Source organism: Tenrec ecaudatus, chromosome 13 (genome assembly GCF_050624435.1).
Source record: "Tenrec ecaudatus isolate mTenEca1 chromosome 13, mTenEca1.hap1, whole genome shotgun sequence".
Lineage (NCBI taxonomy): Eukaryota > Metazoa > Chordata > Mammalia > Afrosoricida > Tenrecidae > Tenrec > Tenrec ecaudatus.
The window spans coordinates 123,274,851-123,346,939 of record NC_134542.1 but is presented as its reverse complement, the minus strand read 5'-3'; the positions used below and the strand labels follow the sequence as shown (position 1 = coordinate 123,346,939).

The following is a 72,089-nucleotide window of genomic DNA, read 5'->3' as shown; positions in this document are numbered from 1 at the left end:
TTATGGTTTGTGTTTTTGGGGTGTTTTTTTTTGCATACTTAAGACTGGCTTTTTGTGTTGGGAGTTTTAAATGCTTTTATAAGTCGAAATGCCATATTTCCATGGCACTAAAACCAAGAAGAATTTTGCTGCTGTCAAATAGTTCCTCTGCCGCAACTGTTGAACGCTGTCATTCCAAAGACCAGAGCCCGTCATCTTATCAGCTCTTGCAGGGAATATGAGCTGTGTCTCGCTAGGAAGGGCAGAGCAGATTGATCCTCTATTAGCGTCTTGCAAGGAAAAGTCTATCATTTGTCAGTTCTGGAGGGAAGATGGGAACCTTCCCCAGCAAGGGTACCCTGCTCAATAGCTTGGCATGTCATCTCACTCAGCTGCTGCTTCTAAGTCGATATTATCAACATGTTCCTCCTAACATAGGATTTGGCTATGTTTTTTACACCACCTTAGCGAGTGTGTCCGTTCTTGGGTTAGGCCATGCCGGGGCTTGACTCATCTGTCTTTTTCAGGTGCGTGCGCACGTACACTCACACACACACGCACACAATTTGCACACGCCTGACATGCACACACACTGGGGTTTTCAAATAAAATTATTACATATAAACAGTCCAATTTTAAATTTAATTTTTTTTAAAATGATACATTTGAGAAATGAAACCATTACCCAGAACTATTCAAAAGGATGAGGACGGATGCTGTTTTCCAGAGAAGAGCCAGAGCTGGCTGAGCTGCGTGCGGTGCTCCCATGAGCTGGCTCAGGAGGAAGGTACACACACCAGCCCAGGAGGACGCATCTCACTGTTTTCCCGACTTGAACTACTGACCGGCCCATCTCCTGAGTGTTTGGTATAAAGGACACTGCACAAAACAGGTGTGTGCGGTAGATACACAAGTGCATTCACAACTCAACACACGCACAGCGCCCCCTAACACACATGCACCTTGCACAGCCCAAACGGGCAGCATAAGGCAGTGTTTTAAAGTAAAATTATGAAATACAGATAAAGGTTGATTTTTTTTCTTGAAACAGTTTGAAACAATGATAAGATTTAAAAAAAAGAAAATGGAACCCTACCCATTACTACCCAAAAGTTTTCCAGAGAGGAGGAGGGCAAGTTGTTGGACCAACCTGTGCGCTAGCTGATGGCAGACCTGGGCTCAGAAGCCCAGGCACCAAAGCACATGAGCGCATCGGAACATTTCCTACAGGTGGCCAACATGGGACTGCTGGTCAACCTCCCATGTGGCGGTGAGGAAAATGACAAAGTCCCCACTCGGTGCTGGCCTACCCACCTTTGTGGCCGCCATTGGCCCTGCGTCCCAGGCAAGACCAGCAGAGAGGGTGAGGGCTAAGAATCAAGCAAATGAACAGTCTGCAAAATAGTCAATATCACTGGTCCAGGTAGACATTGTCTATCAGCATCTTGCACGGGAGATCAGAAGAAATTGTTCCTCTGTCAGGGTCGTGCAAGGAAGGTCCTTCTGGTGTGGCAGTCATGCTCCCTGTAATGCCAGTGTGTATTGTCATCAGAGTGCTCAGTCCATGGCATGGTTCAGAGGTTTGGATAAAAACTTACTCAAAGGGTCTTCCTAGAAACACAGAATCCAGTTTTTTCTCCCCTGAGTGTCCCCAAAATTACTGTTTAGCATCCCTTCTTGAGGTGAGCTGGCTCTTCGTCATTTACCCACCAACGGAAATATCAGTACCTCCTCTGAAATGTAGGTGCTCCCTTCCCTTGGTCTGAACTTGAGTTTTCAGTAAGGCTCTCCTCTCAGGCACCTTACATAAGCAACCCCAAGTCACACGAGGAAGGCCATCACAGCAATCCGTGCATCACACCATATATGCGTTTGATAGCAATAGCTCTCACGAAGCTTTATACAGCCCTGTCTTCCTTCTTCTCCCTTGTCATGCTCTTACATTACAGATAACCCTCCGCTACTGGACATAGTGTTCTGAACAATTCCTGTCTAACCTTTATCTCTATGATGAAAATATCCTAGTGCTCTTTAATACTCACCATTCTGTAGCTCACGCTTCTTGATGTCAAATTACTGCATTCTCTACATACAAAAAGTAGAAGTCTAGCAAGTGTGGAGTTGGCTGAATTAATTTGGTTCCCAGACAAGCCAAATGCTGAAATCTTTCCTTATGGTGCATAAATGTGAAAGATAGTATTCCCAGTGTTTTAGCTCCCTCAACTGGACCATATTTCTCTCTGGCAAATCTGTGACCTGAAACATAGTAGTAGATAATGTTGAGTAAGGCATGTCAGTTTCTTGGCCTGCACTTCTTACCCTAAGTGGTGCCTCTTAGCCTCAAAACCATGCTCCAATCTGAGTGTGTTTGCATTAGACACTGGACCCACTCTAAATTTAGGGCACACTCTTCTTTTCTTCAGCCTCCCCCCCCTTAGTTGACATTCATGTCAGAGAGGAGGTATTTCTTCATCTCAGAGGATGAATGGATTCCAGGTCTTCCCAAAATGAAAACTGTGAATCTGAAGTACTGTATAGACTCGGGAGTTAAATGCTTAGGTTAAGGGTTGATCTATATTGTTAAAGGCTGAGCTAGTGCATTAAACCACACACATGAATTTGATCTCACCTTAGGTGATTTTTCAGGCTCTACATATGATTTCAGTCCCAGTCACTGAACTCATTGTGTCAATTGTTTTTGTGCCATTAAAACACAAGTATTGTACTTAAAAAATAATTTAGAAAAGTATGATATGTGATCAATGGTTTTGTTGCTGTTGTTATTTCCTATCACTGTTTCCAATAACAATTATTTCCTTTCTTAAAAACCATTTTATTGGGGGCTCATACCACTCTTATCACAATCCATCCATCCATCCATTGTGTCAAGCACTTTTATACATTTGTTGCCATCATCATTCTCAAGACATTTGCTTTCCACTTGAGTCCTTGGCATCAGCTCATTTTTACCCCTCTCTCCCTGCTCCCACCTCCCTCATGAGCCCTTGATAATTTACAAATTATTATTATGTTGTCATATCTTACACTGTGCAACGTCTCCCGTCACCCACTTTTCTGGTTTCCATCCCTCAGGGAGGCTATATGCAGATCCTTGTAATCAGTTACCCCTTTAGAATTATTTCTTTCCATTTATGTTTTACTTTGTCTTTTTACCTCATTATCTGAATATAACACAAGCAAGCCCTTGCATTCTAAAACCTGGGGAGATTTGTAAATAAAATCCCCCCAATATTTTAGTGATCACTTAACTAAAAAATCTGAAATTATTTATATGTATTTTAAGTAGTAGTCACACACTTGTTCATGTTTCTTTCCTTCCCATTACCTCATCCAGCTAATTACTATACTTTTATTTCTTGATACCAATGTAAATGTTTTTCTCACTGTGACATTCCAACACATTCTGCGTTTTTCATCAAAGTGCATCCTGCTCCAAGCCCCTTGCATCCCATGTATACTGTACAATATCTACATTGTGTGAACAAATGCATATGGTAGAGAAGCCAATTTAGAAACCCATAGTAATAGAGTGTGGCACCACAATAGAATGTGGTAACCACTGCAAGTTGTTTTAGAGGTGGACAACAAGAGATAAAAGAAAATAAGCAGGAAATGCTAGAGGGGACTTGGTTAAAGCAGAGACAACCCTGACAAGAAAACAAGCCAAGAGGGAGGTGTATTTTCTATTCGCTACAGCTCTTGTGTTTAAGAATTTCCAATGTTAAAGCTTTTGTGAAAGACAGCACACTACAGACAAGGAATGACAAGGTGCAGGTAAATTGATGATGCTAAGAGTCAAGGTGAATGAGGGAAGAAGATTAAAAGTACATGAGATGAGGGAAGGTAATGCTGATGCAGTCACTCTTTTCCTAGCTGGGGAAGGGACTTGCAAAGCCCTAGCCTGTAGGCACAAGATGGACTGCAGCACGGGGGACTCTGGTGTGAGGTCTTTTAACTGACTAGCTCTCAGAGGAACTCTGCAAGCCTGGGACTATGACCACTTTTAGAGAGCAGTTGGAGTAACAGCAATCTAGTTGAGAGGAACTACTAAGAGGTGGAAGAAGGGCAACCATGATGGTGGGGTAAAGAGGAAGGTAAAAAGAAACAGAGGAAAGATCTAGGAAGCAAAGGTATGCACAGTGGTATAAGCATAGGTTTGTACATATGTAAATACATTAATTCTTAAAAATAGAAGTCTTGACCTTCATGCATATATTTATAAGGCAATACACTGAGATAGTATATGGACTTTGGGACTCTGCTCAAGCCCTCCCTCAATACAAGAACATTTTGTTCTAACAATCTGACATTCTGTGATGCTCATCATACCAGCATGATAACTGATGATAAAATTGGTGCATAAGCAAATGTGGTGAAGAAGGGGGATGGTGCCTGGCTATCAAAAGATATACCACCTGGGGTCTTGAAGGCTTGAAGTTGAAAAGTGGCCATCTAGTAGAGAAGCAACGGGCCCACATGGAATAAGCACAACTTCCTAGGTGATCATGAGGTGTTGATGAGATAGGGTAACTAACTTGGTTCAGAAGACCCAAAACAAACAAGCAAAATTTTTAAAAAAAACACCATATTGTTGAGAATGAGGGGCATTGTAGTAGAGACCCCAAATCCATCTATAAACAATATGACATCTCCTAACAGAAGGGTCACACTGAAGGGATGAGTCAACCAGGGCACAAGATAGCACTGATGAAACACAAATATTATTCTGGATCCTTGAGGCTTCCTCACACCCCACTATTATGACTCCAATTCTGCCTTTCCCTGTGGGCTAGACTGGAGCATGTGCACAGGTACAGAAAAGAGATAAGAGTTCACAACATACAGAATCCAGGAATAGGAATGGGAATATTGATATCAGCAGGGGAAGGAAAGTCAGGGAGGGGAGGGGAGGGAGAGTCAATCACAATGATTGACACATAACCACACACACACACACACACACACACACACACACACACTCACGGATAAAAACAGAAACCATGGGGGAAGAGAGATAGCAGTCAGTGAAAGATATGAAAATAACAATAATTTAATATTTATCAAGGGATTATGGGGGTGGGGGAGAGGAAGAAAGGGAAAAAAAGGAGCTGATACTAAGGTCTCAATGGAAAGTAAATGTTTAGAAATGAATGTCAACATATGTACAAATATTCTTGATACAATTGAAGTATGGATTGTTATAAGAGTCCCCAATACAATTATCTTTTTAAAAAGTACATGAGATAGATTAAAGAAAAAGATGACTTATCAACCATTCTGTCATCTTGGACTAGAGCACGGGTTTCACACTCTCTAAGTAATGTTGACAGATGGCAAACAACACAAACTGGGAGAGGGCTTATTGCCTTGGGTTCTAGGACATCCCATCCATAGTCTCGGTCTTTTAGGGAGAAGGGAGAAGCTAGTATCTGGGCTGGAGCTTGTGAAGCATGCTTAACTAGGAACTTGGAGGGAGGAAAACAAAATGAGTGTGGTGGGGAGAGGCTGTGCTTCGATCAAGGAGGACAGCATTAGTCTGAGTGGCTACTTGGACATCATTGGCACTGCCCTTTTGCAACCCTCCGGGTGTTTCTGAAGGCAGAGGGGTGTGAGGTTGCAGTTATAGGATAAAGGGTGAGGGTTAGGGCCCCTCTCAAACTGATCTGCAAGTCCTGCTAATAGACAAATGCACAATTTGTTTTAGACAATCTTATGCCCAGTCATCATGCATTTCTGGAATCTAATTGTCATCATTCATCTAGGTCTTAAGGACAGCCTTCCATCTCAGGGCTCTGAGACAAGTTGGTTTCAGAGGAAGATTGGCTTCCAGGTCCCTCCTTGATCAATACTCTTAATCTAAGCTTCACTAAGTATTAGCTTCTTCTGGAAAGACAGTTTACAGAAAATTACAAAACAACTAAAAGGTGATAATAAATTCAATAGATACATTATACTGGATAAATCTGCCTAACAAGGCCTCTTTAGAGTGTTGAAAAGCAATGATGTTACTTTGAGGACTAGGTTTACCTGACCCAAACCATGGCATTGCCAATTACCTCATATGCATATAGACATTGAATAAAGAAGAAATAATAAGAAGAAATGTGTTTGAATTGTAGTGCATGGGCCTTCACATGGACAAATAAATTGGTCTTGGCAGAAATAAGGTCAAGGTGCTAGTTAGAGGTAAGGAGGTGAGAGTTCACATTAAGTATTTTGGTCATGTTGTCAGAAGTGACCAGTCCTTGGAGAAGGATATTTTGTTTGGTAAAGTAGAGGGGCAGTGAAAAATAGGTATCCCTCAACTAAATGCATTGATACAGTGACTGAAGCAATGGGATCACACTAAATTGTGAGGCTGCTGCAGGGTTGGCAGAGTTTCATTCCCTTGTGCACAGGGTCCCTGTAAGATGGAATGGACTCAATCGGAACTATCAACAACAAGAGCCTCAAAAATTACTCATCAACACCCAAGCTATGCACAAAATGCTAAATAGTTATGTTTACAAACGTTATGCCTATGGTATCAAATGCCCGAATCAAGAGACACTCACTGGAATATAAGCTCTCTTGTTAAAAAGGAATGGGCTTCTATTGTTAAAAAAACATAATAAAACAAAGGTGATGCAAAACCAAGGTGATGCAAAAATCACTGAGGAATTGCATTTATACCATTCTTCTGTAGGTGAGCTGCAGGATATTTTCTAACATCCATACAGCATGTCATATGGCAGAGTATTTTCCCAAACTGAGGCCCTATAGCGAGGGTATCACACAATGACTTAGATGTTAGTGACTATTTGTTTGGCAAGGGGAGTGAAAATCATGTAGTCCACCAAACTGAGGAGTCAGCTGGAAGATCAGAGTCAGCTGGAAGATCCCAGTGCATGGGATCAATGGTAGTTTTCGGTTGCTTGCAAGGGCTATAATCAATTGAATCAAAATAAAATTCCAAGAGAAACTTCTAGCATAACCAGACCAAAGATTAAAGCTTAATACAGAGTACTGAGATGGTATGAATAAACACTGCTTTACTGTTTGGTAGTTTAAGTTCAAGTTATTGAGTGAAAATATAACAATGGTTGTGAGGGAACGCTTACCCCTACTTCAATACTTTATTTTAAAAAATCATTTTATTGGGGACTCGTACAACTCTTAACACAATCCATTGTATCAAGCACATTAGTACATTTGTTGCCATCATCATTCTCAAAACATTTCTTTCTACTTGAGCCCTTGGTTACCAATACTTTCTATCAGACCAGTAAATACTCTGACACCAATATCAGGTAATGATACTGCAAGAAAACTGTAGCCCAATACTGATAATGGATATACATTAAAAATTCTTTAAAATATTTGGCCAGATTCAGACAACATATTAAAATGATTATATACCATGATTAATTGAATTTTGTCCCAGAGCATATTTTACATGAGAAAATAAGCACTGCAATAAACCCACTGACAGAAAAGAGGGTCAGCTGTCTAAGTAGGCACAGAAAACAAAGTAGGGACATTTAAAAAGTCAAAGGCATTAGGCCTCTACTCAAGTCCTCCCTCAATGCAAGTTAATAACCTGGCATTCTGTGATTCCCATCTGCCCAGCAGTATTGCTTAAGTCAAAATGGGCGTATAAGCAAATGTGGTGAAGAAAGCAGATGGTGCCTGGCTATCAAAAGATATAGTGTCTGGAATCTTAAAGGCTTGAAGTTAAACAAGTGGACATCTATCTGAAAAGCAACAAAGCCCACCTGGAAGAAGCACACCAGCCTGTGTGGTCATGAGGTATCCATGGGATCAGGTAACAGACATCAGAAGACTCCAAACAAGCATATAAATGGGACCAAGGTTTTCCGATTGGAGACCCAAAACCCATCTGTAGACAATTGGACATCCCCTCACAGAAGGGTCACAAGGAAAGGATGAGCCACCCAAAGTACAGTAAAGTACGTACGGACCACATAACGTTCTTTAACATAATATTCTTTATAACTTGGTCCACCCCATTATAATGACCCCAGTTTTACTTTACCTATTTGGCTAGACCAGAGCATGTACACTGATACAGATAAGAGCTCTCAACATAATACATGGAATTCAGGAGAAATAAACCCCTCAGAACAATATTGTGAGTAATGATACCATGAAGGTAGGGGAAAGGTGGGGCCAGAAGGGGAGAAAAGGGAACCGGTTGCAAAGAACTTAAGAAAAATCTTACAGGTGGAAAAAAAAATTGAAGGTACAGTGCTAAAGTATAGTCTAAGCTGATGAAAATTTTCTTGCTAGGAAGATGATTTTACATATCTCAAAATAACAGAAGTCATAAACATGTTTCACCAAAAGGAGTAAAATATGTAGAAACATGTCTGTTAAAGAATTCTAACAGAGAAGGCAATTTGACCATCTCTATAAGAAAGTGGAAATAAATAGATAAATAAATAAGGGTGGGGGGGGGAAAAGAAAACAGAAAGATTAGACCTGAGGATGCACAGCAGTACAGATGGGATCTGGAAACACAGGGAATCTAGGACAGATGAACCCCTCAGGACCAAGGGTGAGAGTGGCGATACCAGGAGGGTAGGGGGGGGGGGGCGTAGAAAGAGGGAACCCATCTCGGGGATCTACATATAACCTCCTCTCTTGGGGATGGGTAACAGGAAAGTAGGTGAAGGGAGACGCCAGGCAGTGTAGGATAAGATAATAATTTATACATTATTATGGGTTCATAAGGAGGGGGGAGTGGGGAGGGAGGGAGAGGGAAAAAAGGAAAATGTGGAGCTGATTCCAGGAACCCAAGCGGAAGGCCATTTTTGAGGATGAGGGCAACGAATGTATAAGTATGCTTTACACAATTGATGTATGTATGGATTGTGATAAGAGTTGTATGAGCCCCAATAAAATGATTTAAATTAAAAAAAAAACAGAAAGAACTTATAGCACCTGAAGAAAACTTTAAAAGGAACAAGAGAACAAATGAGAAAATGGACACCAAATCATTTAGAGACACTCCAAGGGGGAAGCTAAGGAAGCACAAAGGAGACCCATTTATGGTGGGAGTTCAAGATCCAAGATGGTGCTGCATACTGCAAAGGGCAATCCATTCTTACTCAGCAGGGGAGGAATGTCCTGGATTCAAAGGACAGTTACAAATTCAGAGCTCTCTGTTTGGAGAGAGTCTTGCAAGACAGATTTCATAATAAAGTGGAAGCATATAAAAGAGGGTACTTTTTTAAAAGATTTAAAAAAAAATTTAATGTTAAAAAAGAGGGAAATTTTTGAGAATGTTAAAGAAAGTTATGGAAGAAAACATACAATAGTGTAAAACAAGTAAATGGAAATCTAAACTCATAAGAGCTACAGGAGTACTTCACTCAACATCTAGGACAAGTGAGCTCTCACATTAAAAGAAGCACACTTTCATGCATTTTCCGAGACCTATCATAGATGTGAGGTCTTCTACCACGGGAATCAAATCCCCCAGTCAATTCCCCTTAAGGTATTTTGACCATGCATCTGAAAAAATGCCACTATAGCTTGTTTCTAATACTGATCACAGTTCTCCTTGTTCCAGTATAGAGAACGCTTCTGGGGTGACAACTAGATAAGCTGTTCCTGAGAAATTACAGAATCTTAGACACCCCCAAATTAACCTATGGTTTGTAACTCCTGCACTATGTTGTATTTCTGGGAAAATAATGTTCAAAGGGACAAAGTAAATAGTGTTCTCTCAAGGGTAGGAGACTGTATCCACTAACCTAGGACCAGAGAATGCAATGAGAATCTACCTCTTTGAGAACACCACAGACACTGCAAGGATTTCAACACTTAAGATAGGAAAAACCAATGTCTTCAGAATTCTCCTCACCGATGGAAACCAGGTGGCGAATGTTCTCCAACATCACATCCTGATATAAGGTCTTCTGAGCAAGGTTTAGGAGCTGCCATTCCTCCCATGTGAACTTTACAGCCACATCATTGAAAGTCAGTGAATTCTGTAGTAAGAGGAGTCCATTTAATTATGTATTTTCCAATTGAAGATTTTTAAAAAAAAATATTACAGTAAAAAAAGCAAAACAGTAATAAAAACTATTGTGGTAGTGCATTCCATAATGTGTCATTAACTGAGGACTTGGTAGAAAATATTTTACCTTACTTCTACATTCACAACCATGGGCCCAGAAAACTAGCCCATGGTTCTGAGAAATGTTTTCAAATACACATTTTCCAGGACAAATTACATGCCCTCCCCGCCCCCTGCCCCAATAGCTCTCCATTAAGGAGCAGTCTTAAAGGAGCTACCATAGTAGATGAATCATTTCTGTGCCTGGCTACTTCACTATGCCTGAAAGTTATCTGTAGGGCTAAACAATCAGGTTCTATAGCTAACCCAACATAAATGTAGCAAATGCCTGGGGAGGGCGCAGGGCTGGTTTGAAGTCAACTAACACTAGGTCAAGATGGTAACTCACTATCTTGCTTGTTTATAATGTTACCTGCTTATGAGATTATCCATTGACTATGTATATGCTAACTGCATTGACATGCACGCCTTATTGAAAAATCTGTATGCTCCATTATATATACCCATTGGAAAATACATTCACTCTCTCAGTCCTGCCATGGGAAGAGAGCCCCTGCGTCCTACTGTGTGCTCTCTGTCTTCTCATATTTTCCACAATTGCAATTAGGATCACTGTTCTAGTGTTGGCAACCCCCATGCCCCAAAATAATGCACCAACTCATAAAATTAGAATTTTGAGTTCCAGTGAAATTATCTGAATGAGCTAGAAATAGCTCAACTTTATACTCACACAAAGTAGATAAACACCTGTTTATTATTAAATGGAATTAGGACTTCTACCAGTATCACCATTTTAAGTGGCTTGGTACCGTCAGTGGCAGGAAGTATCAGGAAGAGTGCAGATGGTTTAGGAGAGGAGATGGATCAGTCAGGGTGCGAGGTAGTACCAATGAAGAACACAGCTTTCCCCCAGATCCTGGATGCTTCCTCCCCCCCAACTACCATGACCTGAATTCTACCTTGCAGGACTGGATAGAGCAGAGGTTGTACACTGGTGCATATGGGAGCTGGAGGCACACGGAATCCAGGGTGGATGATACCTTCAGGACCAGGGGTGTAAGGGGCGATGCTGGGAGAGTGGAGGGTGAGTGGGTTGGAAAGGGGGAACTGATTACAAGGATCCACATGTGACCTCCTCCCTGGGAGATGGACGGCAGAGAAGGGGGGGAAGGGAGACTCCGGATAGAGCAAGATATGACAAAATAACAATCTGTAAATTATCAAGGGCTCATGAGGGAGGGGGGGAGCGGGGAGGGAGGGGAAAAAAAAGAGGACCTGATGCAAAGTGCTTAAGTGGAGAGCAAATGTTTTTAAAATGATTAGGGCAAAGAATGTACAGATTTGCTTTATACAATTGATGTATGTATATGTATGGATTGTGATAAGAGTTGTATGAGCCCCTAATAAAATGTAAACAAATAATAATAATAATAAATAAATTGAAACAAAAACATACCTCAGATCTCCAACATTTTTTGTCAACTCTTACACAAGTCATTCCTCCCACACCACTCTTTGTCTCACTTCCGGGTTTGATAATCTGTTGCTATGGCCACACAAAACTCAATAGATCAAAATGGTCTGTTAATGAATCACATACAACTCGGGATCAGGAACAAGAAGCTATAACTGAGAACCAAGATCAGAATGTTCATATGCAATATCTCCCTTCCTGAATGCAGAATAACTTTCTACACTCTTAAAGGCCACCTTAGGACCAGCTCCTCTTGACAAGCTTAGGACAAATTCTTCTCAGCCACCTTCAGACCGTATTGCCTTAACTCTAATTGCAAGGTCCTCTTGAAGCTGACATCTTTTATTACATGCTCTCCAAGGCACAGCTCCTAATTCTGTTGCCATTGGGTAGACTCCTGGAGCTCTCCTAATCTTGCCTAGGCAGGGAAGGTGCTAGCTCGGCCCAAGAAACCATCACATTGAGAACTGCCTGCAGGTATGGTGTGAGAAGAGACAGTGAGACATTGGCCTGTCATCTGAGCTGTTGATTTGGTTTTGTTAGCCCCTGCAGCCACAGAGTTCAGAATGATCCCATGGATTAAGGATTTGCCAACTTCCAGAAATGCATGAGCTGTTTCCTTGAATGACAACTGCGATCTGACTGTGACCTGACTTGAGAGCTTCCTCCACTCCATGAGCCAACAGCGTGCTGTATGGCCTTCCCATTTGGGTCCCTCAGTCCCTGCAACTCATTATCTGACCAGATTCAACAACTTCACTTTGTGAGGCAGTGGACTGTTGTCTGCCCTGATGATCTGGTTCATAAGTCTTTGCAAACACATTAATGAGGACAACCCTCCAGACTGATATCTGACCTCTGTATAGATTTGGGTCTCTCCAGCTTCCACATGTTGAAGAGGGATTCATTTACTTGATGGCTATTTAATTTTGTGAGCTGCTGCAGAGAAAATCATGAAGCATCTTAAACCTCTACCTCATAGGCACTCATCTACTGCTGTTCCTGCAAAATAAACTTTAATATTCATGGTTCAAAACATATACCAATGGAGATAATGTCCAGGGCAGAATGGACACAGTGACAGAGCCAATGGTGACAAGTTCAGAAAAGGCTCTTCAGCCAAGATAGTGGGACAGGCAGGCAAGATCAAGAGGAGGATATCCCCAAAGAGATGAGAGGAGGCTGTACAGATGGAACTATGAAATGCGCTACCTTCAGGGGGCAAATGTCTGAGAGGGACAGAGAGAACAGGCCTGCCCTGAAGAAGAGCAGATTTGCCCACATGGTTCTTTAAGATGAATCCCAATGTGTAGCCTATTGATTCTGATACCAAATTGTATTCTGATACTTAATAAAACTTGTACCTGTGACTCTGGACTGTAATTTGTACTTGGCTACTGCAAAAAAAATAATGAGCTGAGTATGAGAGGACTGTGAGAACAATAACTGGTGTCATAACTTGAAAACAATTGGAGAGTACAGGTATGCTTAAGCTCTGCCTCATATGAATCAGACCTGATGGTTGATTCTCTCATCTGCATCTATAATTACAGTGGGTGAGAAGCTGTCAACCATTTTTAAACCACTATTGGCTGTGATTTAAAATTTGGGTTTTAAATTTTAGATGTATTAATGAAATGCTGCTCTTTGGGAGATTATGTAACACATCACCTTCAGAAAGAAGCATTAAAGAAATTTACTCAGACAAAAATCCCAAGGAATACTCAATTCTTCTGAAGTGATCTTATTTCCCCTTAAACACTAGACATGGTGTATAATTTGAATGATTGTCATGGGTTGGTCATAGAATACTGAATTATCAATCGGATGATAATGTCATCCAAAGAATCCTCAGGGACGCATTATGTTCAATGTCAATAGTTTAGTTTTAATCCTATGATCAATATAATGTTAATCTTCTCCAGCCCGATGTTAAAATCAGAGTCAAAGTTTATCTGCAACTTCTATTTCAAATTTCCACTTTTCCGATGAACTGCATCAGTATTATGCAGGCTTCTACAATGGCAGTAGGAAATACAGAAAAGGATAAAACACATGAGAATCATCTGGGCCTTTGTCATTTTCTTTGGTCCATAGGACACTTGCCAGCAACTGGGATACACTATGTTTGTCCCATCTGAATCAGCTCTAATGATGTTCACAAATTTCAACCTCCTATGAGGACATCCCAGAAATAATAATACCCAAACCAGGCACTTCTTCCTCCTTCCTGTATGCTGCTGGTGGTTTAAAATCTGCAGGCTGATGGGAGAATACAATGTGAGTAACACATAACCTTTAGGTCCAGAAGCTGATACAGTTCTGTTTCTCTTCTTACACAAAGTCCCCAATACTGTTAACGGTGCCATTATTGAGTGATGGAAAACATGAGCAATAAAATCTAAAATTCATCATTTTCAGACATGAGCAATAAAATCTAAAATTCATCATTTTCAGACATGTGAGTAAAAGATGGCTTTATAATAAATAGATTGGACAATCAAATATTCACCTGACAAACAAAATCTAATAAGCTGTCAAAAAACAGAAACAAAAAAGCCAGATCCTTACTTCACAGCATAGAGAACTATCAATTCCTTACTGTGTGAATCTCAGGGAGAATGATAAATCAATGAACCTTGAAGATGGTTGTTAATTGAAGCAGCTGGAAAGATTTTAAATGGGCTATTTAAAAAGCTATTATAAACTGAAGATTATTTTCTAGAGGAACTATAAATTGTAAAATCACTTAGAACCATGTAAAACTCACCATCAGGTAGAATTAGATGTACAAGCTGCTGATAGGACACAGGAGAACTGCTCTACAGTTTTGAAGACTATAAAGCCATGACAAGCAGTTGATGGGTTTGTACCTGTGACCTGGAGAATAGCAGTCCAACTCTTAACACATGTCAAAACCAGGGCTCCATATAAACACTCATATAGCATCTATTAGATTGAAATTTATATATAGATGCTGGAATGAAGTAAGAAGTATATATCCTCAATAGGGAGGGCACTTTTGAATACGAAGATAAATAACATTTTTAATGTAGCATTATTTGTAGTAACCTAACGCAATTTGATAGTTGACCTAGTCAGGCCAGTAGAGACGAGCTGGCAGGAAAGGAGTGCAGGCAATCTACTTCTAAGGTATTCTCCCTGAGGGGAAGATGATCTACATCTTTGGTTAATGATCAGAAGGAATTCAATTGGCACTCATTCAAGGTGGGGACACAGCAAAGAGACACTGTGTTGTTACTGTCATCAACAACCCAAACCTAAAACCCAACTCACTGCCATCAAGTGGATTCCAATTAGAGCAACCCTATAGGAGAAGGTGGAACTGCCCCTGGTGGCTTTCTGAGACTGTAACTCTTTACAAGAGTAGAAGCCCTGTCTTTCTCCCTAGGTGTTACTTGTAATTTGAACTGCTGACCCTGCAGGTAGCAGCCCAATCTGTAACCACTAGGCAACCAATAGGCCTTTTGCAAATTGATTACTTACCCAGTGAATCCTATCATTCAGGGAAATGCGAAAAGAACTTGGACCCTGATGGGCAGGACAGCCTGGGCCCTTGTACACTGGCACTCTCCTAGAGTCAGATCCCAGGAAGCATGGATCCCTCCTGCTTCCCCTCAGGCTCCTCCACCCAGCTCTGCCCCGAAACTATACTGTTTAAACCATAGCTCTACATCTTCTATACAATAACACATAAGCCCCTAAGCAACTCCAAACATAAGCTGGTAGGCAGGACACATTCTAAACATAAAGCCCTTTCATCTGTCCACCAACATCTGACTCTTAACTCCTGACACTTATGTTCTATCTCTATCCATTGACTCTTCTTCTTGAACGGGGAACATTAATCCCAGGACCTAGATTCCAATCATAAGTACAGACTCTGACTCTAGCACCCTACAACCCAAAACTGAACCCAAATCTAACCCATCAAGGAACTCATTGCTAATTATGTATGTGGAGCTGTCGTCTCTCGCAGACTTTACCTAAATGTAAGGAACTACAGTAGGTAGACAGCCACAACCAGGAATCACAAGCACATTTTCAGTAAAATTTTAAGGCATTTGCATCTGATTCATGGCAGGCGGTAAAATAAAGTGATTTATAAATGTTTATATATGATAAACAACAACAAATGAAAAACTCATTAGCAACAAGTATACATGGAAATTCCCACACTGGAAAAATAAGTGGATCATGAAGAAGCACTAGCAAAACAGTAAAACAAAAGAGGCAATAGTTAGAAGAAATGCAAATGAGGACTCTCAAGTTTACGACCAATATGTGAAGAGCCCAGGTCACCATTCCAGTGCCCAAGGAAAAAGGTGACCAGATTGAACTCAGAACACACAGGTTTTGTTCTGTTGCATATTAGAAATTTTTTAAAAATCACTGTCATTGAGTCAATTCTCACAGCATCCCTATAGGGCAGGGTACAACAGGCCCTGTTTGTTTCTGAAACTGCAACTCTTTAAGGAACTAGAAAGCATCACCAGTTAATGGTTTTGAATTGCTGAACGTGTGGTTAGCAATCCAACACATAACCCACTACATCCCCATGGGTGCATCGTGTCGTTCTAAAGTGGGGAAACTAGATGGCAGCTCACAACTAGCAAGCTATTCTTTTCACTGCCTCTAATGAATTCATCTAATTAGGACCCTGAGAAAACATCTGTCCTCAAAACCCTGAGAGTGAAGCATAGGTACACGCTCAGTTGATTTCTACTGTGAAATCATTCTATGAACTTGCCTATGGGACTGTTTTGTTTAGTGGTGGTTTTCATTCTATGCCCTTAGTAGTCTAAGTAATTGAATTCATTGAAAACAGTGATTTGAAGGATGTGATGGAATTAACTAAGAGACAGACCCAAAGAGTTTGTTCCAGGAGAAAATACCTTCTGAAGTTAGCCATTAAAAATCTTACGGAGTAAAGATTTACTCTGAAAACACATATGGTCACTGTACAGAATCAAATGGTGGGCCAAATGATCGCTATTTAAAAAATTATTATCTAATTAAGATACAAGGAGCTCATTGGTAGCCAATCCTTCATGCCATGAATGCACAAGGGGGTTTCAAAAGTTCATGGAAAAATGGAATAAAAACAATGGAATTTATCCATGATCCTTTTGAAGCCCCTGCATATCTGTTCCTAATAGCTAATGCTAAACAGTGTAGTAGTCTTATGCTAAACAGAATAAAGTATAAATCTTTTATAATTCCTCAAATATTATACTTCTTAAAAAATTTTAGGAAACCTGTCCATCTTCCATGAAAATTCAGAAATAATATTAAGAAATTTACATAGAGTACCTCTCTTGAAGATCTATTAAATTTGATATTAATTTTATTCTCTAGCTTTGGTAAAGAGACCAGTTATGTTACAGTATAGCTATACAATTCACAATAGAAACTTGTGAGAGCTGAAAATTAACAGAATGACTTTATTTTTCAGGGTCCTGCAAATTTTACATATTCAAAAAGGTTACAGTTAAAAATTCAACCTCATCGTATAGTTTTGAGTTTTCCTTCTTTGAAAGATTGCTAAGTTACATAGGTTCTGGCATGTGTGTACATGCATGCATGTGTACCTTGATTAGGTTGTGCTGTCCCTGAGCATTATAATGGTTAACAGGGATAGGTGTTCATGGAAAGTCTGGAAGTTTATGTCTATTCAGGGTCTACAGGGAAGAAAGCCTGGGTGATGCATTTTGAGAAACCAGTCACAGCAACCCCTCTGCAACATCACTGTGCTCTGACACACATGGAGTCTCCAGGCGTCGGTGTGGGTTTGATGGAATCTGTTTGACCTGGTTCATTTCTAGGGGGAAAAAGAGAATCCTGGCTTGATTTGCTATCCTCAAGCCTGGCAGCTCAACTGCACCAGCAGATCTGTAAAAGAAAAATGAGGCTGGTTGCTCCTGTATAGATTTTGAATCTCACACACCTATATAGGAACACTATGAGTCAGAACTGACTTTGTGGCAGTGAGTTTGCTCTTTAGGGTTAAGGACAATGAGGGTTTGCAGGTGGCACAAACAGTTTGAACTAGACTGTTCCACTGAGGGTTGACGGATTAAATTCAGCCAGCATTACTGTGGAAGACAGGACTGGAGATCTGTTTCCACAAATGATACTCCAGAAACGCTATGGAACTGTTCTGCTCTACAACACATGAAGTTGCCATGAGATGGAATTAACATGACATGGCACCTAACCAAAGGGAAAATTAAACATGATGAAAACATATGCATGTCTATGGATGCAAATTGGTTTTATGTTGAAAATATGACTAAATCATAAACACAAAAATAATTTTCATTAAGAATCATCATGCCCATAATGAAAAACATGTAAGCCTACTGGCATATCTAAATTACTTAGTGAGGAAGCCCTTCTGCTCCAGTAAGTGATTGGCAGCTCCATGAAATAAAAGCAGTTGTGTCCCATGATGTGGCAATTTGTTCACATATTGATTATAGCCTAGAAACCACAAGGAAGAGTTTAAGGTCCTATGGCATCACTAATGGAATGTACCTGAGAACAATAAACCAGTGAATAAGACAAGCCTTTTACCAACAATACTTGGATAAAAGCTTAGAACACTTTAGTATTACCATGCAGTGGGAGATAGAAAATGGTGACTTTATTTTAAATAAGAAGATACCTTACTATATATATCTGGATGTTACCTTGTATTAGGAATAATTATGACCCAATTTTCTTAAATGAAGAGCTTACAAAAGTAGGACAAAATTCTCACACAGTAAAATCAAACAAATGGAAGAACAGTTAACTAATACAACAAATAAATCAAAAGGATTAAATGAATTTACACAATTAGAATTGGGTTCCATGAAATATCTTCTGTATCCCCAGGATAACTGATAAGTGAACGCTTTAAATACTATGTCACTGTGGAAATAACTAAAAACAACCCAAAAATGCTTACCTTGAAGGCATGTGTCACTAAAAGATAATATTAAAGCACAAAACCAAAACTCACTGCCATCGAGTCAATTCTGACTCATCGTGACCTTATAGGGCAATGTAGAACTGCCCTCTGGATTTCAAAAACTGAAACTCTTTAGTTAAAGAAAAGCTATTCTTTCTCCAGATTAATACACAAAAGGACCTGAAAACAAATAAAATAATTGCTGGATTCTGCAAATCAAAAGGATAATAAAGGAAACCAAAACTCCCTATTCAAAAAATGAGTGGGCATTAAATCTGGGCCAGCAATGATGAGGGGGTGGTGGCAGGGGTGGAAGATCGCAGTGTTAAAGAGAGATGAGCCATTAACACAACCAATCTCTGAGCTGAGGTGCTCTTCACACTCCAAGTGGAAAGGTCAGCATCAGCAGAGACAAAACCCAGGAGCTGTATTAGAGCTTAAAGTCTTAGTGACCCAGTTACTAAAGGGCTGTGGATGGCAGTGCATGCTTAAAGTCCACTTGAACGTTATACCCATAGATTAAATATGCTACTGAATTCTTTCTGATCATTAATAAAGGTTCTCCTTCAATTTTATTCGAGATTGGAGTCCCTTTTGCAGTCTAAAACAGAGCGCAAGCTAGTTTCTGGTGGGCAGCAATGATTGAGGAAGCAGACTCAGTCAAGATCTGTTTTAGAGTAAAAAGGAGACCCCATTTTAAATATAGCTTAATGAGAACATTTGTTAAATCTTAAGAGACAAAGCAAAGACACAAACAAATCACCTATCTGGATGAGAGAAGCCACCAACAGGAGGTGGAAATGGCTTCCCAGGTTCATAATTGAGATGTAAATTAAAGAGGGCGTGGGGGAGGGGCAGGGCAAAGGAAACTGCCACAAAAGCATGATTGGTGGTCAGTACATCACAATGGCAGACACTTCCATCCTCAGATAGAGGGCTTAGGAGATGGGTCCAGGGCCTCCAGACCAATGCAGTCAGGGCAAGGCTGATGGCTAATGCCTCCGGTCCAGGAGACCCCCTGTACTGTCTCCAGCTTGGTGACCTCCATCAAGGACACACACGTAGGCAAACCTCCAAGAGAGACTGTTCTCCCTGGGCTGCCTGGAGAGGTGAATCTAATCCACACTCCAAAGTCCTCTGCCAGGGCAGAAAGCATTCAACAGAGGCTTATTCACTGCAATCCAAGTCAGGACCTAATCCGTGCGAGGATTTGGGGCTGTCACTGCTATTGTGCCCTCTTGCAAAGCACAGTGCTGAGAAGTTAAGCTCTAATGCAGACCTCGGTCATCAGTGGGGTGGCCTGATGACTGCAAGGCTGGCCTCTCCTTTCAGTAAAGGCCACCCTGGGGTCTCCTGCTCTCATGCTCGGGGGCCCCAGGCAAGAACCCACCCCCAATCGAGCCTTTCTGGCTTGAGGGGGTTAGGGTGCATGAGGGACTCTGGGCAGCATAAAGGAGGCAGAGTATCCCCATCCCTGAATGCACTGAGGCCTGTACCCAGCTCAGAAAGGATTTAAATGGAAACGTCTCAGAGGATCGTGGCGTCCTGGAACCGGGCAGACAGGGGGAGGGAACTGTAACGTCCTCAAGAACCAAGACACAGCTGGGGAGTCACCCTGCAGGGGACTCTGCACATGGGATCGACATACAAACATAGAGACTCACCTGTCCTTGTGGGAAACTCAAGCTGAACCTTCTCAGGCGGAGGAAGTAGGTTCAACAAGAAATTGCATCATCTAGGTAGGGGGTGGGGAAGTGACTGTCCCAAGGGGTGTGGCCTGGAAGAGTTGAGGTTGTTCTGGAGGGAGGGGCAGGGAGGTGAGGTTCAGCACCTGGAGTGGCAACTGATTCATTCTTAGTTTCTTAGTCTGGAAGCCCTGCTGAAACCTGTTCATTTTGGGTGACCCTGCCTGCATTTGAAACACAACAACACACAAAGACAAACTGACAGAAAATGGTGGGTGGAGCTCATGCTTCCCAACTGGGAATTTTCCCAAGAGACACTCCAGTTGCATGGACTACAGTCACACTTGACAGCACTGAATGTCATCTGTTCCACTTGACTACGCCTCTGCTGCCCCATATGGCTTTCACATGAACTCCTCCAACCACGCACGTCAAAGAAGAGGCCTAAGCCTTGTAGAATCAAGAGCCACAATTGGAAGACCCTTCACAAAACTTCTTCACCCTCAAACACTGATTTCAGGCTCTGCTTCTTATGCTACACCACCCAGATTCCAGCCTCCTTTTTCCTGGTGCATGCTCAGGTGAGCGTCTAGATTAGAAATTCCTGAAAATGCCACAGTTGTCTTCTGCTCCTCCTCTTCTCCTTCCCGTCTCCATCTCCTCACTGTGATAGTTTATTGTCTCATTAGAGAACCCTGTCTAACACAGTTAAAGACTTATTCCCCCATCTGTAGGTTCTGTATTACTCTTTTGATGAGACCTTTCTGTGTGCATAAGTGTCTTATTTTCAGCAAGTTCCAGTCAAATAATTGTCCTTCACTGACTGTTTCCTTTAATACATTTGTTGTGTTGAGGTCTCTCCCTTCCATTTCTATATTATTGAGTGTTTGTATCAGGTATGGTGTTGGATATTGTCATGTGTCTTTTCTGTATCTATTAATATGATCACAGGGTTCTTATTCCTTGTCCTGTTTATGTGGTTGGTTACATTAAGAGTTTTTCTAATGTTGAAACATCCTTGCATCCCTGGTAATAATCCCACTCAGTCAAGGTGAAATATGAACTCAAAGGCAGGGACAGGTGCACTGTAACTCAATCCATCCATTTCCACAAATCTGTTGATAAACTATGAGGGTGTTTGAAGTAATCCTCCTTCTCAACTAATTAGTCATGAAATCATCAAATTTGTTACTGTGTTGTTAAAACACCACTATAATATATCCCGTTGTAGAGAGTATTTTATAAATACTTTTACCCCACATTCTCTGTAGTCTTAAAATTGTGTATTAAAGTTTCTCATGCATTAAGATTAAAAAATAATAAAGTCCTCATGCAAATCTACAGTTGTTCAATTTTGTCTTTGACTATTGATTCATCTTGCAGTTATATAATTTAAATCATAATTGCATGTTTTCAACAACTATTCTGGAATGATTATTACTTTACTGCTTATTAAAAAAACACGCTAACATTTTAGTACTTATTGTACATAGAGTCAGTGTACAAGGGAGGTTGTTATTGTTCGGTTTCATTAAGTGAGTTCCAAATCATAGTGACCCTGTGTACCACAGGGAGAAACACTGGCCTGTCCTACAACATCCTCATAATTGTTCTTATATTTGAGCCCATTGTTTCATCCTTTGTCAATCTAAAAAACTTTCCTCTTGTTGGGTGCCTCTCTACTTTACCAAGCACCACGGCTGAAATGATATATCTCTTGTATTTGCCTCTGGTTTGCAAATACACACTCTAAGGTTTTACTTATATGGAATAAGAAAATGCATTTAAAAGAAGATCAATAAAGTCAGAGGTGTCATGTGATTATGACTCATAGAACTATAGAGAGTAAAAGCTCCTTAGGCTTTTATTTCCATTTTATAGAACATAATATTTCATCTTTACCACAGCAGGTGGTGTCCTTATAAACAATAATCCAAAACTAGACAGGTGATGTAGTGGTTTATTTTCAGAGTTTCAGAAATGGATTAGCACCACATGGAAGTTAAAGTGTACTTGACTAGCCAAGTGATGAATAAAATATTGTTTGTTTTGTATAAAATTAAAATTGTGTTGATATGGGTGAAGTATATTGTTAATTATTTTATGTGGCCCTGAGGTCAGCTGTGAGATTCTGTTGTAAGAGGATGCTATCATGGGGCAAAGGGACACTTTCCAAACCACCTAGAAGATTCTCAGACTACTGAGGTGTCCCAACCTCCACTAATGCCCTGCTGCACTTATTTGGGTCAGATCTGAACTACGCAGGCCCCGTTTGGAGTAAGCTGAAGCAGGTCCAGGCCCTGCACGAGCTGCCTTGCACATCCCCAAGGTCAGCAGCGGCTGGCGCCAGATAAGATAACCAGTGAAACCAGATGTTAGGGGTTCAAAGAAAGCAGCAAGGAGTCGACCAGCAATTCTCCTGGTTTCCACGCCCCATATTCTAATTATCCTGCATTCCTCACCACCCCTTTATAGCCCTCGCCCCCAGCTGCTGAGCACGACTTCCCAGACCTGTTGGCCTAGGTCATAGAACTCGCCCGGGAGTTCCCCTCACCGAGTAAAGCTATTTCTGTTTCTGCTCTCTCTTGTCCTGTCATGTCCGTCTTCCTCCCTGTTCCTGAGTTTCTCTTTTACAGCACTAACATATACTCTCACGGACACTCAACCATTTACTGACTGTGGTGGGCTGGAAGGAATGACACACAGAGCTTGTTCTGAAAACCTTCCCAGGTAGTTCTCCTACTCCGTTTCTCAAAGTGCCAATGAATTAATGATGCTTGTTTGATGATAATCAACAAAATTATTCTCTGTGAAAGATAAAAAAAGAGAGAATGATATCCTGACCCACTATCAAAGTGATTCAGGCGTCACCGTTTATGATGTGGATATTCAGTGTCACATAGGTAGGTTGATGCCTTTAGCTCAGTCCTTGCTGTTTATAAGGTGTGACTTTGATCATGCATCTGCTAATAATCTAACCGTTTGTCAGGATAAGAATCTTTTTCCACTAAGACCTGTACATTGTATTATTTCCAATTCATCAGAATTCCTTCCTGGATGGTGTTATGAAGAACAAACTTTCCAATATGTTGGTGGGAATTTAGGCACCAGGAACCCTGTTTATGACGTTATATTAATCTCTTCCACATCATGTAAGATCCATGTTTTCCTGAACGCCTATGCTTAATGAAGTCTTATCTCCGGATTGATTTTTCACCTACGTGTTTCCGGATCACACCCAGGACTATGCTCCTCCATTCCGAGTCTTGGTGAGATGGGGGCGGAAGTGGCGGTGTCCTAGCCAGAAGTGAGGATCAGAGCGCGAATCTTACTTGCAGTGTTGGGGCGTGGTGCCAGAGAAGCGCCAGCAGCCGGAGCCGTGTGTCGTGGGTGCGCCCAGGTGGGGGTCGCTCCGGACCATTTGGGGTGACCCTGGTGCACACAGCAGCCTGGCTGGGGTGCAAGCGCCCTTCTCCTCCCTCCCCCTCCCCGAGCAGCGCCCCTGGCTTGTTGGGATGTGGGAGGGTGTCCCAGAGGCTAGTCCCTCTCGCCTCCCCCTTTTGGGAATTGGTTGGGGTTCGCAGGGAGAATCCCTGTTGGACAAGGGGGGATCCCAGACTGGGGCTTTGGTCGTACAGGTTCCTTATTCTTCGCTTTGCGGGTCTCCTAGCCCCCTCCCTTGTTTCCTTTCACACAGCGGTGCCTCCTCCCCGAGACTCTTTGGAACGTCTTTAGCTCAAAGGTGAGCCCCCGGGGTCTGTTATTTCTCTCACCAGGAGGAAATGGCTGCAGCTGGTGCACAAAACCTTAGAGCTTCCTCCGGAGGTTTGCCCAGTCTTGTCACCTGTGCAGTACCCTCTCCCTAGAGCGGGCGGAGATGAACCCAGTCCGGAAAGTCCCTGTGTGATAACTTCCCCCAGGAGCTGGGTGAACCTAAGTCACAGGTCTGGAAACGCCCTGGCTCCTTCGTGCCGGCTGGCCGGTAGGGCGGCTGTGGGGAGCGCGCTCAGCCTTATGGTTGTTGAATGATATTCCAGGCACCCACCGCGCACTGAGACATGATAGGCATTCCCAGGTTGCTGGGGGTAAGTCTTTCAAGGACTAGGGGCCTCAAGAGAGGTGAACCAGTTTGGTGACTATCAACACTCTGGCAGGTGGAAAGTAAAAGGAGATAGAGATGGGCCCAGCTGTACAAAGATGGGGTTCAGTGGGCAGGAACACAGCCAAAGTGAAGGCCAGTCTTTCTTTAGGAAAGCATATAGGTCTCCATAGAAGGGCAAGACCCCTTAAGTAGGAAGATCCCTTTTCCCACATACACAAATCAAACGGAAGATCCCCCTTTCCCACATACTCTTAAAAAATTTTGCATGTTGTTTAATTTTTACAAAACCCAGTTTCTTTTAAACAGGAGAAAGAAGCTGGAGGAAAGCTTTCACAGTGGAGGACAGACAGCTGGAGGGAAGGTTTCTTTAAGAGGGACTGGAGAAAACTGCCCTCAATAGTAATTAATTGTCATGCAGAGAAAGTAGCCAGTAAGACACCCAGGGAATTGAACTGGATCCATTATTTCAGCAAATTTGCTAGTGTGGAAGCTGTGCCTGCTTATTGCCCAAAGGGATATTTCTGTTTTTGTTGCCTCTGAAGTGTCTAGTAGCTTGTCCTATGTTTAGAATTATGCCAACTCTATTTCAACTGTGTATTCCCACCTGGAATTGTTAGGTCTCTCTCTCTCTCCTGGCTAGATTTCAGCCTCGGTCCTTGGCTCTGCGCGAGAAAGATTTCACGGGAAGCCATGCTCGTGATCCAAGTGAATTTAATGAGAGTTAAAAAAAGCTTCAGGTTTTACGCGGCACCCATAGGATTCCTTTGACCATGCGGCCTGGCAGAGACTGCTCAGGGTTCCGCAAGGATCTCTCTCCCAAGTTTCCTCCCACGAAGACAACCAGATAAGACCCCTCTCCCTTGCAGTCCCTGCCTTTTCAAAGGTTCCCTGGGAGGCGTGGTGAACGACCCCAGGTCGCTCCCATTGGCTGAACTGCAGTCACCTGGCCCAGATGGGCTGCTCCAGGTGTAACGCCCATCCGCGCCCACAGGTGGGAAAATCCAGCTTTGTCCTATGCTGGCTCTCCTGGGCATGCGTAAATGGGCTTCCCATCCCTGATGCTAGCTACCTAACAGAACCATTTTATCCCTTTTCTAATGAAAATTCCCTGAGTGTGTTGCTTGGTTTGGGTGGTTCTTTTCGGTTTGGTTTTGTTTTTGAATAAGAGATTTTAGAAAAAGTTCCAGGTTTAATGAAGCCATGAGCCAGGAACTGAAGGAGGCCGTAGAGCTGCTCAAGGAGATCATCCAGGTGGGTGTGGCTCTGACATTGAGGGACTGAGCGGCTGGCCTGGTGCTCCACATGATTCTTTGAACACGTGCTTGCATGATAAGTGGTAGTACTCCCCTCCAAACTTACTGCTGGTGATTCTAACCCAGAGACCATATGGACAGGGTCGAACTGACTCTGGGTTTCCCAGACTGTACCCACTCACAGGTGTAGAAAGCCTCATCTGTTTCCAGCCAGTGGTTTCCAGCTGATGGCTTTGTGGTTAGAAACCCAACATACAACCCACCAGACACCAGGATACCTGCTCTCTACTGTAGTCATAATTCTCCAACTCCCAATCTAACGGTTCTAGGAAAGCTCATCCCCACACCACATGGGACTTCCTACAGCCCCTCTGGCCAGAGGGAAGTTCTGCTCCAGTCCCTGCCTGAGTTTGGAGGGTGATTCATATCCAGAGACCTGCTCTTGTTCATTCCATGAAGGTTCACACTGTACTGTCTAGATGTCAGCTCCTGTGTAGAGACCAAAGCCCACAAACATGTCTGTGTAGGCTGAGAGGCCCTACAGTCAGAATTCTACAGACAGATCACATTCTAGTGCTTCTAATCATTAGCTGATTTCCTTGGGAAAGTCAGCCTCACTGGGCCTCTATTGGTTTGTGTCTCAAGTGGGCCAGATGTTTGCACTTGAGGGTTAAGTGACTCAGGGCAGGGTCTGCCAGGCAGTCAGTGGCTTCTGTGATCTGTGCCGCCGAGAGGCGTGCAAACACATCCTAATGATGGGCTGAGTGGAAATGAAGGTTATGGGAGATTTACACCTGAGCATGACGGTGCAGGAAAATTGCTTGAGCCTGTCCTCGGGGGCACGGGCATTTGAAAGGACAAGAAGGAGCTGGGCACAGGCCAGCCAGGTCCTGGTGCTAACAAGCCTCAAAGAACTCATATTCGGCTTCTTAGTGAGGACAGGGAACCTTTGGAGGGAGTTGAGCAGAGCAGGGACATGGTCACGGCAGCATTAGGTTTATCACAGGGGCCATCCCTACAATTGTGTTTGAACCTATGTGGCAGCCATTGCCAATCCATGTTATTCAGGATCTTGTTCTTCTTCAGTGACCCTCCATTTTACTTAGTGTGATATCCTTTTCCAGTAACTGGTCTCTCCTGACGACTCGTGAGACTAAGGCTTACCATCGTCATGTCTTAGGAGCATTCTGGCTATTCTTCCTCCAAGACCAATTTGGTTTATGCTTCTGACAGGTCACTTCCAATATTCTCTCCAAGTAGAGTTGACCTTAATCTGGATGAAGCAAGTTTTCGGGACCTTCATTGGCTAATATGGCATAACTCAAACGGAGAAGAAACTGTTGAAACCGTGCATTAATCAGGATGTGGAATGTACAAAATATGCGTCTTGGAAAATTTGAAAGCATCAAAAATATTTACTATGCTGGGAATTAACAATTGAAGAGGAATGGGATTGCATTTATCTTCTCCCTGAACACTGCTGAAATTGTGTTGCAAATTATCATTTTAAATTTCTAAAAGTGCAAAGACACCACTTTGAAGACTAAGGTGCTCCTTACCCGAGCTGTTGTATATCCAGTGACCTCACCTAGATTTTTAAAATGAACAATCAATAAGGGATGCCTGAGAAGAAATGATGCTTCCGAACTAGGTGTTGGTAAGGATTATTGAAATTTCAATTGAGTGCCAGATGAATTAACATGCGTTTTGGAGTAAGTACAGTTGAATGGATGCCAAGACTTCTCTCATACTTTGAACACATTATCAGAAGGATATGTTATAAGGCCTTGGAGAAGGACATTGTGCTTGGTAGAAGGATAACAAAGAAGACCCCCTACAGGATGAATTGATTCAGTGGCTGTAACAATGGGCTCTAACATAATAGTAATTGTGAGAATGGTGCAGGACTATGTACTCTATTATATATAGGGTCGCTATGAGTCTGAACTGATTGGATGGCATCTAACATCAACCACCTGGTGGTATGTTTACTATTTTGAGGAACTTCAAGAGTGTTTCCCAAAGAGGCTGTACCATCTTTCAGTCCATAAGGACACTGATTTTTCAACATCCTAGACAATTTTTGTTATCTGTTTCATTATAGCCTTCTTTTGTGTGTAAGTGGCATTTCATTTGCATTTGCCAAATGATGAATTCTTTTAATACTTTGTCTTCCTGAGCTGCCTTTTGAGATTTTCTGTTCAGTTCTTTGACTTCTTCATTTTTTCCATTTGTCTTAGCTACCCTACAATTTTGAACAATTTCAAAGTCTCTTCTGACATCCACTTTGATTTTTTTCTTGATTTCCTGTCTGTAATGATCTTTTGCTTCCTTCACATATAATGTTCTTGCTATCTCTCTCTCACACACACACCGCCCCATTTCATCAGGTCATTAAGTCTTTTCTTGAAATGTTCCCTTAAATCAGATCGGATAGCGTCAAAATATTATTTTGGCTGTCATGGACTTATTTTAATATTCTTCAGTTTCAAACTATTTACAGAAATTGTAGACTAAATCTATACTAGAGTTGTATAGTTTATGTTTAAAATACTTATAGCTTTAGAGTAGTAACTAACTTCTTGACTAATTTTTAATTTGTTGTCTTTTAGTTGTTGACTTGTAGCAGTTCTTCATATTATCTGAATACTAGATTATTAGATATCGCACTTAGAAATAGTTACTAATGTAGGTTGCCTTTTTCAAATTCTTAAATGTGTCTTTCTAATTAGAAGGAATTTAAAGTTTGATGAAGTTCAAGTCATATACATTTTCCTTGGGTTGCTTATGCTTAAGATGTCATAATTGCTTACAATGGAAGATATCTTTTTTTTTTTGAAGAGAATTCTTTTATTGTTTAATTAGGGGATCATACAATTCTTATCACAATCCATACATACATCAGTTGTTTAAAGCACATTTGTACACTCATTGCTCTCATTCTCAAACATTTGCTCTCCATGAATCCTTGGTAATTTACAAATTATTTGTAAATTCTCCCTCATGAATCCTTGGTAATTTGCAAATTATTTGTCATACCTTGACCTGTCCGACGTCTCCCTTCACCCACTTTTTTGTTGTCGGTTCCTCGGGGAGAAGGTCACTTGTAGATTCTTGTAGTCGGTTACCCCTTTGCAACCCACCCTCCCTCTACTCTCCCAGCATCACTATTCACAACACTGGCCCTGAAGGGATCATCCGCCCTGTATTCCCTGTTTCTAGTTCCTATCTTTCCCAGTATACATCCTCTAGTCTAGCCATATTTGTAAGGTAGAATTAGGATCATGATAGTGGTAGGGGAGGAAGCATTTAGGAACTAGAGGAAAGTTGTATTTTTTTCATAGTTAAATCGCTTTTTACTTTTTTTACGCTTTTTTTAAAAAAACATTTTATTAGGGACTCATACAACTCATCACAATCCATACATACATCAATTGTGTAAAGCACATTGTTCATTCTTTGCCCTTCATTTTCAAAGCATTTGCTCCACTTAAGCCCTTTGAATCAGGTCCTTTTTTCCCCTTCGCTCCCCACTCCCCCCTCCCTCATGAGCCCTTGATAATTTATAAATTATTATTTTTTCATATCTTGCCTTGTGCAAAATCTCCCTTCACCCCATTTTCTGTTGTCCGTCCCCCAGGGAGGAGATCTCATGTAGATCCTTGTAATTGGTTCCCTCTTTCCAACCCACTAACCCTCTACCCTCCCAGTATCGTCCCTCACACCCCTGGTCCAGAAGGTATCATCGCCCTGGATTCCCTGTGCCTCCAGCTCCTATCTGCACCAGTGTACCTCTGCTCTATCCAGACTTGCAAGGTAGAATTCGGATCATGGTAGTTGGTGGGGAGGAAGCATTTAGGAACTGCAGGAAAGCTGTATTCTTCATCGGTGCTACATCGCACCCTGACAGAGTCATCCCCTCCCCTAGACCCCTCTGTGAGAGGATCTCCAGTGGCTGACAAATGGACTTTGGGCCTCCACTCTGCACTTCCCCCTTCATTCACTATGGTAAGTTTTTTTTTAATTTTTATTATGATGACTTATACTTGAACCCTTTAACACCTCATGATCACACAGGGTGGTATGCTTCTTCCAGGTGGACTTTGTTGCTTCTGAGCTAGATGGCCGCTTGTTTACCTTCGGACCTTTAAGACCCCAGACACTATCTCTTTTGATAGCTGGGCACTATCAGCTTTCTTTGCCACCTTTGCTCATGCACCCGTTTGTCCTCAGCGATCATATCATGGAGCTGTGCACCCAATGATATGATTTTTTGTTCCTTGATGCCTGATAATGGATCCCTTTGGAACCACGTGATCACACAGGATTGGTGTGTTCTTCCATGTGGGCTTTGTTGCTTCTTAGCTAGATGGCCACTTTTTATCTTCAAGCTTTTAAGACTCCAGACGCTATATCTTTTGATAGCTGGGCACCATCCGCTTTCTTCACCACATTTTAAACAATACTGACATCTTAAGCCCAAGGAAAATGTGCATAAAGTTGAACTTCATCAAAATTAAAGTCCCTTACGATCGGAAAGAAACAATCAAGAATTTCATGAGATATCTAACAATCTAGTATTCAGAATATATAAATAAGTTTTACAAGTCAACAACTAAAAGACAGTAAATTAAAAATTATTCAAGAAGTTAGTCAGTAATCTAAAGATATAAGTATTTTAAACATAAATTATACAACTCTGGTATAGATTTAGCCTATAATTTTTGTACATTGTTTGACACTGAAGAAAATAAAAACAAGTCCACGAGAGCCAAAATAATATTTTGAGGCTATCCGATGTGAGTTTAGGGAACATTTTAAGAACAGACTTAATGCAATGAACACTAATGACCTGATGAGCTGGGGTGGGTAGCGGGGCCGATATCAAGAACATCGTATGTGAAGGAAGCAAAGGTCATTAAAGACAGAAAATGAAGAAAAAAATGAAAGTGGGTATCAGAAGAGACTTTGAAATTGCTCATAATTTCTTAGAGGAGCTAAGGCAAATGGAAGAAATTATGAAGTTAAAGAGCTGAACAGATAATCCGAAGCACAGCTCAGGATGACAAAGTATTTAAGATTTGGCAAATGCAATCAAAATCAAAATGATATACCTGTGGTCGTATGGGTACTTTAGAGAAACAAATCCACAGAAACGCATGTATAAGAGAGTGTTATACAACCTTTAATATTAAGTGTACTTCAAGAAAACATCCCAACCCAGTGCTGCCTAAGCCCACAAGTCCAACATTAACCCATTAACCAACATGTCCAGCACCAATTCACAAACTCCTCCTCCATCTCGCAAAACTGACACAATGACACCGACTGCAGGAGGAAAGCTGAGTCGGTGAATGTGAAAACATCTAAGCTCTGGCAGCAGTCTCCACATGGGTGCTCTAGCACCCAGGGCTTCATTGGGGTAGGTCCATGTGGCTTCTCAGGGATATCTTGCAGAAAGTGAGCCTGGCCACCTGAAGCAGGGAACTGGTTAAGGCAGTGGCACCCTGGTCTGACCATCAGAAAGCAAGAGACCCGAGAACTAGAAAGTCGATGCTCACTGAGCCATTTATCCCTCTACCCTCCAATTAACTCCACATGTGTTTATCAGCCAGGTTGGCACAATAAACTACCTCAATGACACAGACACAAGAAGGCTATAATAAAACAAATAACAAAAATTGTCTAGGATGTTGAAAATCAAGTGTCCTCATGCACTGAAAGAAGATAGTCGGTTTGGCAAACAGTCTGGAAGTTCCTCAAAATAGTAAACATCCCACCACGTGGATGTTGTTAGATGCCATCCAATCAGTTCAGACTCATAGCGACCCTATGTATAATAGAAAGAAACACTGCATGATCCTGCCCCGTCCTCACAAGTACATTAGAGCCCATTGTCACAGCCACTGAACCATTTCATCTTGTTGGGGGTATTCTTTGTAATCCTTCTAGCAAGCACGATGTCCTTTTCCAAGGACTAATAACGTATCTTTCTGATAACATCTTCAAAGTATGAGAGAAGTGTTCCCATCATCGCTTCCAAGGGCCATTTAGCTGTACTTACTCCAAGACACACGTTAGTTCATCCGACACACTATTGTAATTTCAATATTCCTCACCAACACTTAGTTCAGATGCAGCATTTCTTCTCCGGTCTCCCTTACACATTGTCCATTTTAAACATCCATGAGGTCACTCTACATACAACAGCTAGGGTAAGGAGCACCTTAGTCTTCAAAGTGGTGTCTGCACTTTTAACACTTAAAAAGATAATTTGCAACACAATTCCAGGCAGCAGTGTTCAGGCAGAAGATAAATGCAATTTCATTCATCTTCAATATTTAATTCCCAGCATAGTAAACCAGAACCTGGCGTGCTGTGCCCAGCTCCTTCTTCTTGTCCTTTCAAATGCCTGTTCCCTAAGGACAGTCCCAAGCAACTTTTCTGCACCTTCACCCTCAGCTGTAAGTCTCCCATGACCTTCATTTCCACTCAGCACAACATCATTAGGATGTGTGCACGCCTCTCGGCGGCATAGATCACAGGAGCAGCCACTGACTGCCTGGTAGACCCTGCACTGAGTCACTTAACCCTCAGTTGGAAACATCTGGTCCACTTGAGAGACAAACCAAAAGAGGCCCAGTGAGGCTCAAAGAATTTCCCAAGGAAATCAGCTAATGAATACAAGCAGTAGAATTTGCTACTTTGATTACTGAAATTTTGTTACCTTCAATAAGTTTTATAGCATTTTGAAAATCAGCTGCTTGATTGTGTACAAACTCTAGCCAAATGTTTGAAGAATCTTCTTCAAAAAACTCTTCTAAACTTCTAGGACATTTATTCTGTGATAGAAAGTAGGATTTCATAGGATTGTATATTTTCAAATTTCTTTCAACAGCTGGCAAAAGAGCTAACCAGCGCGTTTTACTGTATTCAAGTATGTTCTGATATTCGACTTCTGCAGTTTCACAATAGTCTTTAAGCATTTCAACACACACAGTGTATATATAGAAATAAGAATGTATTTTAATAACAAATATTTTCCACATCTACAGGCAACAAATCAGCAACTGTTTGAATGGCGCTATGTATGGTGTGTGCTGCATAACCAACACACATAATGTTTTGATTAAGGTTTTTGTTTAACTTATGAAAAATATTATTTGTACCTCTTCTCGCTTTTCCTCCAAAATTTGCGTTCATGTTGTCTGCACAATATGCAATCATGCCATGTTTTAAGATGTTTTTTTCCAAAATATTAATAATGGAACTGAAAATTATTTCAGAAGTTTCGGGGGATACAGAAATGAAATCTAAAATTCTAATTTTTATTCCAGTTTCCAAATCAAAAAATTAATAATGGTTGGAAATAACTTTATATCCTATGATTAGAAGTGTCAGAATATATGGATATAAAATTAATGTTTTCTAGATTTTTGTTAAATTCTAAAAATGCATATAGGAAAAGCATATTACACACAATTGCCTCATATTTTGTTCTAGCACAGGCAAATTTTTGGTTGATTAACTTTTTGAAAACTTGTGATGTACAGTCTATAGATCTGAAGGAATGATTGTGACTAATAGCATGAAAAGACATAAGTCCTTCTGCTAATGCTAATTTCTTTTCTTTGTTTCCATAAGTTGTTTTCCAAAAAATTTCCTATATTTTGGAGGAAGAGGCATTAGTATGTTTTATGTTTCTATCTCCAAGTGCTTTGAAATATCATTCTTTCACCGTGCGAAATAGAAAATTCGTCATTACATTTTTCATATTTTACCATGTAATCGCTTGTTTTTTTTAATAAAAGGAAATCCACTCGGATCTAATTTGCATCTTTTTTTCTTACTCATTATGTTAAAAATCTAAAAAAAATAACTTATAATTATATTATAAATTATTATATACCTATTGCTTAAAAGCACAGCAAGTAGGTACACAATTACATGAACATATTTTATTGTTAGTTTATAAATTACATTAATTGATTGTTATAATGTAACTACATTTAAAAAATTATTTTAAATTTGATCCTATATTTCTTTCTAAATAACAATACTCACTTGTATTATTTTTTCCCTTAATTTGCTGTAACCTAAGTCTTACGTGTCACTTTCAAGGCCGGCGCTAGACATTTTTGTCGCCAGTATAAAATATAAATAATACGAGTACTGTCTGCTAAATTCAAGAAAATGTATGTATTTATGAAATAAATTACTTAGCTAAATTATCTGAATGGCTGATTTGTTGACATCACTTGTTTAGCACGCAGTACGATTGTATCGTCTAAGAAGAGACAGTTACAAAATGTTTTCCTCCTTGCCAACGCCCTAAAATGCCATTGTTCATTAAACCCAAACAATGGTGGCGAATTCCAACAATGCGAACTTTGATAAGCAGTTCTTGATAATCAGTGCTCAACAATTATTTGTTATTATTAAATTTTAACGTTATAAAATTAACAAAAATAATATAAAGCGAAATAGCCACATGGCAGCCGAAAACAGTATATTCCAATTCTCCCGCCTTTCCCTAGCTTGTCTGCATTCTTTCCAAAAATCGGGACTTTTTTAAAACGCTGCGGGGCGCGGGGCGATTTGTTAAAAATCGGGGCTGTCCCGACAAAAGCAGGGCGTCTGGTCACCATAGCGTTGGGCTCCAGCTGCAGCCACTCGCTTCCTGACCGCATTCATCCTTTGTGGTGAGAGAAGCACCTGTGAGCTGCAGACTTGCAGAGACTCCGGGAGGGGGCGCCGCTGTGCGAGAGGAAACAAGGAGGGGGGTGAGGGGAGACCTGCAAGGCGATGAGGGAACCCCGACGCCCAAAGTGCGAGTCTGGAATCCCTCTTTCTCCAGCAGGGAGTCTCCCCACAAAGCCCTACCAGTCCCAACACTGGGGAATGGGACCAGTCTCTGGGACACCCCACCACATCCCAACACACTGCTGCTCGGGGAGGGGGAGGGGGGGAAGGGCGCTTGCACCCCAGCCTGGCTGCTGTGTGCACCAGGGTCACCGCAAATGGTCCGGAGCAACCACCACCTGGGCGCGACCACTACACGTGGCTCCAGCTGAGGGCGCTTCTCTGAGACCACGCCCCGAGAATGGCAATTAAGACTCCCACTCCGACCCTCACATCCGGCTAGGACACCGCCACTTCCGGCCCATCTCAGCGTGACCCGGAATGGGAGGAGCACAGTCATGAAACCGTGTAAGTGAAAAATCAGTGCGAAGATAAGACTTCATTAAGCATAGGCATTTAGGAAAACACGTATCGTACGTGATGTGGAAGAGATTAATATCACATAAACGGCAGTGCCTAAATTGCCACCACCATATTTGAAAGTTTGTTCTTCATAATACTGACCATCCAGGAAGGAATTCCAATGAATTGTAAATAATACAATGTGTAGGTCTTAGAAAAAACAAACACCCAGATTCTTATCCTGACAAACGGTTAGATTATTATCAGATGTATGATCAAAGTCACATACCTCAGTGACTGAGCTAAAGGCATCAGCCTCCTTATGTGACACTGAATATCCATGTCATAAAGGGTGACACCTGAGTTACTTTGATCATGGATCAGGGTATCATTCTCTTACAACCAGAATCTCACAGCTGTGCTCAGGGTCACGCAAAACAATTGACAATGTACTTCTACCAAATCAACACAATTTTAATGTTACACAAAACAATCAGTATTTTCTTCATCTCTGGGATATTCAAGTAAGCTTTAACTTCCATGTGGTGTTTATCCATGTCTGAGACTGAGAAAATAAACCACTACATCACCTGTGTAGTTTTGGACTATTGTTGTAGTTTTTGACTATTGTTTAAGGACACTACCTGCTATGCTAAAGATGAAACCGTATGTTCTATAAAATGGAAAAAACAAAAGCCTAAGAAGCTTTTACTCTGCTCTCTATGGTTCTATGAGTCAGAAATCATACAAAAGTTCTGACTTTATTGTTCTTCTTTTAAATATATTTTCTTATTCCATATAAGTAAAACCTTAGAGTGTTTGTGTATTTGCAAACCAGAGGCAAATACAAGAGATACATCGCTTCAACCATGTTGCTTGGTAACAAACAAGAGGAAAACTTTTTAGATGCACAAAGGCTGAAACAACGGGCTCAAATATAAGAACAATTATGAGGATGGTGTAGGACAGGCCAGTGTTTCTCCCGGTGGTAACAGGAAGAAACATGATTTGGAGATAGCTTAGTGACACCTAACAACCACCTCCCTTGTACAGGGACTCTATGTACAATAAGTACTGAAATATTACAGTTTCTTTTTAAAATAAGCAGTAAAGTAATAATCATTCCAGAATCATTGTCGAAAATATATATTCATGGTTTTAATATATATACCTGCACGATGAATCAATAGTCAAGGACAAAATTGAACAATGGTAGATTTGTATTAGAAACTAAATTTATTTATTACGTTAATGCATGAGAAGCTTCATAAGAAAATTTTAAGACTACAGGGAATATGGGGTAAAATCATTTATAAAATACACCACAACAGGATATATACTGGTGTTTTAACAGTAAAGTAACATAATTGATGATTACATAACTATTGGTTTAGGAGAGTGATTAGATCATACATCTGAGCAGTTTATCTTTAGATTTGTGGAAATGGATGGATTTAGTTAGAAAGCACCTATCTCCACCTTTGAGTTCATACTTTAACTTGATTAAGAAGGATTATTACCAGGGATGCAAGTATCTTTCATTAGAAAAACCAACCACATAAATAGGACAAAGAATAAGAACCATATGATCATATTCATAGATGCAGAAGAGGCATTTGATAATATCTAACACCCATTCCTGATTAAAAAAATACTCAATTACATAGAAACAGAAAGGAGAGACCTCAACACGTGAAATGTATTAAAGGAAACAGTCCGCAAAGGACAATTAGTTGACTGGAACTTACTGAAAAGACAGTTATTCTCATAGAAAGGTTTCATCAAAATAGCAATACAGAACCCACACATTGGGAGGAAATAAATCTGTAGCAGTGAGGAGAGAGGACGAGAGCAGGGGAGGAGAAGAGGAGGGGGAGGAGATGGCAACTGAAGGAGGGTGGCGCTTTCAGGAATTCCCCATCTCCATGCTCACCTGCACATGCACAAGGGAAAGGAGCCTTGAGTCTGGGTGCTGAGGCACTGGGAGCAGAGCCTGAAATCCGTGTCTGAGGATGAAGCAGGTTGTGAAGGGTCTTCCTATTGTGGCTCTTGAATCTACAAGGCTCGGGCCTCTTCGAGTTGGGTGGTTGAGGAGCGTTCAGGGGGAACCCAGGAAAGACATGGTCAAGGGGAGCAGATGGCATCAGACGCCTTTAGTGTGGGTCTGTGGTCCTAGCAGCTGGAGTTGTCTCTTGCGGAAGTTCTCACTTGGGAAGCATGCCTTCCACCCACCGCTGTGTCTGGGCTTGTGTGTTGTTGTGATTCAAATGCAAACGCGTCCCAAATGCAAGCAGGGCCTCCCAAAGAGGACAGGTTTCAGCAGGGTTTCCAGACTAAGAATGAATGAATCCATTGCCACTCAGGGCCCTGAGCCTCACCTCCAGGCCCCGCCCTCCCCAACTCCCCCATTATCTCCAGGCACCGCCCCTCTATTCCCACGTGATGCAATTTCCTGAGGACCCCACTTCCTCCGCCTGAGAAGATCCGAGCGAGCGTCCCACGTGTTTCTACGGGTGAGTGAGTTTCGTGTTTCTGTGCTGAGCCCAGGTGCGGAGTCCCCGCAGGCCTGGCTCCCCAGCTGTGTCCGGGGTCCTGCGGACGTTACGCTTCCCGCACCCCGTCCGCCAGTGTTCCAGGTCGCCGCCAGCCCCTGGGACATTTCCAGTGAAATCCTTTCGGAGCTGGCTACAGGCCTCTGCCCTGGGCCCGGGAGTCCTCTGGCCGCTTTTCTTGCTCAGAGCTCCGCCTGCACCCTCACCCCTCCCTCCCGAAAGGCGTGGGTTCTTCCTGGGGCCGGTCCTTTCCGTGTCAGGTCACGGGCCTGAGAGCATGGGGACCCCAGAGTGGCCTTACTAAGAGTTTAACTTCTCAGCACCTTGCTTTGCAAAATGGTACCATCGCAGCACGGTCCCAAATCCCCGCATAGTTTAAGTCCTCACAGAGATTGCAATCTCCCCACAGAGTAAACCTCCATTGAGTGCTTTCTGCCCTGGAAGCAAGATCGTAGCTAATATGACCGCCAGGCAGAGGGGGCTTTGGAGTGCGGCCAGCTCCAGGAAAGGTTTTCGTTTGGACCTTTTCGGTGTGGACCTGAGTAATCTTGAGACCTGCATAGAAGTTTCTTGGAACCAAATTCTAAGTATGTAAATTCTTTTTTCCTTTTGAATTATTTTTTCATATGTTAACTGGTTCTCCAATTTGTTTGAATTTACTGTGTAAGAACTGTGTCCTACTAATAGCTCCTCATTTTAAAATGTGTCGTAATTATTTCTAATACAAGATAACTTCCAGATATATAACTCTTACATATCTTAAGAGAGGATCTTATTAAAATAAGCTACCATTTTCTCTATGCCCCCACTGCATGGTAATGCTGGAATGCGCTAGCCTTTTATCAAAGTGTTCTTGATAGAGGTTTGTGTGACCCTCTGCACTGCAGTGGATTCTGGGAGTGATGCCATAGCACCTTAAACTCCTCCTTATTGTTTCTAGAATATAATCCACGTGGTACCAGATGGCCACCTCATGGGACACAACTGCTTTCATTTCAAGGAGCTGCCAGTCCTGTAACCACTGGAGCAGGAGGGCTTCTTCACAGACTAATTTAGATAGGCCACGCTGACATGTTTTTCATTATGGACATGGTGATTCTTTATGGGAATTGTTTTTGTTATTTTGATTTGGTCATATTTTCAACATGACATCCATGTGCATACTTAGACATGCATATGTGATCATGTTCAATTTCCCCTTTGGTTAGGTGTCATGGAGGTAAATCCATCTCGTGGCTACGTCGTGTTACAGAGTAGAACAATTCCATTGTGTTCTGGAGCATCATATTGGTGGAAGCAGATCTCCTGTTCTTCCACAGTAATGCAGGCTGTTTACCCCTTGAAGCCTCAGGGGGGCAGTCTAGTGCAAGCTGTTTATGCCACCTGGAAAAGTTCATTGTCCCTGACCCACCAAAACAAACTCACTGCCACAAAGTCAATTCTGACTCATAGTGTTCCTCTGTAGGTGTCTGAGATCAAAATCAACACAGGAGCAACCAGCCTCATTTTCCTCTTGCAGATGTGCTGGTGGGGTTGAACTGCCAGCCTTGAGGGTAGCAAATGAAGCCAGAATCCATTTCTTTCCCCTTAGAAATGAACCAAATCAAGCAGATGCCATCAAATCCGCACCAACTCCTGCAGACTCCATGTGTGTCAGAGCACAGCACTGTTGCAGAGGGGTTTCAGTGACTGGTTTCTCAAAGTGCATCACCCAGACTTTCTTCCCTGGAGACTCTGAGTAGACACAAACTTCCAATCGCTCCATGAACACTTATCCATGGTAACCATCTGTAATGCTCAGGGACATCAAAAACAAAGCAAGATACCCATGTGTGCGCATACACACAATTAGAAAAGCCAGAACCTGTATCAGTTGGAAATATTTCAGAGAAGGAAAACTCAAAACTAAAGTGAAGTTGAGTTTCGAACTATAACATGAGAAACCACACAGTTGAATTTGTAAAATTTGCAGTGCCCAGAAAAATAAAGTCATTCTGTTAATTTTCAGCTATCAAGTTTTTATATGAATCATACAGATATACTGTAACTGAACTGGACTTTTTACAGTAACTACAGCATAAAATTAATATCAACTTTAATAGATCTTCAAGAGAGATGTTATATGTAAATAGCTTAATGTTCTTTCTGAGTTTTCATGGAAGATAAATCCTAAAGATTTTTAAGATGTACAGTATTTGAGGAATTAAAAAAGATTTATTACATTATTCTCTTTAGCATAATATTGTACTGTTAGAATAATCTCTTAGGAATAGATCTGCAGCAGCTTGAAAAGGTTCATGGATAAATTGCATCATTTTTATTCCATTTTTCCATGACCTTTTTGAAAGCCCCTTGTGAATTCATGGCATGAATGATTGGCTACCAATGAGCTCCTGTATCTCAATTCGATAACAGTTGGATAAATAGCAGTCATTTTTCCTAACATATGATTCCCTATGGTGACCATATGTGGTTTCAGAGTAAAACTCATCGTAATATTTTCAGTGGCTAATGTCAGAAGTTGGGTGATTTCTTCTAAGGTACTGCTACTTTGCCTTCAGTCTCCAGTCTTTTGTTTGATAGCTGAGCACTCAGTTGGTCGCATTACTCGGGACTCCACTTAAGGATCTACATCTTGAAGTGTGAGTGCTTAATGTCAGAGCCCTGTATTTCCTGATGTGTCATGAATTAGCTTCCCTTACAAATTGGTGAGTGTTTTCTCTGGGGCAGCTTTTCTTTTTCTGTTGGTCTTTCATGTGTTACTAGAATGGTACTTTATTGTATGTGGAATATATCAACAAAAGCACCCCTTTGTCACAGTGGGTTAAACATTGGGCTGCTACCGCAAGGGCAGCTGTGCAAACTCGGCAGACATGCGCAGAAGATGAGTCTGCCTGCTCCAGTAAAGATGTACAGGCGTGGGAGTCCCATAGGGAGTTCTACTCTGATAGCTCTGCTGTGAGTTGGACCAGATGTGGTGGCAGGCAGTCCTGTGTGGACAAGTCAATGGCTTATTCTTGACCACTTATTGGATATTTGACACTAAATGCAGTTAGATTCACATTTTTGTGCACTCTTGTGAAGTGCAAAAAAAATTGCAACAGTTTTGGGAACTGATCTATTTGTGGAGGAGAGTTGTTTTGGAAATGCTACCTTTTTATTGACTTCAGTCTTTTTGTATATCTTCATTGATGAGTCAATGACACACCTTTCTGACATCCTTTATCCTTGTTAAAATTCATTTGGGCAACCTGGGGCTTAACTATTCTTAAAACATGTGAAGTACACTCCCTCCTGATACCCTGTGGTCTGGTATTTTCTCCTCCAGGAACAAACTCTTGGTTAATTCCTTAGTTAATTCCATCAACAAACTCTTGGTTAATCCCTTGGTTAATTCCATCACATCCTTCAAATCACTGTTATCAATGAGTTCAATTAATTCGAATACTAAGCACAGAGGACGAAGCTCTCCCCTAAACAAAAGTGTCCCATAAGCAGACACGCGGAATGATTTCACTGTAGAAGTCAGCTGAGAGAGTGCCTGTGTGTCCTTCCCCCTGTTTTGAGGACAGAAGTTTGCTCTGGGTCCTAACTAGATGAATTCATTAGAGGCAGTGAAAAGAATAGCTTTCTGGTTGTTAGCTGCCATCTAGTTTCCCCACTTTAGAACGACACGATGCACCCATGCAGTGGGTTATGCGTTGGGTTCCTCACCACACATCTCAGCAATTCAAAACTACTAACTGGTCCCCAGGAGAAAGACAAGGCTTTCTATTTCTTTAAAGAATTGCGGTTTCAGAAACCCACAGGGCCTGTGCTACTCTGCCCTGTAGGGATGGTTTGAGTCAGAATTGACTCAATGACAGTGATTTTTTTTTAATATACAACAGAACAAAACCGTGCCTTGTTCTTTAAGAATGGAATGGTGAATTTGGGCTCTTCACATCTTGGTCATAAACCTGAAAGCCCCCATTTGCATTTCTTATTAACTGTTGCTTGTTTTGTTTTATTTTCTTGCTAGTGTGTCTTCATGCTCTTTTTATTTTTCCAGTGTGGGCATTTCCATGTATTCTTACTGCTAATGAGCTTTTCATTTGGTGAGTGAACATGGAGCTTCCCTTTCCTGGCCATGAAGACCTGGGCGCTCTTTGACTCCTCCAGCCTGTACATTGAGAGTTGAAGTCTTTGAGCAACTGAAATCTGAGCATTTGCAAACTCATCACAGGACCCTCCCATGTTGTTAAAATCTTGATCGTGCCAGGGTTTGCTGTTCCCTAAAGTGATCATTTTTGTTTCTCCCTACACTAGCTCACGACATGTAAACATGATTGTGTTACTGCATAGATTCCACCTCTGTTGCATTTCTCATAAAAGTTAAGTCCATTGACCTTGTGTTTTTGTTCTTGTTAGTTGTTGTGGATTCATTTTCAACTCATAGCCACCTCACATGTCCAGGGTAGAACTCTTGGCTTTGGAATGGTGTGTCCTCTCAGAACATATTTGCCTTGTTTTGTTTTGATTTGTTCAATGTTGTATCTGCTTTGCCTGGTGTTTATATTCTCTCAATCAATCTAATAAATGAAAGAGCCGGATATATGGGCCTGAGGTAAGCTGTCTTTGTCTGACACTCATGGCTTTCTGGGGAAAATGAGTTCCACTTATCTGAATTCAATAGTTTGTTTTTTCCATCTCCTATTCGTACTACACAGAAGATCTCCAGATCACCTCTGTAACTGATGACTGACAGACTAACAAACTCATGGCATATGAACGGAAATGTAGCTGCCAGGCATTTAGCTGTACACTCATGGACCTGCATGCCGACCTGTTTCAACAACTCCCCATTTGAGCACTACGGAAATGTACTTACTGGTTGGGGACTTTCTTCAGCTGTATCCTATTGAGAAGAACATCTGCTTAAAAGACACAAGAGGACTAAATGAGCCAATGTGGCTAAATCTTTTTGGAAATTGCTTCAAAATTGTGGTTGCGGAATAAATGCACTGTTACCATGAACATGCTGTGTGAGAGACCCTACTGGTTATTGGTGTAAATGATTGGTTGCTGACCATGGCCTCTGTGGTTCAAGCAAACCGGGCACATCAAGGGAGGTCGATGAGGCTGTTTGCGCCCATAAAGAATGAGTCTTGGAAACACTACTGAGCAGTTTCACTCACTGTTTTATATTCAGAATGGGTTAGAATTGACCCAAAAGCACTGCATGTGGCTTTTGTTCATCATAAAGGAATGGAACTTAGACTTGTGAAGGCTTTAAAATACGTCACTTGGTGCACTGTGCGGATGAGACTTTTGAGAGGCTAATTGGATTGACATTTACATTCCACTGCCAGAGCAGAATTGTAGAGTGACCGTGGCCACTCGTGTCACTGTACATTATAGCTGTGCTGTGAAATTTTAGCATCAAAGTACAGCCTTTTCTATGCTGTTGTTAGGTGTCATCGTGTCCACTCCAACACCTAAAACACTATAGCAGAACGAAGCATGGCCCTGTCCTGCACCATCCTCACAAATGTCCCCATGTTTGAGCCCATTGTCACAGCCCCTGTGTTTGTCCATTTTGTTGAAGGCCTTTCTATTTTTTGCTTCTCTTTTCCCTTACCAAGCATTATGGCCTTCTCCAGGGACTGGTCTCTCCTGAAAAAAGTGGTAACAAAAGTATGACAAGTCATAGAGGCCAGCCTCACGGCTGAGAGAACGCTAGCGGTCATCATGTTCAGCTAGTCTGCTTTCCATGATCTGTAAATGTGAAAAAGTCTTGGAGTGGCCCATCTCAAAGCCTGGTGTGTAAGTCCTTGCACAGTTTAACAGTTAAATACAGTGAAATTCAGTCAAAGTAAAAGAAAATTGAAATCTTAACTACTTTTTGCCAATCAGCCAAAAGAAGGGTATGTTATACAGAGTTCTCTAGAGAAACAAAACCAGGACCCTTAGGATTTTATGTATATTTATATAGGTAGATAACCTAAGAAATAAACAACTAATTAATCTACACAGCAATACAAATGGCTCCATGCAACTCACTTCCAATAGACAGTTAGTGCACTGGCAGTCCTTTCAGTCTTGAGGGCCACCGGGTGCAAGTCAAGGAAGCACACAGCTGAGTCCCATGTAGAACAATTCAGACTGTCCAGCCACAGGCAGCAAACAGCAAGGCAGGTCACCAACAGCCAGATGACAGGGTCCAACAGTCTCCAGCCCAAACGATGTGCACTCCAGTAGTGTGGCGAAGCAAGTCTTGAAGATGCCTCAAACTACAGCGACACATTCCACAGGTTAGGTGTCCCACAGGTAGTGTAGCTTGCAAATTGAGGCAGAGAACCAGCTAAGGCAGCCACACACTGGTCCGATCATCACAATGCAAGAGACAAGAAAGGCGAGGCTTGCAAAACCATTTATCTCTGCCCTTCAATTACTCCCACACATTCATTTGCCAGGTTGGCACAATAAACCTACCTATCACAAAGGGCATGCTATTATGATACTTCACATATTGTGCTCTTTTGTCAGTATATCCTGTGAGCTTAGTGTGTATTTATGTGTGGATCCAGGTCGTTTTTGACGGGAGCAGTCCATAATAATTACATGACAGTAGCTTTACGTCTCAGAGTGGGAGAAGTTTTGCGAATACCTATGTTCTATTGTTACCTTTCACTGTCGCCCTATTTCCCTTTTCAATAGCCTAGTCTCTCCATGAAGGTACAAAATACACAAATGTGCAACCATAGAGTGAATGAAAAGTAGGGGAGTAACATGGAAACACTGTAGAAAATGTCATAATTTCCCCCAAATAATGACCTGTTTCAGTAGGTAATATGCCAGCTCTTCATCCAAGAGAATACCATGAATTCAGGGCTTTGGGTTGCTACTTTGTTGGTTCACATCAGTAGCTCTCCAGTGGCTAATGAAGGGCTACAGGAAAAAATTTAAATTCTGCAGTGTTTTCCTGTTGTTACCTTGCTTTCACCCTGTGCTTCATGTTCTGATAAATATTCTGGGTGGTCTGGTGCGAGGAGGTGAATTTCTCTCCTCCCTCCAGTAGAAGAGAGGATATAAATCTCGAGGCTTTTATTTTTGATCATTTGTCTGGTTTATGTGATCTGACTGTTCTCTTTTCTGAACCATAAAAAGAGAGAGGAATTAGCTTGCACTTGGTCACAGACAAACTGTCCGGAGATAAGCTCATTGTGCTAGAAGAATGCAGTCCTTGGGATAGCATGCCATTAGTGAGGAAGTGAGTGTAGGGAGTGAAGGGATGAGGCTGCCAGCTAAACCCTGATGGTGATCCTTAATAGAACAAGACCCCTGTGTCTAATCGCCATGTGAAGTCCCAGTTTCCCAGAACTGTCCTCTTCTCCCTTTTCACATATTGCAGTGAATGGTACCTTGCTGAACCAGATAGATGGGATGTTTTTTGACACCGTGACGGTTGAACAGGTGGCCGTGGACTTCTAGGGACAATAGGCATTGCTGGATCTTTCTTTTTTTTTTTTTCCTAACCCTAACCCTAACCCTAACCCTAGCTGGATCTTTCTTAGAGGAAACTTCTGTAGACATGTGATGAAGGAAACTTAGAAACCTGGCCTCAGTAGGCATGAGTATTTTCATTGAAAAGACAAATGTCTTACTCAGTGATGCTACTCTATATATGGACTGAGTCATGGGAATACCTTGTTAAATGAACAGGTGTAGCAATCTCCTCTCAGGAGCATGCAGGTCATGCTTCCCCCATGAATATAAGGCTCTTTGTATCATACTAGTGACATCGAGTGTCACTGAGTCTACTAAGTGTCCTTACATGTTAGAAATGTGAGTGTTGACTTTTGGTGCAGAGAGAATATGTGTGTTGTTCCATGCAAGTGCTCTATGTTTTTTACAAGGTGACCATGATTCTTTTATTAGAAATAGAATTACACCCACCTAAAACCCACAGACCTAGAGGAACAGAGCATTGACGCGGTGTCAGGGAAGTGTTGGTTATCTTTTCAGATTTTCCTTGTGATGTGCCTTTCTCCAAGAGCAGCTTGTCAGATTCACATTTTCGCCATCATGACACAGTGTGGTGGGGGGACCTTAGTTAGCTTAGCTTGTCTAGGACAATAAAACTATAGACACTGACATATGCATAAGGAAGAGCTTTACATTAAGAAGTAAACTCCCCCACCCCCATCATGATCCGAATTCTACTTTGCAGGTCTGACTAGAGAGGATGTACACTGGTGCAGATAGGAGTGGAGGCACAGGGAATCCAGGGCGGATGATACCTTCAGGACCAGGGGTGTGAGTGGCGATACGTGGAAGGTAGAGGGAGAGTGGTTTGGAAAGAGGGAACCAATTACAAGGATCTACGTGGGACCTCCTCCCTGGGGGACAGACAACAGGAAATGGGGTGAAGGGACACGTCGGACAGATCAAGATGTGACAAAATAATAATTTATAAATTAGCAAGGGCTCATGAGGGAGAGGGAACGGGGAGGGATGGGGAAAAAAAGAGGACCTGATGCCAAGGGCTTAAGTGGAGAGTAAATGCTTTGAGAATGATGAGGCCAATGAATGTACAGATGTGCTTTACACAATTGATGTATGTATGGATTGTGATGAGTTGTATGAGCCCCTAATAAAACATTTTTAAAAAAGGTAAACTTTATCAAGAGAATATTCCAACCCAGACGCCATGGGTCCAATGCTAACTGGAGCATCCATGGCTCGGTGTGTTCCAGTCCCTAAACTTTAGTTTTGCAGTGTGCATCAACCCTTTCTGCTGTCCAGTTCAATACATGTGTATGTATCATATACATATATGTGTCTATATATGTAACTATGTAGTCACTATGTGCACAGAAATTCCTTGTTTTAGTTCACAAATTCATCAGTATATAAGTAGCTTCAACACTACAGAAAAATATAGGACTCTAAATCCATGATTCATCATAAAATGGGTGGAAAGAAATTCCTTGTTTCAGGGTCCTAATCTCACTAATTTTGTACGTCCTTTTCTGTAAGTTAAATGCTGTAATCTTTATCATGCTGTATTTTCTTCAATCATGTTTAAAAGACTTGTTTTATTCAGCAAGGCAACTCGCTTGCCATTGTGTGCCCGTCTCTTCGGTATGGGTTTAGAGTACAGCTTGATTATTGCACGTTTATTGTCTACCAATCAGTACACATACGTCTTCACTGTTTGAAGGGTGTTCACAGCTGTTAGGGAACCTTCATAGAGCTGGAGTAGATCTTGTGACCTTGCTGTAGGACAGTAACATTTCCCTATTGCACATGTTATATTCACAGCTATCAGAGATAGGTGCAGAATTACAAGACACGTTCAGCACTCCTCTAAGGCAGCTGCTTTTCTAGGGTTTGTTTACAACCTAAGGGAGATCCCTCCCTTCAGACCTGCAGGTAACACCTTCTTTTCTGGTCATCGATTTCTATACTTTCTCTTAAATGAAAACTGGCTCTGACCGAAGTGATGATCTCTAAAGACAAATAGTTCACATACAGATTATTTTAACTTCTAAGGAAGCCCGATAGATGAATTCATAGATCTCAGGGCTTTGCAACATAGTCATACAGATAGAGATGTTTTCTTGGGGAAACTGAGAATTCCAAGACTACAACAGGAAACCCACCCTGACAACCCATCTCTCCCTGCCTCAGAGCCTAGTTCTTGTGCTCACTTGATCATAAACATCCCTGTAGCCCATTCCTGAAGGTGAGGTTTGTCCCTGGGTTCACACTGACTTCCCTCACTGTGTCTCACACAGTGCTAGCTGGCCATGTCCCACATTCCAGCTATGGATTTTCAGTTATAGCTCATCCTTGACCCCTCTGTAACTGGTCAGTCAGCTCTTCCTGGAGCCTGCATATTCTTAGCACAAGCATCAGGTTATATTGGGCAATCCACTGCAAGCCTTGCCGTGGAGCCTGACACACCCAGGACATCAGTGATTACTGAAGAGGAATGCAGAGGGGGCACAGCTCTGAGGCTGCCCCAAGTCTCCCCTAGGCTCCTCCAGAGTCATGAGTATACACTTATTTGATGTTAAATAGTTTCCATGGTCTCTTACTTTCACTCGGCTTCGCTTAGGTGTAGTTCGTATCTGCTACCTGTTTAGTGTTTCCTGTGTGTGTCTGCGATCAAAGGTGTTCCCAATGCTGCCCAGTGTTCTCTAAGAACACCCCCCAGAAGCAACCTACCGTCATCAACCTTGGGTCTACTCTAGCTTCATCTGGACTAACCCAAGCATGGCTGTTCCAATAAGCAAGGTACTGGAGAATAAATTATATTGATTTGTTGATCATGCTGACGTAATTTCTGGGTAATCACCATTTAATCTGTCCCTCACCACCCCTTTACTTCCCAGTTTGTGCTCGGAACCCAGGTGAGCCTGGAGACAGATAATTCGAGGTGCTGAAATGGGGGCAGATGTGGGTCTTAGATCAGGCTATGATGTGTGGGAAGGTAATAGATCGTTCTTGGTTATATGTTTTGTGCTGCCTGGAAGGTAACAGATCCTGGAACCTGGGCAGAGGGCCTTATCCTAGGCCAGGTACCCTCAGCCAATAGGTATGTATGACAGGCTCAGGGAGGAACTCTGCCTTTTGCCTCTTGAAGCCTCTGGGAATGCGCTCAAAGGTACTCAGTCCTGTGCCATTATCCGGATTTTGAAACATCCACTAGTGACTTCTTATTTGCTGATTTGTCTACACCAAGGCCTCACTTTCACTGCAGAGTTTATTGAGATATCCATGTGCCCAGGGAGCCTGGTCAGCATTTCACAGGGAAGGTCAGAGAGGGGTTGGCCTGCTGCTGTTATCCTGAGACAGTCTTTGAGGACTTACTTCTCCATGAGTGAAGAACCCCAGTGTGCTCTGAGGGGGAGTTCCTGTCACTGGACACACAGGGTGTCCATAGGATTGACACGTTTCAAGTATGGGGGTGAAGATAGAGCCCCACTTGCAGTATGTCCTGTGTGGTTAAGTTATTGGCTCACACCAATCAAAAGGACGCAGGGAGCCAAATAGGTTAGGGCCATCAGCTAACGCTGGTAGAGGGGGTAAACAAAATCTTTCTCTGGACCTTTCCCTAGGTCTGGGCCAGTGTTAGTTTTGAAACATGGATACAGTGGTTTCAATGCATGCACCTTAAATTTTCTCCCTCCTACATCTCTTGTGACATGAGTGTCCACTGGGAGTGAGCAGCAGGAGGGGACGATGGCAGAATAACAAGTAATAAATATGCCTTATTTAACATGGGTTTTGAAACTGAGATTTACAAATTAGTAAATAAATACAACTGAACGCTCCGGTACCTTGCTTACTGGTTAACACATCCCTGCATTTGTGTAAGGGCAGAAAAGGCTGCTTGAGGCCAGGACACAGTAGAGGGGAGATCCACAAGAGACCTGTGATAGCCCTTGGACATACTATTTATCACATATAAACATTTATAAGCCACTTTATTTTGCCAACTACCGTGAATCAGACACAAATGATTTAAAAGTTTGCTGAAATTTGCTTGTGATTCCTGGTTAGTTCCTTACATGGACGTAAAATCTGAGAGAGAAGACTGTTCCACATACATAATTAGCAATGTGAGTTTCTTGATGGGTTAGATTTGGGTTCGGTGTAGGGTTGTAAAGTGCTAGAGGCAGAGTCTGTAGGTAAGATTGGATTCTAGATCCTGGGAATAATGTTCCCTGTTCAAAAACGCGAGTCAATGGATAGAAATAGAGCAAAAGTGTCATGAGGTAAGAGTCAGGTGTTAGTGGACAGTTTAAAGGTCTTTATGTTTAGGATTGTCCTGCCTAACAGCCTATATTTGGAGTTGAGTTGGGTTTATGTGTTTGTAAGTTTGGCTTGTGAATTTGAGACATTGGATCTTAAAGTTAGGATTCAGATAATAGAATATATTCAAAGCTGTGTTCCTGATTTTAAAAATGGGATTAAATGAATAAGGATAGTTTTAGAGTGTCTGGTGTTTTATTTTTTTTCATTGGATGTGGGTATCAATGAATGTTCAGAGTGTGATAGACATTCCGGATGGTAAGGAGCTTTTCCGGTAGTTAGGGGTTCAGTGTTTTAAAAGATTATCAGTGTGTTGTGAGGATGTTCAGCATGGTAAGGTGTAAGGTTTAATGGTTTGGGAGTTTTTGATTAGCACTTATTGGTTAGTGAGCAAAGTACCAAAAGTTATTTTTATGTGTTGAAATATATCTTACTATGTTTTTATATTTATTAGCTGTTGATGGCATATCTTGAATATTTTATGGATATGATCATTAATTTATGATTAGAGGAATTTTAATTTATTTTTGGAAACCCCTTTTCTTCCTTTAAAAAAATCTCATTGTGATTGCTCTAGTTAGAACATACAGTCATTTTTTAATATCAGTAATGAAATTGGATATCTATGTTTGTCCTTTTTCTGAGGTGGGGTTTTTCTCTTTCCTTTAAATGTGACATTTTGACTTTTCAAAAAATAAGAATGTATATTAGCATATTAACATATTGAACTATATCTGTTTTGTGTTAGATTTATAGAGTTGTGTTTTTTTAACATGAAAAGCCTTTGATTGGTATGTTTCATGTATCTATTTAGATCATTAATTTTTTGCATTATTTGCTATATCACAGTGCTTATTTTCTTATGTTAAATCAACTCTTGGACAGATTCCAATTAATCATGGTATATTAATTATTTTAATGTGTTGTCTCACTCAGTTCCCAATATATTTAAGAACTTTTTCATGTAGATCCATTTTCAATCTTGGTCTACAGTTTTCTTAAAGTATTATTATCTGTCCTTGGTATCAGGTTATTACTGGTCTGATAGAAAATGTTAGTAATGTCCTCTCACAACCATTGTCATGTTTGCACCAATAACTTGAACTTAAACAAACAGAAAAAGTGAAGTGTTTATTCATACTGTGTGAATCCTTTGTTGTCTAGCTACCAGAACCTTCAACTTTAATCTGTCTTACACTTAGCCTTGAAGTTTCCCATGGAGTTTCATCTTGATTCAATTGATCATAGACCTTCTTAGCATCTTGCAAGCCATTCAACTCTCACAGATCATTTGCTCTGCTTGGATCCTCTTTTCTTACAGTTGACCACTCAGTGTAGAGTGATAAATGATTTACACGAGTTTTGACAGGCACATCGTCACTCACACCTGAACAACTGTGTGCTGCCCTCACACTTGAGTCTGTTTGGGAAATACTGAGCCATAAGACATGCTGTGTGGATCTTAGAGAATTTCATTCAGCTTACCTCCAGGAGAATGGTGTAAATCAATGACACAGGAATTCCTCAGTGATTTTTGTCATCACTTTGTTCTGTCATTACTATTATTGTTTAAATCGTTTTATTGGGGGCTCTTACAACTCATCACAATCCATACGTCCATCCATGTGTCAAGCACATTTGTACATTTGTTGCCATCATCATTCTCAAAACATTTGCTCTCTACTCGAACCCCTGGTATCAGCTCCTCATTTCCCCCACCCCATGAACCCTTGATAATGTATAAATTATTGTTATTTGGTCATGTCTTTCACTGTCTGACGTCTGCCTTCACTCACTTTTCTGTTGTCTGTTCCCAGAGATGGGGTTACATGTAGATCCTTGTAATTGATTCTCCCTCTCTCCCTCCTTCCCTCCACCCTCCCCGTATCATCACTCTCACCAATGGTCCTGAAGGATTCATCTGTCCTAGATTCCCTGTGTTTCTAGTTTCCATCTGTACCACTGTACATCCTCTGGTCTAGGCGGATTTGTAAGGTAGAATTGGGATGATGATAGTGGAGGAGAGGAAGCATTGAAGAACTAGAGGAAAATTATATGTTTCATTGTTGATACACTGTACTCTGACTGGCTCATCTCCTCCCTGTGAACCTTCTATAAGGGGATGTCCAGGTGCCTACAGATGCACTTTGGGTCTCCACTGTCCACCTTGCCCTCATTCACAATGAGGTGAATTTTTTGTTCTTTGATGCCCGGCCCATCAACACCTTGTGATCACAAGGCTGCTGTGCTTCTTCCATGGGGGTTTTGTTGCTTCTCAGGTAGATAGCCTCCTGTTTATCTTCAACCCTTTAAGACCCCAGACACTATATATTTTGATAGCGAGGCACCCTCATCTTTCTTTACCACATTTCCTTATGCACCCATTTTGTCTTCAGCGATCATGTCGGGAAGGTGAGCATCATGGAATGCCAGTTTTATAGAACAAAGTGTTCTTGCATTGAGGGAGTTATTGAGTGGAGGCCCAATGTCCATCTGCTACCCTAATACTAAACCTCTAAATAAATGCATGTAGGTCTATTTCTCAATCATCATCATATAAATATATTTACATATATACATTCTTGTATTTAGACCTCTATAAATGCCCTTTGCCTCCCAGTTCTTGCCTCTATTTCCTTTTATTTTACTCTTGTCCCACTATCATGCTAAGTCTTCATTTGAGTTTCAGTAATTCCTCTAGGTTACATTGCCCTTGATCAAGCCCTACCAGGCCTCTTACACCCTCCTCACCATGGATATGTGTTTACTATTAAGCCCTGGTGTTGACATGTGTTAAGAGTTGGACTGCTAACCTCATGGTCAGAAGTACAAACCCACTAACTGTCTGTCATGGCTTTAGAGTCTCTGAAACTCTGTAGAGCCGTTCTCCTGTGTCCCATTGCCTGCTTATCCATCTAACTCTACTTGTTGATGAGCTTTAAAGTGTCTCTAAAGTGATTGTACAATTTATATTTCCTCTAGAAAATAATCATCAGTTTATAATAGCTCTTTATACAACCCACTTAAAATGTTCCAGATGCTTTAATTAACATAATCATCTTGAAGGTTCATTAATTTTTTATTCTCCTTCAGAGTCACACAGTAAAGAATTGATAATTTTGTGTGTTGTGAGGTAGGGATCCAGCTTTTTTGTTTCTTCTTTTTGACATGTATATTTGATTGTGCAATCTATTTACTTAAAGTCATATTTTACTCACATGTCTGAAAAGTATGAATTTTAGATTTTATTGCTCATTGTGCACACGTGTTTTCTGTCACTCAATAAGGAACCGTTAACAGTATTGGGGACTTAGTGTAAGAAGAGAAACAGAACTGTAACAGCATCTGGATGTACGGGTTATGTATTACTCACATTGTATTCTCCCATCAGCCTTCAGGTTTTGAATCACCAGCAGCTGAGATGGAGGAGGAAGACGTGCCTGGATTGGGTGTTACTATTTCTGGGATGTCCTCATGAGCGATTGAAGTTTGTGAACATCATTCGCGCTGATCGAGATAAGACAAACATAGAGCTTCCCAGTTGCCGGCTGTGTCCTAAAGACCAAAGAAAATGACCAAGACTCAGGTGATCCTTTTCTGTATTTCCTCCTGGAAGTGTAGTAACCTGAATTATACTGATTCGGTTCCTTGGAAAAGTAGAAATGTGAAATAGTAGAAGTTAGAGATAAACTTTGACTCTGACTTCAGCATTGGACTTGAGAAGATTAGGAATATATTCGTCATAGGATTAAAACTAAGGGAATCACATTGACTATAATACGTCACTAAGGTTTTTTGGATGTCATTATCTTTCAACTCATATTCATTGTTCTTTTTTTTTCTTTCATTTTATTGGGTTCTCATACAACTCTTATCTCAATCCATTCATTCATAAAAGCACATTTGTACATTTGTTGCTATCATCATTCTCAAAACATTTGCTTTCTACTTGAGCCCTTAGCATCAGTTCCTCATCCCCCCACCCCATGAACCCTTGATAGTTTATAAATTATTGTTATTTTGTCATGTCTTATACTGTCCGACATCTGCCGTCACCCTCTTTTCTGTTGTCCATCCCCAGGGAGGGAGTTACATGTAGATCCTTGTAATCTGTTTCCCCTTGCTCCCTCCTTTCCTCCACCTTCCCGGTATCACCACTCTCAGCACTGGTCCTGAAGAGTTCATCTGTCCTGGATTCCCTGTTTCTAGTTTCCATCTGTACCAGTGTACATCCTCTGGTCCAGGCGGATTTGTAAGGTAGAATTGGGATCATCATAGGGAGGGCAGAAAGCATTGAAGAACTAGAGAAAAGTTGCATGTTTCATCATTGCTACATTGTACCCTGACTGGCTCGTCTCCTCACAACCCTTCCGTAAGGGGATGTCCAGTTCCCTACAGATGGACTTTGGGTCCCCACACCGTACCCCTCCCCCCCATATTCACAATGATATGATTTTTTGTTCTTTGATGCTTGATAACTGATGCATCCAGACCTCATGATCACACAGACTGCTGTGATTCTTCCATGTGGGCTTTGTTGTTCTGAGCTAGGTTGCTGCTTATTTACCTTTAAGACTCCAGATGCTATATCTTTCCATAGCCAGGCATCATCAGCTTTCTTCACCACATTTGCTTAAGCACCCACTTTGTCTTCAGCAATCATGTTAGGAAGGTGAGCATCATGGAATGCCAGTTTAATAGAACAAACTGGTCTTGCATTAACGGAGTACTTGAGTGGAGGACCAATGTCCATCTGCTACCTTAATACTAAACCTATAAATAAATACACATAGGTCTATATCCCAATCCTATGTAAATATATTTACGTATATACATTCCTGTATTTAGACCTGTATAAATACCTTGTGCCTCCCAGTTCTTTACTCTATTTCCTTTTACTTTCCTCTTGTCCCACTGTCATTTATTTTCCTTGATAATCCCCACAAGTCCTCTTACTGCTCTCCACTGATATTGGATCACTTGTTGATCCCTTGTCCCTGGATTGTAACACTACTTCCTTTCCCCCAGCTTCCCTTCACCCATGTCTCCCCAGAACTGTAGGTCCCGTTGTTTTCTCCTCCAGCTAGTTTATCTAGCCCCTCTTATCTAAATAGACCTGCAGCAAAGCAACAGTGACAAAAAGAAAAGCTTGTAAATAGTTCAAGGTTTCTCTGTTGACCTTTAGGAGTGTTTTCCCCTCCCCCCAGAAGAATTTTCTTCATAGGACAGCACTGAAGCTACAGTTCAGGGAGAGGGATATGTCTGATACAAGCACTTGGGAGCAAATGAAGAGGGAGGAAGAGAGAGTGGAGCTCATCGTGGCCCACAAGCCTTAAGGACGATATTCCTGCTCAGAGCAGCCAATGGACAGAGAGGACCATATGGCCAAACCCACTATGAGACATGAGAAACGTCAATAACCCATAGCCCTACAGGGGACAACACTGGAGACACTGGGAATTGCACCTGATCTGGCACCACGACACCGAGTCAAAACACTATGGGCATGCAACAGAACAGCAAGGAGAGCAGAGCAAAGATGTCCCAAGGGAGGACCCAAAGAGACCTGACAACCCATCAGACTCAACGCTAATGCTTAGTTTTTTTTGTTTTTAAACATTTTATTAGGGGCTCATACAACTCTTACCACAATCCATACATACACATACATAATTTGTATAAAGCACATCTGTACATTCTTTGCCCTAATCATTTTCAAAGTATTTGCTCTCCACTTAAGCCCTTTGCATCAGGTCCTCTTTTTCCCACTCCCTCCTCGCTCCCCGCCTCCCTCATAAGCCCTTGATAATTTATAAATTATTATTTTGTCATATCTTGCCCTGTCCGGCATCTCCCTTCACCCCCTTTTCTGTTGTCCACCCCCCAGGGAGAAGGTCACATGTAGATTCTTGTAATCGTTTCCCCCTTTCCAACCCACTCACCTGCTACTTTCCCAGTATCGCCCCTCACACCACTGGTCCTGAAAGTATCATCCACCCTGGATTCCCTGTGCCTCCAGCTCCTATATGCACCAGTGTACAACCTCTGCTCTATCCAGACTTGCAAGGTAGAATTCAAATCATGGTAATTGGGGGGAAGGAAGCATTTAGGATCTGGGGGAAAGCTGTATTCTTCATTGGTGCTACATCGCACCCTGACTGACTCATCTCCTTCTCTGGACACCTCTGTGAGGGGATCTCCAGGTAAGGCCTAGTGTTTAAGGACAAATAAGATCACTTCTTTAGGAGAGTTCAGTATTCCATGGGATTTTTGTCTTTGTAAATTTCTTTCATGCTGTCTGAGGTGATGTATTACATATTCTCCCAAACAGCAGCCTTCTCATTAATGCCTCTGAAATGGGCATTGTAGCAATAGGAGTTCTAAAATGGTTGACAGCTTCTCGCCTCCTCAAACTATAGTTGTAGGACAGAGTTAACCGTCAGCCTCAGCCCTGATTCATGTGAGGCAGAACTTAAATATACTGATACCCTCCAGTACTTTTCCACTTCTGACACCAGTTATCTTTCCCACAGTCCTCTCCTTCTCAGCTCATTAATTGTTGCAGTGGCCATGTACAAATTACATTCCAGGGTCACAGGTACAAGTTTTATTAAGTAGCAGAATATAACTTGGTATGAGAATCAATAGGCTACATATTAGGATTCATATTGAAGAATCATGTAGGCAAATCTGCTCTTCTTCAGGGCAGGCCTGTTCTGTCTGTCCCTCTCAGACATTTTGCCCTAAAGGTAGGCTCATTTCTCAGTTCTATCTGTGTAGGCTCCTCTCATCTCCTTGGGGATCTCCTTCTCTTGATCTTACCTGCCTGTCCCACTATCTTGCCTAAAAAGCTCTTTCTGGACCTGTCACCTTTGGCTCTGTCACTATGTCCCTCTTCCCTGGTCATTATCTCCATTGATACAACTCTTGACCCCTGATTATTACAGTTCATTGTGCAGGAGCAGCAGTAGACCAGTCCCTATGAGGTAGAGGTTCAAGATATTCTATGATTTGCCCTCCAGCATCTCACAAAACCAAATAGCCGTCAAGTAAATAAGTCTGCAGGATGTGGAGACTGGTGAGTCTCAAATCTATAAGTGAGGTGTCAGCCTGGAGGTTTGTCCTCATGGATGTGTTTCCAAAGGCTGATGAACCAGATCATTAGGTCAGACAACAGTCCACTTCACTACAAGGTGAAGTTGTAGTATCCGGTCAGAGAATAGGTTGCAGGGGCTGAGGGACCCACATTGAAAGGTCACCCAGCAGGCTGTTGGTTCCTGGAGTGGAGGAAACTCTCAAATCAGGTCACATGGGTGCCTCCTAGTTGCAGGGATATCAAGGACATGGCTCATGCATTTCTGGAAGCTGGCAACCCGGGGATTCATTCTGAACTCTGGCTCCATGGCAACAAAACCAAATCAACAGGTCAGGTGACAGGCCAATGTCTCACTGTTTCTTCTCAACCATGCTGGCAGGCAGTTCTCTCTCTCCCTCCCTCTCGCTCTTGATATGATGGCTTCTTTGGCCAACCTTGCACCTTCTGTGCCCAGGCAAGACTAGGAGGGCTCCAGAGGTCGAGCCAATGGCAACAGAACTAGGAGGGGCCCATTGAAGAGCTTGTGATGAAATATGGCAGGTCAAAGATTTTGTCGATGAGCTTTCTGATCTTGGTCCTGATCTGTTGCTTCTTGGTCCTGATCCTGAATTGTACCTTTTTCATTAATAAACAACTTTGATCTATGAGTTTTGTGTGGCCATAGAAACGGATTATCACATCCAGAAGACAGACAAAGAGTGGTGTAGGTGGAATGACTTGTGTAAGAAGATCTGAGGTATGTTTGACCTCCCACCTGTAAACTAAGCCTGATAGCTCGTGCCACGGAAGGTACAGAGCCTTGCATAATGGTAACAATGCTAAGACTCTGATTCCATTTCCCAGCGTACTGCAAACTTGTTTGTCAATATAAACTGGTGTCGTTTTATGTATTGAGTACTACTTCTAGCTCTTTCAGATCCTTTCACTGCTACTCAAAATTCTAATTGTATGAGTGGGTACATTATTATTGGGGTATGAGTGTCCCCAGCACTCAGCGGTCCACAGGAGTGACAATGATTGTGGGAAATATTAAATAGACACTGACAGCAGTGCACAGGACTTGAGAGAGTGAATATATTTTTCTTTTTTTTTTATAAGAGTTTATTGGGGCTCATACAATTCTTTTCACAGTTCATAATATACATACATCAAGTGTATAAAGCACATCTGTACAGTCTTTGCCCTAATCATTTTTTTCTCTTTTCTTTTACATTTTATTAGGGACTCATACAACTCTTACCACAATCCATACATATACATACATCAATTGTATAAAGCACATCCATACATTCCCTGCCCCAATCATTCTCAAGGCATTTGCTCTCCACTTAATCCCCTTGCATCAGGTCCTCTTTTTTTTCCCCCTCCCTCCCCTTTCCCCGCTCCCTCATGTGCCCTTGGTAATTTATACATCGTTATTTTGTCATATCTTGCCCTATCCGGAGTCTCCCTTCCCACCTTCTCTGCTGTCCCTCTCCCAGGGAAGAGGTCACATGTGGATCCTTGTAATCAGTTCCCCCTTTCCAACCCACTCACCCTCCACTCTCCAAGCATCGTCCCTCACACCCTTGGTCCTGAAGGTATCATCCACCCTGGATTCCCTGTACCTCCAGCCCTCATATGTACCAGTGTACAGCCTCTGTCCTATCCAGCCCTGCAAGGTAGAATTCGGATCATAGTAGTTGGGGGGAAGAAGCATCCAGGATCTGGGGGAAAGCTGTGTTCTTCATCGATACTACCTCACACCCTAATTAACCCATCTCCTCTCCTAAACCCCTCTATGAGGGGATCTCCATTGGCCGACACTTGGGCCTTGGGTCTCCACTCTGCGCTTCCCCCTTCATTTAATATGATATATATATACATACACATATATACATATACACATATATACACATACATACACACACATATCTTTTTTTTTTTTGCATGATGCCTTATACCTGGTCCCTTGGGCACCTCGTGATCGCACGGGCCGGTGTGCTTCTTCCATGTGGGCTTATTTGCTTCTGAGCTAGATGGCCGCTTGTTCACCTTCAAGCCTTTAAGACCCCAGACACTATCTCTTTTGATAGCCGGGCACCATCAGCTTTCTTCACATTTGCTTGCAATATCCCGGCGTGGAGGAGGGAGCCAGTGGAGAGGTCTGGGAGGCTGGCCCCAGCACCATAAATTAAGTGGATTCCTGCCCCTCCCCCGAAAAGAATTTGTTCCAAAGGACGACATTGACTCTGCAGCTCTGGGAGATGGACACATTTGATCAGAGCACACGGGAGCTGATGAAGGGGCAGGAGGAGAGAGTAGAGCACAGCCTGGCCCACCAGGCCGTGATGATGATGTTCCTGAGTAGAGCAGCCAGTCCACAGAGAGAACAACATGGCTGGCCCTACTATGAGACATGATGCCCCTCAGTGACTAAGGGCGATACAGGGGACAGCACCGGAGACACAGTGTGGGAATTGCACCTGACCTGATCCCACCACACCGAGGCAAATCACTGGGGGAGTGCAGCAGAACAGCAAGGGAATGGAGTGGCAAGGTCCCCAGGGAATGCTGAAAGTGGACTTTGGGGCCAGGGCGTGATGCCCCAACAGACTGGACTGGAAAACACTCCTAAGGGCCAGCAAACGATCCCTGAACTAACTACAAGCTTTTCTCTTGTGAACTGTTTTGTTCTGTTCTTTGTCAGTGGTTTGTTTTTGTTGTTTTGTTGTCTGGTTGTATACTGTTGCTTTGATTTCCTCTGTCTAGTTTTCGTGCATGTTAGTGACTCCACACGTCTGTCTGAATAGGACAGGCTGGATGAACTATCTGGAGGAAAAACAACGGGACCGACAGTTCTGGGGGGACTTGGGGTGGGGGGTAGTGGGGGTAAGGAAGTGGTGTTAACAAACCCAGGGACAAGGGAAAAATATGGGACCCCAAATGGTAGAGAAGGGGGAGTGGCAGGCCTGGTGGGAAATGATCAAGGGTAAGGTTGCTTAGAGAAGAGGTATACTCTAGCCCAGGTGGCGATGAAGCATGGTAGTAGGGCAGGAGGAAAGTCAAGGGAGACGGAGGAAAGAGCTAGGAGTCAAAGGGCATTCATGGAGGTCTAGACAAAGACATGTACATGCAAATATATATAGGAGGATGGGGAAATAGATCTATGTGTCTATATTTATAGGTCAAGTATTAAGGTGGCGGAAGGACCTTGGGCCTCTACTCAAACACTCCCTCAATGCATGAATACCTTCTTCTATTAAATTGGAACTCTATGATGCTCACTCTCCCGACACAACGGCTGGAGCCAAAGTGGGTGAACAAGTAAATGTGGTGAAGAAAGCTGATGGTGCCCGGCTATCAAAAGAGATAGTGACTGGGATCTTAAAGGCTTGAAGATAAACAAGCGGCCATCTAGCTCAGAAGCAACAAAGTCCACATGGAAGAACACACCAGCCGGTGTGATCGAGTGGTCCCAAAGGGATCAGTTACCAGGCATCAAAGAACAAAAAATCATATCATTGACTGCACACCTCAATGATAGGATCGCTGAAGACAAATGGGTGTATATTTTTCAATGGATATATATAATGTAGCTTAGAAATCATTGATAAGGCATGCATGTCACACAGTTAAACATATACATAGTTGATGGATAATGTCATAAGCAGGTAATATAGTAAACAAGGAGGTAAGTCACCATCTGGACCTAGTGTTAGTTGACCTCAAACCCCCTATCCCCACCCTGAGCCATGCCCAGGAGTTTACTATGTTTATGGTGGCTTGACTGTAGTACCTCATTGCTCTCATCTACAGATAACCTTCAGGCATAGTGAAGTAGCCAGACCCAGAAATGATTCTTCTACTGTGATAGCTTCTTTAAGGCTGCTCCTTAATGGAGTGTGATTGGGCAAGGAGGGGGCGTTTACGGGGGGAAACACACACCCACATTATTTGGCCTGGAGAAAATGTATTTCAAAACATTTGTATCTCAGAACCATGGAGATCTTTCTCTAAATAAGGCTTGTTTTCCATGCTATAGTTGAAATTTAAAAATAAAGTCAAATACTCTGTATCAAATCTTCAGTTTACCACACATTGTTGAATGCACTGTCATAGAATAGTTTTTATTACTGTAAGATATGTTTTTAAATCTTCAACCAGAAAATACTGTATTAAACAGACTACTCTAACTACAGGAATCGCTGACATTCAACGATGTGGCTGTAAAGTTCACCTTGGAGGAATGGCAGCTCCTGAACCCTGCTCAGAAGACATTATGTCATAATGTGATGTTGGAGAACTATCGCAACCTGCTTTCCATTGGTGAGGAGAATACTACCTTAAGTGTTAAAATCTTTGCATAAAATTTGGTTTTCTCAAAGAGGGCGATTCTCATTGCATTCTTGTTATGGTGCTAGGTTAGTGGTACAGTCTTCTACCCTTGAGAGAACACCCTATACTTTGTTGCTTTGAGCATTATTATCCCATAAATAAAACATTTTGCAGACTTCACAAACTTAAGCTTAATTTTGGTGTCTGAGGTTCTGTAATTTCTCATCAACTGGTTATCTAGTTGTCTCCACAGAAGCTTTCTCCCAATTAGAACAAGGAGAAAACTGTGGTCTGTACTAGAAAAAAGCCATAGTGCAGTTTTTCAGGTGAGTGAGCATAAAACCTTATCACATCCACAGTAAGTGTCAGATAGTACATTAAAGTGTGTACTTCTTTGAATGTGAGACCTTACTTTGCCTAGAAGTTTTGCGAAATACTCCTCTAAGTCTTTTGAGATTAGATTTCCATTTATTTAATTTACACTATTGGTTCCAAATTTTTCTTGATAGTAGTTCGTACACTCCATCTGTCAATTATTAGTGGATGCTTGCAGCTATTCTCATTTTCAGTCATGCCTTGTCACCCACTGAAGGTTCCAGAGCATTGCTGCATTCACATCATTGCTGCTGTCTGTACGTAAGGAAGTTAAAACCTGAGGGGCTCTTGTTCCAAAAGTAGATCAACAGGTTCTCCTCCCAGTCTGAATTTCTGGAGATTCCACTAATCCCTGTGCACCATGGGTGACCCTGCTTGTATTTGAAATACCGGATGTCATTGCTTCCGTAATCACAGCAGCATGAAGGCCACCACAGGACTATACTAGAATACAGGCTACATAAGCATAAGGAATATGTTTGTGTACCATAACGCCTTTCATAAATAGCTGTAAAAATGGAACATTCTGCATTTTTCACGTTCCCAACGTTGTCTAGTACTGAGTTGTCTTTCATTGAAGATTGATAGAGAGAATACAACTGACCTCTAGCAGTTGAAATTAGTAGGTCTTACTATCCCTGTCGTCTTTGGGTCTCAGTGTCTTGCATATATTTACATTCTTAGAATATTTTCATGGTCCTATTTAAGCAATTACCAAATCAATGTTCATTCATTATTTTCACATTCAATCTGGTTTCTACAGTCATTGCTTTTACCATTTGTATTGTTTACACAATTTTATTTCCACCATTGTCCAAGAAACATTAAGCATAGTGTTTTATTTGCATTCATTAAGAGTGCTGTCACTAAAGAGCTACCTTGTATCAATCAAGGGGTGTTTTCAAGGTTCCATTGTAAATGAAAATAATGAAGAGTTTCAATGTTCTGTTCTTTTATAGAGATCCCAAAAGTTGATCATTTGCTCGATCAGTCGCAACATGGAAGGAAGGTCGACAGAACCGAACAGTTCTATAAATTTAATACATTGGAAAATATTCTTCATCAGCACAAAAACAATTTTCCTCGAAACGAAAATTATGAGATAGTTCGCATACATGAAAAAATAGGAAAACCAGATTTAATCATACATGTATTAAATCATAAGAGTAGTAGCGAAATAAAGAAGTTAATTGTGCTCAGTGGAGATGAGGAAACTTTTTCGATTGTTGAAGAAAACCAATTTTGTACTGAAGTGAAATTCTCTGTGTGTGAAAAATCCAGTAGGATGAAGTCACAAAGCATTCAGCATCAGGAACCTGACAAAGTTGAGAAACCAGGCATAGGTAATAAATGTGGGAAAAACTTCATCAAGGAGTGGTTCCTCTGTGAGGATGTACAAGATAAGACCTATGAATGCAGTCAGTGTGGGCAGGAATTCGACAAAGTATTCAAACTCACTGCACATTGTCGAACAGCTCATAAAGGACAAAAACCATATACATGCTTAGAATGCGGCAAAGCTTGTCACAGTAAATCATACCTCCAGGAACATCAGAAAACTCATGTGGCAGGGATGCCCTGTGTATGCAGTGAATGTGGGAAAGGCTTCACCAGGAACAGTGATCTCAGTGCTCATCAGCGAACTCATAGTGGAGAGAAAGCCCATGTACGTGGTAATTGTGGTAAAGCTTTCAGCCAGAAGCAATGCCTTACAGCACAGCAGACATTTCACACAAGAAAGAAACCCCATGTATGCGGTGAATGTGTAAAAGCCTTAAGCTGTAAACAATCCCTTATAGCAAATCAGACATTTCACACAGGAATGAAACCCCATGTATGTGGTGAATGTGGAAAAACCTTTAGTTGGAAGAATGTTCTCACTGCTCATCAGCGAACTCATACTGGGGAGAAACCGTATGTATGTGGTGGATGTGGGAAAGCCTTTATCAGGAAGAATGCTCTCACTGTTCATCAGCAAACTCATAATGGAGAGAAACCCCATGTATGTGGTGAATGTGGAAAAACCTTTACCTGGAAGTATTCTCTAACTGCTCATCAGCGAACTCATACTGGAGAAAAACCCCATGTATGTGGTGAATGTGGAAAAGCTTTCAGCTGGAAACTATATCTTACAGCACATCACACATGTCACACAGGAAAGAATCCCCATGTGTGTGGTCAATGTGGAAAAGCCTTTATCAGGAAGAAGAACCTCACTTTTCATCAGCGAACTCATACTGGAGAGAAACCCTATTTATGCGGTGAATGTGGAAAAGCCTTTAACAGGAAGGATGGTCTCACTGCTCATCAGCGAATTCATACTGGAGAGAAACCCCATGTGTGCGCTGAGTGTGGTAAAGCCTTTATCAGGAAGCATATGCTCACTGCTCATCAGCGAATTCATACTGGAGAATAACCTTATATATGCAGTGAGTGTGGTAAAGCTTTCAGCCGAGAGCGATCCCTTACAGCACATCAGAAATTTCACACAGGAATGAAACCCCATATATGTGGTTAATGTGGGAACACCTTTATCTTGAAGAATGAACTCACTGTTCATCAGCAAACTCATACTGGGTCAAAAGCACATGTATGTAGTGAATGTGGTAAAGCTTTCAGCCAGAAACGATTCTTCATAGCACATCAGACATTTCACACAGGAAAGACGCCCTTTGCATAACATAAACGTGGAAAATCATATCTGCCACTCAGGTATCCATCAACATGAGAAAATTCTTAATGAGAAAACTTTTCAATGGTGTAAGTGTAGCAAAGCTTTCAAAACCCAGGAAGCGGCTCTAGAGTTTGGCCTGGGCTTTTTGTGGGGCCAAACGGTTGTGACTTAAAATGTGGCTACCCAGTTTGTGAATTGCTGTCCCTCTACTGATGACCCACCACTGTGGGGAGAGGAAGAGGAGCGTCCAGACCTTCCCAGGGCATGTAGGCACCTCATTTCTCTTCCAGCTTCCAGTGTCCAAAAGAGAGTTGGATCTCCTATTTCTGGATCACAGCTATACCAAGCAGTAGAGTGCCCACCCAAATGCCAGGAGTGCCTGCCCCACCTGCGTGCTCTTTGTTACACCCCACCCCCTACCCCCTGACAGCACAAAAAATAAGAATGAAGGAAATGGAAGACGTTTGGGGATAATTAGTCCAGACGACTTAAGGACCACAGCAAACCTCAGCCTCCACAACCCTGAGACCAGAAAAACTAGATGGTGCCGAGCTACCACTGCTAATTACTTCAAAAAGGATCACAATAGAGGGACCTGAGGAGAGTGAGAGTGCAAAGTGGAACAAAACCCCCAATCATAGACTAGGCTTACTGCTCTGATGGATACTTGTAATCCCAACAATGTCCTTTAGCAGCTTCACTCCAGAAATTGTACTTCCTCCTCTGACTCAGCTTTCAGCCAAAAAACATACAGACATGGAGGGGAAGAATAACATTCGAGAGGTACACACTCCACAATATTACCACGTGTTCAAAACCAAAAGGACAGCATTTGCTAATGGATAAAACTCTTGAAAGCAGGAAGGGACAGGAAAGAACGATGAATAATTATGGGGGGAAACAGGGAGGGCGGAAGTGGGAAGAGTGCTTGTTTTTCTTGGGAACTGCAGTCAATGTACAAATTGATGAATATAAAACCAATTTACCCTGTAAAATTTTAAATCAGAATAAAAAATTCATAAAAAACAAAGAGCTCATGTCTCATCGATAATATGGAGGACAGTTACCATGTAACTGTAATGATTTTTACTTGTGTTCCAAAGTTTTCTTGACATAAACACAGAAAAATGAAAAAGTTTTAAATTCTGTCAAGTTGGGAAAGCTGTCCCTAGGGAGTCGTGTTACATATCAGTGATCGGCAGATGGAAAACCCTATCAATCTAGTGACTTTGTATAGGTCTTCTCTGGCTTCTCTCATGTATCATTAAACCTCAGTGGCATCCTAACTGATGTAGTTCTGGTGGGATGGCTTTTAGCCAGAAAGGAGTCAAGTGACAATAGACAGTAGAGTACAACAGAGAAACCATATGAGTACAGTGATTGTGGCAGTACGTATGCGTTTAGTGACTTTGGTATCAAATTATGTTTTATTTTGTTTTATAAAGCCCATAAGTTTAGCTGTGATTCACTAATTGGATAGGAGGGTTGAACAAAATGTCTTCCTCATTGTATGACTACAGTAGGTATCCTGCAAGAAATCATGAATACAGAGCCTGGGAAAGCCTGATAGACTCATCCTGTGTGTTCATACACATTGATATCAAGACAAATCTGATTTTACATTTGATGTCCCTTTTGATCCATGTTAATGTACTTTAAGTCTTAAAAAAAAAGTGAAGAAAAACAACTCTCACCTTAGACCAAAAATGTGAATGGCCTTGCTATATCATGTAGAATGCATTGGAAAGTGAATTGTTGCAGATGCCGTTAGGTTAAATTATAACCCTTTACCCTCTGAGCTCCTTTTTGACTCATTTTAAATCTATTGTACTTTCTAATGTTCTTTTTTATATTGAATTTTATCTTTTAATTTGTTATTGGTAAATGTATATATATACATCTATACACACACAAAATCCATAATGCTTAATAGTGGTATTGTTGGATCATATGGGATTTCAATTTCTGGTTACTTAAGTAACCCCATATCGTTTTCCACAATGACTGTGTGTGCTTATAAGTCCGACAGCGGTATATATGTGTTCCGATCTCTCCATGCCTTCTCCTTTATTTGTTTTCTGTTTCTTTGATTTGGGCTGGCATTGTGGGAGTAAGGTGTTATTGTGTTTTAATTTCCAACTCCCTGAAGGCTAGTGATTGTGAGCATTTTCTCCTGTGTTACTCGTCTGTACTTCAGTGTTGGTCAACTTTCTCTTTATATCTTTTTTCCCATTTTTAATGGTGTCTCATCATTTTATTGAGATGTTGTACAGTTTAGTATATTTTCATAATTAGCCCTTTGTCCAATGTGTCATTGGTAAAAATTGTTTCCCAAATTGTGGTATCCTGATGCAGGGTTTTTTGTTTTGTTTTTTTTTAATGGTTTTATTAGGGACTCATACATCTCTTATTACAAGCCATACATATACATCAATTGTGTATAACACATTTGTACATTGATTGCCCTCATCATTCTCATAACATTTGCTCTCCACATCAGCCCCTCATTTTACCCCTTCCTCCTCACTCCCAGCTCCCTCATGCACCCTTAATAATGTATAAATTATTTTGCCATATCTTGCCCTGTCCAATGTATCCCTTCACCCAGTTTTCTGTTGTCCGTCCCCTAGGGGGACAACAAGCATGTAGATGCATGTAATCTTTTCTCCCTTTTCAACCCATCCTCCCTTTACCCTCCCAGTATTGCCACTCACACCACTGGCCCTGAAGGGATCACGGGCCCTGGACTCCCTGTGTTTCCAGTTCCTATTTGTACCAGTGTACATCCTCTGGTCTAGTCAGACTTGCAAGGTAAAATCGGGATCATGACAGTGTGGGGGTGGGCCGGGGGAGGAAGCATTTAGGAACTAGAGGGAAGTTAAATTTTTCATCATTGCTACATCACACCCTGACTGGCTGGTCTCCTCTAAGAGAACCTTCTGTAAGGGGATGCCAGATGGGCTTTGGGTCTCCTCTCCGTGCTCCTCTCCTCATTCACTATGGTAAGATTTTTTTGTTGTGATGATGCCTGATCTCTTCGACACCTTATGATCACACCGGCTGGTGTGCTTCTTCCATGTGGGCTTTCTTCTGAGCTAGATGGACACCTGTTTACCTTTAAGACCCCAGACGCTATATCTTTCGATAGCCGGACACCATCAGCTTTCTTCGCCACATTTGCTTATTCACCCATTTGTCTCCAGCGATCATGTGGATGTGAGCACACAAAGATGACTTTTTTGTTGTTCTATGCCTGATAACTCTTCCCTTCAGCACCCCGTGATCACACAGGCTGTTGTGCTTCTTCTATGTGGGCTTTGTTGCTTCTGAGCTCAAGGGCCACTTGCTTACCTTCAAGCCTTTAATACCCCAGACACTCTTTTCAAAGCTGGGCACCATCATCTTTCTTCACCACATTTGCTTAGTCACCCACTTGGCCTTCAGCATTTGTGTTGGGAAGGTGAACATCATAGAATGCCAATTCAATAGAAGAAAGTATTGCATTGAGGGAGTACTTGAGTGGCGGCCCATTATCCATCTGTTACCTTAATACGAAACCTATAAATATATGCACATAGATCAATTTCCCCATCTGCATATATAAATATATTTGCATATATACATGTTCCTATCTAGACCTCTATAAATATCCTTTGCCTCCCAGCTCTTTCCTCTATTTTCCTTGACCTTCCTCCTGTCCCACTATCATGCTCAGTCCCCATCAGTGTTTCATCAATTCCTCTTGGTTACATTACCCTTGATCATGCCCCCACCAGGCCTCCCACAACCTCCTCACAACCGATTTGGGTCACTTGTTCCCTTGTCCCTGGGTTTGTTAACACCACTACCTTCCCCCCTTCTCCCATGTCCCCCCGAAATTGCCGGTCCCATATTGTTTTCTCCTCCAGATTGTTCATCAAGCCTATCTTATTTAGACAAACCTGCGGAGATAACAACATGCACAAAAACAACACAGAGCAAAACCAAGCAACAATATATAACAACAACAACAAACTAATTACAGAACAAAACACAACAAGAAAGAAAAGCTTGTAGTTTAGGATTATTTGGGCACCACGCCCTGGCCCCAAAGTCCACCTTCAGCATTCCCTGCGGATCTTGCCACTCCATTCCCTTGCTGTCTGTTGCAGCCCCTTAGTGTTTTGCCTTGGTGTGGTGGGATCCTATCGGGTGCACTTCCCACACTATGTCTGGTGTTGTCCCGTGTTGGGCTATGGCTCATTAGGGGCGTCATGTGTCATAGTGGGACCGGTCCTGTGGTCTTTTCTGTGCTCTGGCTGCTCTGTTTGGGAACATTGTCCTCGCAGCCTGGTTGGCTGATGCAGTGTTTTCATGTGCATAAGTGATGTCATTTAAGCATGTACAAGTGGTCTATCTTTTCTTTGCTGAATGTACCTCCTCCTCCATTATACTTGGTAGTCTATGCATGCCCTGCAATAAGGTTGTTCTGTGGCGTGTAGTGTCGATATGGGTCATTGCAAACAAACAACTAATTTGGAAGAAGACTTGTCTTACGTATTTTGGATATATTGTATTGTTTGTCGTGAGAAATTAATAGCCACTATAATGCCATTTATGTACAAATTGCGTTTTTTTCTACCTGGGGGCCATTGGGAGGATTCAAGTCTCAGAAACTCCCAGAGGGCCAATATGATACTTAGGCTGAGTTTATAAGGACAAAACTGAAGCTGGTTTGGCAGTAAGGAGGGTATTACATTACTTTCAGTGGGTAAGCAGGGAGGGGCTGAGGCCTCAGCATTCCTTTTAGTGAGTGGTTTACAGAGGGTGAGATAAGCATTCATCTTTTCCTAACTTTGGGAGGCAGGAGAGAATGGAGTAAGGGACAAACTACAAAGGATTGGTCTTATGGGTCACTGTCAGTACCTCTTTCAGGACCAAAAGGGATGTTTTGAGGATTCTCACTATGGGTGTGTAGAGGAGACAAAGCCTGGTCTTTTGATTCTGCAGGTGTTAATGGGGCACTTCCTTCCTGCTAGGGTTTGACAGGCAGGGGAAGGTCTGACTCCTTGGGAAGTGCAGGGTAGACTGCCTTGGAAGACTGGCTTCCGAGGGCCTGGGCTAGGTGGTGCACTACCCTTAGTTGTCAACAAAGACCCTGAGTGCAAATTTTCTAACATAGCCTGGAGACGTGCCTTCTTGGCATTTTTTTTAACCACACTAGGTGTTCTAAAGATTTAGATTGGGGCAAGGAACAAAGGGCACTTTCTGAGAAGAGGATATTGGCATTGGATAACACACTGAAGGGGCAAAATCAACTGTGGGGTAGAAAGAGTTTACATACTTCTAGGATGAAAGAGACTTGGACAAGATTTTTAAAATTCTAAAATGGGGTCACAGGAGTCAAGGTTGGGAGAGGTTCTTACAGCACTGCACTGCTAATCAAATGACTGGTTATGCTAACTCACCCAGGATGTCTTGGAAGTCAGATTTAGTGAATTCTCAGAGGTCTTAACCTTTAAAATAGAAACTCAATTCTACCTTGTTTACAATGTATCACAGCGAATCAGAATCACCCTCATGGAATCTCAAACAATACTAGACTGCTTTGGTTTTGTTTCATTTCTATAAGCATATCAAAACCTTGGTAGCATGGTGAGTAGGGTATTGACCACCTGAAATACAGCTTCTATTGGAATTGACTTGGTGACTGTGTTTATGGCCTAATTGTAAGATTTGAGTCAGGGAGCGTGTACCTCCTATTTTTTTTTTGTAGCTGGTTTAACAGCCCCTAACTGAAAATATTTCACAAGAAGTGAAATATTACTTTTTTTTTCTTCACTAAGCGTTAAACACCTTTTTAAAAAAGGACAGCAAATCGTGAAAGTCATTCCCCCTAAATTGTGCCCAATCTGAATTCAACACACTGAAGTAAAACACTAAGGGTGTGCAACAGAACAGCAATGGGACCGAACAAGGAACTCCTGAGGGAATATCAAAATACGACTTTGGGACCATGGTGTGGAACCCCATCAGACTCTACCGGAAAACACTCCTAAAGGTCAAGAAACAGACCTTGAACTATTTTCAGGCTTTTCTTTGTTTCCATCATTCTTTTTGTTATTGTTTTCTTTTGTTGCTTTGCTTTGCTCTGTCTTCTTTTTTGTGCATATTACTATCTCTGCAGGTCAGTCTAGATAAGATAGGCTGGATAAACAATCTGAAGGAGAAAACAATGGGACCAACAGTACAGGGGGTGTTGGCTGGGCAAGGGAGAGAGGGAGGTGGAGGAAAGGAAGTGGTGTTAAACTCAGGAACAAGGTAAAAATAAGTGATCAAAATTCACTGGTGCGAAGGTTGTAAGAGGCCTGGTAGGGCTTGATGAAGGGCAGTGTAACCGAGAAGAATTACTGAAACCCAAATGAAGGCTGAGCACGAGAGTGGGACCAGAGGAAAGTAAAATAGAGGAAAGAACGAGGAAGCAAGGGGCATTTATAGAGGTCTAAATAAAGGGATGTACCAGTTAAATATAGATGATGGAGAAATAAATATGTGCATCTATTTATAGGTGTGTTAATGTGGGTACTTTAGAGAAATCCACAGAAACTCCTGTAAAAGAGTTTTATATAACGGTTAAGTGCACATCAAGAAAACATCCCAACCCACTGCTACCCAAGCCCACAAGACCCAACATTAATCCATATGTAACACCAATCCATAAATTCCTCCTCCATCTCACAACTACACCCAATGACGCCACCTGCAGAAGGAAAGCCAAATCAGTGAATGTGTAAGCATCTCGGCGCTGGCAGGGGTCTCCGCACTGCTACTCCAACACCCAGGGCTGCATCAGGGTAGGTCCATGTAGCTTCTCCTTGGGGATGTTTTGCAACATTCAGCTTTGCCAGCTGGAGCAGAGAACTGGCTAAGGCAGCTGCACCCTGGTCCAGCCATCACAAAGCAAGAGACCTGTGAACTAAAAAGGTGAGGCTCAGTGAGCCATTTATTTCTCCATCCTTCAATTGACCCCACATCAGTCATGTTGGCATAATAAACTGTCTCAGTCAACCTCTTGCCAATGTGGCACCTGTACATAATTCTTTAGCTTCACAATTGCAATTAAATAATACCTACACCTTAATCCTATAATCCTGTGAATCTTTTCCCCCACCTATAAAAGTTTGTAAGCCAACTACTTTATGCCTTTATTCCCCCCATTTTGGGTATCGAATTTATATACTGCCCACTTACATCAACCCAGTGCTCTGAGGAGACAGTCACATTTTTCTATATGAAGAGTCTTCATTCTGGTTGGAACCTTGTTAAGTCTGCATCCATAAGTAAAGTCAAATGTACACCAGTTCACAGGCTCAAAATTCTCCATCTGTTCGAGTTCTGGTCAATGTAGGCTGCCTCCTTAGCCTCCACAGGGTGCCCATTGGTTGCCTTGCCTTTAGACCATGGTCTCTCACCAATACTCAGCATGTCTAGCTAGCCCCCTCATATTGGTCATGAACTTTAGACCAATCAAACTGCCCTTATTTTCTCTTTCCTGTAAACCAAGTCCACAGGTGTCAGTTTCCAAACTCAACCCATCTCTTTATTACTGCATTATCTCCTGCTTCCACTCAACAAGTAGATCCAGGTGGTCTCCTAGCAAGCCTGCCCACAGACTGCCTTTAACGTTCAGTCCCAGAGAGGATTTTTCTTCATGACTCCAGATGTTTTCCAGTTTCTGACAAAGAACATTGGTTCTCGAATACTCCTAAACACTGTGTGGGGCATATATTTTCAAAGCTTTCTTTGCACGCATGGCCTAAACCCATCTGAAGACCAAGTTTTAATCGCTGAAAGTAAGTGGGCGTACAAGCTTTCTATTTTCATATTTCCCTTATTTTCCCCAGAAAACAACCGAGTAAACAGTGTGGCTTTATCTGACCTCTGGCTAGACAAAGAGGAAAAACTACCATGATGGCGAGGGCAAACAAACATCTACTCTCCATCTTATGATTTGTTTCTCCAGTAGCCCACTCCCAAGGCATTGTAATGTGATAGTCTGGGTACATTAGAGAAACAAATCCACAGAAATTCATGTATAAGCGAGAGTTTTATATAAAGGTTATGTGCATATCAAGAAAGCTTCCCAACCCACTGCTACCCAAGCCCACAAGTCCAACATGAACCCATATGCCTGACACCAATCCACACAGTCCTCCTCTATCTCACAAAACAGACACAATGACGCTGACTGCAGAAGGAAAACCAAGTCAGTGAATGTATAAACATCTCAGCGCTGGCAGGGGTCTCCACACGGGTGCTCCAGCACCCAGTGCTGCATTGGGGTAGATCCACGTGGCTTCTTCTTGGGTGGCTTGCAGGAAGTGAGCCTTGCCATCTGGAGCAGGGAACTGGCTAAGGCAGTTGCACCCTCTCTGACTATCACAAAGCAAGAGAACTAGAAAGACAAGGCTCACCAAGCATTTATCTCTCTGCCTTTTAATTAACTCCACATA

The 72,089-nt window shown here is 41.9% G+C and overlaps 1 protein-coding gene across 2 annotated transcripts; it reads left to right on the top strand.

Annotated features, from left to right (window-relative positions):
- Positions 1-37,237: 37,237 nt before the first annotated feature.
- On the top strand, positions 37,238-64,599 carry LOC142424682 (uncharacterized). Of its 2 annotated transcripts, XM_075530079.1 has the most exons (5): positions 37,239-37,291; positions 37,740-37,917; positions 52,527-52,721; positions 60,413-60,539; positions 61,883-64,599. In XM_075530079.1, the coding sequence occupies exons 3-5, from the start codon at positions 52,707-52,709 to the stop codon at positions 63,337-63,339; spliced, it is 1,599 nt and encodes a 532-aa protein (XP_075386194.1). In that variant the 5' UTR covers positions 37,239-37,291; positions 37,740-37,917; positions 52,527-52,706; the 3' UTR covers positions 63,340-64,599. The 2 variants fall into 2 exon arrangements, with proteins under 2 accessions (XP_075386195.1, XP_075386194.1); XM_075530080.1 differs by lacking the exon at positions 37,740-37,917 and having other exon boundaries at positions 37,238-37,291.
- The last annotated feature ends 7,490 nt before the right edge of the window (positions 64,600-72,089 follow it).

Excerpts from the sequence above, each read along its gene's own strand:
- LOC142424682 (XM_075530080.1), top strand. Across the intron at positions 60,540-61,882 it reads TCGCAACCTGCTTTCCATTG|AGATCCCAAAAGTTGATCAT; the intron begins GTGAGGAGAATA and ends GTTCTTTTATAG.